Consider the following 72,089-nt stretch of genomic DNA (forward strand, 5'->3'; position numbering starts at 1 on the left):
CTTACAATCAATCATGATCCTCTTTCAGATCAATACCCGAGGATTGGGATACCCTGAAAAAGTTTGAAGAAGACCTTGTTGGCTGATAGTATTTGCCTTTTTCAAATCCTCTAATGAATTTTGTAATTTCAACTTGTACCTATCTAGTCTCATGAGAGGACTCCCTCTATTAACCAAAAACATTTTATACGCAATGCTAGTAATCTTTTGTTGTGATTATCAATTTTAATTTTATTCAATTATCCTCCTCTTTACAAGATTTGGAACTCAACAAGTCTCTGTTCTTTCTTTTTCCTCAGAAGTCTCCTCAAAAAGCATTTGTCAAACTAGCAATTGATGAAATAGTACCTACAACAATACTTGAGTCAGAATATTGGAGTTTACTCACACTAAAAAATATGAGTATCTCTTGTCCGTAGTTAATGATTCAATTGAAGAAATTAACATTGGAACCAGTGAGAATACTAAGATCCTTCAAATTGGCACTGGTTTTTCAATAAAAGAGAGGAAAAGTTGGTGGTCTTTCTTATAACTCACGAAGAAGTTTTCGCATAGACTTATGAAGATATGTCAGGCCTAGCTGGTGAACATTATTTACTCGTAAGTCCTAGTTGCTAGCCAGTTAAACAAAAATTGAGTAACCTTGATCATTGACTAAAAGGACCCACAAAAAAGGATTAGAGGACCTACTAAAGACAATATTTATTCACGCTATTGATTACCCCGAATGGTTGGCTATTATCATGGTTGTCCTCAAGAGAAATGACAAACTCAGGTTGGCATTGACTTTTGAGACCTGAATAAAGCCACACCAAAAGATGATTACCCTCTTTCAAATATTGATTTATTGGTAGACAGTACCGTAAGTAATGTCATATTCTCTTTTATGGATGGATGTTCGGGATATAAACAAATCAAATTGGCAGTCAAGAATCAACCCAAAACTATCTTTACCACACCTAGGGCCAATTTCTGTTACACAATAATACTATTTGGATTAAAGAATACTTGAGCAACTTATCAAAGAGCCATGGCTGCTATCTTCAATGACCAAATGCACAAAATCATGGATGCATATATCAATAGCATCTTAATTAAATATGAGGTAAGAAAGGATCACATTGAAACTCTTGCCAAGTGTTCGAGAGACTCTTGCAGTACAAGCTTCATTTGAATCCCTAAAAATGTTTGTTTCAAGTTGAATTAGGTAAACTTTTGGGTTTCATGGTCAGTAAGTGAGGGATCGAGGTGGATCTCACCAAAGATAAAGCAATCATCCATATGCCACAACCTATCAATATCAAAGAACTATGAAGTTTACAAGGGCAAATCCAATCTATCAGATGATTCATCTCCAATCTAGCCATCAAAAGTGAACCAATCAACCAGCTACTAAAACATTGTGTCAAATTTGAATGGGGTCTTGAGTACCAACAATCATTAAAGAGGATGAAGAAATACATTTCAAATCCACCAATCCTAAAGCTCCTGATGTTGGGTAGACCATTGCTACTTTACATCAGAGTAAATGAGTCAGCATGTGAGGGCTTTTTGGCACAGTACGAGGAAGGAAACCACATCGAGCATGCAATTTATTGCATCAGCAAAACTTTTCTTCAATATGAAAAGAAGTACTTTCCCATGGAAAAAACTTGTCTAGCATTGGTTTGCATGTATTAGAAACTAAGATATTATTTATTAGCTTGTGAGGTCAATATACTCTCCAAGCTAAATCCTCTTAAGTATATCTTATAGTAGTTATTCCTTAATAAGCGCATCACCAAGTCGCAAGTTTTGCTAATGCAATATGATCTTGAATATGTGTCCCAGAAGTCAATCAAAGGACAAGTGATTGCATATCAGTTAGCAGGCTTTCTCTAGTATGAAGAAATCATAACAGATAATGAGTTTACCTATGAATATGTGCTAAGATCAAAAGTAATCCCGACATGAAATATGTTCTTTGACAGATCCAAAAAATGTGATGGAAACAGGTATAGGCCTTTTACTTATCACTCAGGAAGATGAAATGATGTCATATTCTTTGAAACTTGACTTTTCATGTATCCATAACATGGCTGAATATGAAGCCCTCATACAAGGACTTCGTTCTTTACTAAGTTTTCAAGTAAAAGGGGTGAATGCTTTCAGCAATTTTCAGCTTATCATTAATCAAGTGAATGGAGAATGACAGTTCAAAGACGAAAAGTTGGTATCATATCAAGAGATCGCTACCTCTTTGATTTATCAGTTTGAAAAAGTATAGTTGGTTCACATAGAAAGAGAGGGCAACCCTATTGTGTATGCCTCGCGAGCTGAGAATCCGCTATCTCATTTCAAACCAACGAAGCAATCTGTTCTTTTGAAATTGAAAAATTATAACATCTCACTTTTGGAACAATGAAATATATTCATCATATCCAAAAGGAGAATACGCATTGGTATCATGATATCAAAAGTTACATTGAGAGTGAAGACTTCCCGGCTGGAATGCCTAAAAAGAAACAAAAAACAATTCAACGCATGCCAACAAGGTATTTTATTCTTGTAGGAGTGATATACAGGTGTGAATGTAGTACCAAATACTTTCAGTGCCTTGATGAGGATGAGACAAAAGAAGTCATCGAAGAGTCACATCGAGGAGACTGTGAGGACCATGTTGGTTACCATGTTGGTCACCAATCAAATAGTTTGAGCAGAGTATTATTGGCCTACTTTGCAAAAGATTGTTATCAATTTTTCAAAAGATGTAAAAAATGTCGGTTGCATACCCCAATAATCCATGCACCTTCCTCTCACTTACATTCTATAACATCCCCTTGGCTATTTTCAATATGGACATTTGACGTAGCCGGACCAATATCCCTTACAACTTTTAACAGCCATAAGTATTTCCTTGTTGCAATAGACTATTTTATCAAATGAATAGAAGTCGTGATGCTCAGAATAATAGAAGGGCATCATGTAGTATTCTTTATTCACAAGAATCCGTTCTGTAGATTCAGAGTCTCATATGATATAGTATCAGATAATGCGACTCATTTCAAAAATGAAAAATGAAGCAATTATGCAGCAAATACCACATCACATATCATTTTTCAGCTCCTTATTACCCCCAAGATAATGGGCATGCAGAGACCACCAATAGATCTTGATCCGCATCTTGGAGCGGACAGTGGAAACTAGAAGAAAATTGCACGAAAAGATGCACAACGCCATGTGGGCATATCTCATCATTATGAGAACCCTTACAAATGCTTACCCAACAGAACTAGTCTACGGAACGGAAGTGGTTCTACCATTGCATGTATTAAAACATGCTTTGAAGTTCGCTTCTTATTGAACTTCCTCTAAATCAATATTAGCAGAAGAAACTAATGCAGCTCGATTTGTTTGATGAAAATAGGCTAAAAGCGGTTTAGCATGCTGAAGCCTATCACCAGAGGGTGGCTAGACAATTTGTCAAGTCAGTTATTGAGAGACATTTCAAAGTGAATGATTTGGTCGTACAATCTGTGGTATATCTCATAGGATGACCACATGGTAAGTGGACACTAAACTGGGAAGGCCCATACGTTGTTTAGGAAACTTTGCCCATAACTCATACCGATCAATTGATGCTGATAGGGTTGAACTTACTGATCCTGTTAACACTCTTCACCTCAACAAATTCTACACTTAGTCCTCTTGTATTCACCTTTCAATCAATGACAAATATTTGTGTTCTCTACATTTGATCTATTATCCATTTGAATTTTTCTCAGTTGTAAAAAGTAAACGATTACACTGGACATTTTTTTATTATTATCGTTCAAAACTTGAGGACAAACCCATGTAGGTAAGGGGTTAAGCCTACAACACAACTCAAGAGCAACCCATGCAGGTAGGGGGTTAAACCTATGATGCAAGACAAAGTAACCTGCTCAGGTAAGAGGTCAAACCTGAATTCAATCTTGCCAAGCCCGTGTAGGTAAGGCTGGGCACCGGGCCGGGCTGGGCCGGCCCAGCCCGTAAAAATTGACAAAAGTTAAGCCCATTAACGTTATCGGGCCGGCCCGAGACCCGACCCGTTTATAAGCGGGCCAAGCCGGGCCGATGAAGTAGATGAAGTATCGGCCTTGGGCTTGAGATTGTGCTAGAGGCCCAGTGCGGCCAGGCCCGATTATCCGCCTGGGTTTGGCCTCCTGCAGGCTGTAGGTCTCCACTTTTCAAGTTTTCCCCTTTTTTTCAGTTGTCGTAGAGCCGTGGGTGATGGGCAATGGGTAGGACTGGAGGAGGTGTTCAACGGTAGTGAGCGAGGTCATGGCGGCATCGGCTACGGGGTAGAAGAATGAAAGGAAAGTATGAAAAACACATTCAAAAGAAGTGGAAATCGAAAACCCAAACATAAGTAAAGGGGCAAAAAAAAAAGTTTTTTTTTTTAAATTACGGGCTTGTCAGGCCGTCGTCGAACGTTGGATCAAGCCCGGGCCCGACCCGTTAAGTATCGGGCCGGGCCGGGCCCGATAAAATCTGGCCCGCTAAGGATTTTTCAAGGCCCGGGCCCGGGCCCAAGTCGGGCCGGGTACCGGGTACCCGGCGGTGGCCCGGCCCGGTGCCCAGGCTTACGTGTAGGTAAAGGGTTAAAACTATAAAAAGCTCAAATAACTCATTTAGGTAAGGGGTTAAACCTAAAATGTCACTTCAAACATGTTTTTGTTTGAAAAATTAGGGATACTTATCTTTACCACTAAGCGTGGCATGTGTCAACTTAGTAACAAAGAGGGGCATTTTTATAACCTCAAATTTTTTCAAAGAACTGTATTATATTTTACTCAAACAAAATTCTCTGTTATTGACCATTTTTACAATGATTTGGATCTAATTTTGGACCCCAAGCCCAAGCTCAGGTCAAAACTGACTTCTATATCTATACCCAAGTCTAATTCATAACCCCTCAATTGAAAATAGATCCCTAGACCCATATATGAGTCCAAATTGCAAAATTTAAATTCAAAGTCCAACTATAGACCAAGATTCAGATCCCAATCCAACTCCTAGATCTCCTGATCTGAAATATGAAGCCAAGGCCGGTGATTTAAACCCACGAGCAAAACTAAGTCCAAACTAGAAAAATGGACCCATAAAGACGCTCTTGGATCCAAATTAGATCCAAAACCAAATTTTGGATTCAAATTGAGAATTTCAATTCCCAAAGTCGATGCCAAAATAACAAATTTTGATACCATCAAGCACTATGCGCACATGCACAGACATTCCCTTTGTTTTGCATCTCAATTTTGCTTCAAAATATGCTTTGAGCCTAAACTACTCATCCAACACGCCAGGCACTGTTGCGTGTGGCACGACCACAACACCTCCTAGCGCCAGCATGCCAGGCATGTCAACGCCATCTGCCAGCATGCCAGGCGTTGTTGTCTGATAGCACAGGCCGCATGTGCCAAGGCACTGCCCCCCTTAGGGGCATTTTTGGTTTGATGGGTGGGCATTAGCCCTTCCCACACCCCCAAAGGGGTGTTTGCAGAGCTAAGTGTCAATCTCACTTGGTCAAAACCTATTTAAAAAAATTAAAATTATTCAAAAACACTTGAAATTCGCATGAAAATGTTGTTAAATTAAAAAAAAACAAATTATGAGTTTTGGCTCCAAAACTCCCAATAAATATCCCCGACTTTTCTCTCTTGAGCATAAGCTAACCCTTGAGGAATCTATAATGCTTTCTCATTTGAATACAAGTTTTTCTCCTACCTCTCTCCATTTCTCTCTTCATCTACATCTCCAACCTCCACTCTTCAATGAAGCACGATAAGGCTTCTCGGAGAGATATCTTCATCATTTTGGAGCCCCATTCGAGGAAGCTTTAGGATAATCTGAAATAGGAGATTTATTTCCTAAAATCATTTTCATTAGAGCTATGTAATCAATATCTCAATCTATTTTTTTCTTTCTCCCTTCTTCATCCCCTTATGGCCATACATGATAACTTTCAAATCTCCTCTTCGGAGTCAAGAGTCATTTTTGAGTGCACTGAGAGCATAAGAAGGTGAAATGAGGTTTTATTCTGGGATTGAAACATGTTTCTCTTCTATTGAATGTTGCTTTGTTTTTAGATGTTGTTCATGTATAATTGATTGATTTTTCTTATTTATATACAAATGAACGGTGAGAATGAGTGCTTGGATTGTGATTTCTTTATTACTATGTTGATTTTTTTTTTGAGGTTGGGATTTGTCCAACCTGAAAAAATCATTTACGCATGTGTACATGTTGAAATGAATCTTCATGACATTCTTATGTTTAGCATTTCTCTTAATCAACCGACTAGGGATCCCAATGAGAGCTTTATAACATTGTTCTCCATTTTATGTGTACTTGATTTTCTTATATACCAAATGGTAAGAGAAATAGATTTCATTGTAATAGACGAAATGATTACCATTTGAGGTTCACATATAAAAATATTAGAACCATGTTTTCAAAAGAATTTCGAAAATAAGAACTCTCAATGAGGCCTTGGAAACTTAGTTTAGGCTCTTCCATGAGCCCAAGTTCCTCTCCGACCTATAAAAAATCAAAGTCGGATATGCTCTAAGTTACCTCTTGATTTCAATTTTTCATAAAAGCATATGCATATATACATGTTATATACATATACATACACAAAATCAAGGTCGGATATGCTTCAAGTTACCTCTTGATTTCAATTTTTCATAAATGCATATGCATATATACATGTTATATACATATACATACACATTTATCCTTATCTCTTTATGATTTAATGTATTCCTTATAAATTTTCATATATATATATATATATATATATATATATATATATATATATATATATATATATATATATATATATATAAGTATGAATATGTGTACTCTGCTCTCTCTCTCTCTCTCTCTCTCTTTAAAATCTTCTTCTCTCTCCCCCTTCAAGTTAATACATTCCTTTCATGAGCTCTATACACACATACATACATATATATATATATAAATTTTCTTTTGTGATTTTCAAAATCTTCTCCCTACTACTCTTAGATTAAAATATTTTCTTTTCTTTCTGTCATTCTTTCGAATATTCCTTTCCCAAGATCTAAGATTTTAAGTTTTTATTTATTGACTTTACCAATACCGAAACTCAAGTAATGATTTAATATTGGAATCATGTTTGATTGCATACAACTTCATTTCACTTTCAACTTTTTTCCTCTTCATGAGAATATCTAAGAGAAGTGTGCAAATAATCTAGATGTATGTGATGTCTTTTGATGAATGATATGGTTGAAATGAATAATTTGCTTTAATCATATAGAGTCAATACATTCATGCATTTACATTCACTTGTAAAATTCACAAATTATTACAATCACATATCTAAAAGAACTTAAGCAAGATGAGATGAGGCTCTAGCTAGGTAGTAACCAAATTATAGTATAATTTTAAACATACTTAAATTCTTTAGAGAATACTAAATCTACCTCGAAAAGTGATCTTTAAAATACCCATATTATCTTTCAAATGTTTCTAAATGATATTTGTAAAGATTTCTCAATTTAAAATCTTTCAAATCAAAATGGTTTATACTCTCATGATTCTTCAAAAGTTTCTCAAGAATTTGAAACATCAAATCTTCAACATTTTTCCCAAACACCACACTGTATTTCAAATAAAAAAGATGTTTAAACAAAAACGAAATGCATCAAGAATAAGTATAGCCCTTGGATTGGTTACCCCCGGTAAAGGCACCAGAAATGGTCAATCCTTGTACCAATGGGTGAATTCCTTTCTTTCTCATTTCAAAAATGAAAATTTTATATTTCTGAAACACTCCAAAAATCAAAGTCAATTTTTTGGGATGCAAACAGTTATCTTTCTTTGTCACTCATTCTTACTCTTTCTCTCTCTTCTATTTTAATCTTCAATCGACCAACTCTAATTTGAAATATCTTTCATTTGTTTTCTCCGTTTCAAATCAAAACATGTCTGGAAAAGGCTCAAAGGGATCAAATTTGGACAAAACAGAATCTAGTAATCTTATATTAGCTTATGCTACGTTTTTCATTCAATTTAGTAAGTTTATTTTTGACACATTATATATTTCATTTATTATTATCAAGGTGCAATGAACCGAGGTGATTGTGTGGATAAAAGTCGAGCTCAATGGCACAACAAATTAGACAAGTAAATGCTTGGTATTATGTGTGAGAATATGATTATGAAAAAAATGGTGGTGGGTTTGATGGGACAAGTTGGAATATGATTGTGCGTGAGTTCAATCTTAAAACCAACGTAAACTATGCAAAGATCAACTAAAGAACCAATTTGGATTCCTGAAAAAGTTATGCAATACTATGAAAGACATGCTAACCCAAAGTGGATTTGGCTGGGATTCAAGTAGGTTGTTGATGAGGTGTGGAATGATTATTTACAGGTGATGATCAATACCTTGTATTTGTTTAATGAACCCTTAATCAGTCGCATCATTATGTAGGTACTTGTGTTGATGAGATTTTGAACTCTGACTGCGTTGTCAAAATCTGACTCCCTAAACCGAACGCTTCTACCATGTGGAGATTTATGATCAATAACCTGATTATTTGTTGAAGGAATCAACCATGCGGAGCCTTTTACAATATTTGCATTGAGTACAGTTGTGATTAAAGAGATGGTTCTTCTTAGTCAGTTATTCTCTTATCTTTCAGCACTATGATAGTGCAATTTCGCATAGCCAGCCTCTCCTCCTTTTGTGTGGTTAGTTGTAACTGTGTTGAAGATGGCAAGTTTTTTATTAGCAGGAACTTATTTGACACGTACCATTAAGCAGATGGGTTTTCTATCGAGTAGAAATTGCTTTCTTCTTTTAGCTTTTATAAATTGCAGAGTTGTACTTGGTCAAGACAAAATGTGCAATATGCTATATAATTGTTTGCTATTTATTTAAATACAACTAAATGTAAATAGTCAGTTGAAACTAGTTTCTAGAGATACAGTTAAAAAAAAAGGTTTTTGTCATCCAAACAAAAACCAGGTTTGAAAAGAAAAAACCTGGTTTATGTGTTGACATCCAAACAAAAAAACATGGTTTTAAAAATTGATTTACAAAACTAGGTTTTCTCACAACCTGGTTTCTCAAAACATCACATTGTCATCCAAAAAAAACCTTAAGGGTGCGTTTGGATGGCACCATCAACAAACTTGGTTTAGAGAAAACCAAGTTTTTGAACACATGGTTCAAAACTCAGTTTTGTAAACTTGGTTTGGATATTTGGATGACAAGTGAAAAATTTTGGTTAGAGGCAAAAAACTAATCCTACCTGAAAAACCTGGGGGAAAGCAGGTTTTTCAGGCCGGAAAACCAAGATTTGTCAAACTGATTTTAATGTAATCCAAACTAGGGGTGGACGTTGGGCTCGAAGGCCGATTATTGACGGGCCGGGCTGGGCCGGGTACCGCGCTTGGTCCACCATGTCCGAGGCCTAGCTCGGCTAGTTTTGCTTGATCCCTTTGTTCTCTCTTCTCAACCTTGGAACTCCATTCCCACCTTCCCATCACAAGCAGAAGCATTCAATCACAGCAAAAATGATGACAAAACATGTTCAAGTGCATCTGTACGCACATATATACAACCTAGATATATGGAATACCTCAATAGGAAGAAAGGCTTGCTTTGCAGGCTCGCACGATTGGGAAGGAGACAATATGCGTGGTGGGGACAAATTGGGGAAGAGTGCCTGCCAGCTTTGGGAGGAGACTATGTGTGTTGGGGAGGAGAACATGCTATGGTGGAGACAAATTTGGGAAGAATGTCTGCCGGCTTGAGAAGGAAATAATATTCACTCGGAGCAAAGAGTAAGGAGACGAGACAGAGAAAGATGGCCAAGGCAAATGCACGGAGGACCAATGGCGGAGCGGCGAAAGGGCGACAGTGGCCCAATGGTGGAGTGGAGACGGTGGCGGTAGTCGGTGGCACACGGTCTCTTCCTGTCTCTGCCTCCCTCAATGAGTCGATGGAAAACGCGATTAGGGCTAGGGGCAGGTGGGAGACCTGCGTTCTCTTGACCTAACATGCTGTCGAGCCGGGCCGGACGGACTATAGAAGTGATAACCGGGCCCAACCCGTTAAGATCTTGGGCTGAGCTGAGAGCACTCAAGTTGAACCCGATAACAAATTTCCTCAACCCAAACCCGGCCCGTACCGGGCCCGGCACCCGACGGCGGCCCGGCCCGTCCCGTCGCCCAGCCCTGATTCCAAACACCTTTGAAATGGTATTTTGACGTCAGACCATGTTTTGTCTACCAAAACGTTTGACACAAAACCGGGGTTAGCCTTTTATGAAACTAGTGTCACCTTTCTACAAAACTGGCCACCCCCCCCCCCGTTCGAGTTTATTTTGTCCTTTTTTATAAAAATGAGATCGGCCTCAAGCGATCTTTCCTTACTGTTGAAATGTGGTAAGAGTTGGGAAGGAAGAAGAGGATGGCAGGGGAACCCACCGAAATCCTCCGCGCCTTCGAGATCTCTCCCTTCCTCTCCTCCTTTTTCCGCAATAACTTCAGTTGCCGAGATGACCTCGCCAAGTCCCGGTCAATCGCGGATGAATTGCAGGAGCGGTGCTTAGAGTTGGATCACGATATCGCCGGTCTCGACGAGAGGATATCCGCAGTCATCCTGAGCTATGCCTCTCTTTCTGAGAGGATTGATACGGTGATTGGAGGAATTAGGGCTGAATTGGCCGACCTTTGCTCATCTCCATCCTTGTCGAGCGGGATCTCAGGTTCTTCCCTCTGTTTTTTCTCCCTTCTTGACATTGTTGGTGCACATGGTTTAGGATCTCCTACACGGCGTTCGATCGTGGGGGGTTGAGTCCGCTGTCAGGTGTCACTGTTGTTGGTTAGAGCGGTTTTGAACGGTTTTAGACTCCTTTGTTTGAGTTGTTACGGGTTGAAAGGGTTTGTGGCCAATTGCTTGATTGGTGTTTCATATGGATAGATTTGTTTCTCTCTTTGTTCATTTTTCTCTGTTGAAACAGTTAAAATTTAACTGGTCCATCTGACTTTGATTTGTTAATCTTTTTCGAAAACTTTTTCACGTTTAGTTTCACCAATGAGAGATATTGGGATTGGGTTCGCTGGGAATAGGTTTCCCACGTGTGCATGTAATTTAATTTTTCTGTTTTTCTCGACATTGATTTACATATCGTTCACATTAAGATTTAGTGAACCGCTTAAGGCGTTTTCTAGCATCTTTTCTAGTGTTTGCTGACCGGCCAAATTTTTGGTTTTCGACAAATTTTGTAGTTCGAGCAGACAATGCTCAGGTCTTGGGCTTGGAGATTTTCAGAAATTGAGAAATTCCGTTCAAGTCTCTTCAGTTTGATTGAGAAGAACCTTTTCCTTTTCTAACTAGTTTCGGTTTCTTCCTTCTCTTTTCTGTGGTTGAGGTGGAAGAGGCAGCGATTTGAAGAGCAGCCAGCAGCTTTTGGCAGAAGAATTGCCCTCACTTGCAAAGGAAGTAACGCGTGTAGAAACTGTACGCGCTTATGCAGGTTCTTGTTAATTCCTTGTTTCTTCAAACATGTGATTCTGCTTGAATTGTGTTTTTGCTTTTAGCTCCTTGCTTCTGACTGTATGTTCTTCATTCAGGAGGCTTTATGTTTGCTCGTTCCCTTCCCCTGCCGTTGTTGCTAATCGAGTCTAGACAACATAGTTGTCACTCCCTGATCTAGGAAGAAGTAAGGAGAAAACTGTAATTATCTCATAAAACTCAACATCCAATGGTCACTAAGATAGGAATTCCAATTTCAAACTGTAATATAGGCTGAAAATTCAAAATGTAAAAGATACTTTCTCATTCTTCAACCAAAAGTATGGGTATTTTGGTTTCTTCGTGAGAACTGAGAAGACATTCATGCTATTTCTACATGCCATGCAAATGCATGAACAAATAAAAGCAAATCTACTCTCCACTAATTACACTAGGAACTCAGAGAGCTGCCTTCCCTGGAAGCTCTATCTTGCTCAGCCCAAAAAAAAAAAACCATTTATGACTCAGTGAGCATATTACGGTAATGATCATACCAATCAAAGACAAACACACGATATCAACAAACACCATATTCACATGCAGTCAAATTTGATTCTCTTGAATTCATTCTAGGCTTAATTCTTAATTATCTGTCTTTGAACTTCTAGCATTCTTAAACTTCACTCTATCGCCTCAAGGGAAGACTCGCCCTTCACGATGAGGTTCCACTCTTGAAGGATTCTCTTCTTTGTGGAAACTTGCGATTAGTGACCATCATATATCTGATCAACTCCTCATAAACAACAAATGTGAGAGTGCTAAGAGCTCCTCGCCTATGTCTCATAGGTTCGGGGTGTAGGTGCGGGTGCTGGAGCAGCACATTTCAAAAAGTTTAGGTGCAGTAGTATGGCAAAGATAATTTATTATTTATTATTATTAATTTATGATTATTATTATTGAAAAAACATATGGATTTGATCCATATCTGGATCCAATAATGCTTTTGATACTAGAGTCATGCAATCCAGCTTTAGGGCTGGGTCTGGTGGCATCCCTTGTAAATTTTTGTCTAAGTGTTGTTGTATTTTAGTCCAGGGGATTTTTATTAAAAGGCAATGAGGTTTGGGGCATGATTGTTTGACTGTTTTTGAGAGAAAAGGAGGCTGCGGTTCTACTGGTGACTGGCACAGTTTTTCCTTCTCATTTCAACCCTCACGTTGAGCAAGTTTGGAACTTCTTCCATTCTAACATGGTATCAGAACACTGTTAAGTTTTGGGTCAACACGTTTCCGAAGGTGTGACCTTGAAGATTTTGTCAGCAAGTCAAGGAAATTATCTGGTTCAGTTTTCTCTTCTCTTTCTTCTTTAGTCTTAAATTCCCTTTATATTGTTTCCCTCTAGTTCTATCTCCAACGTCATCTTTTCTCTATCTGAATCCATTTCTGTCATAATCTGAAATCCTGCTGCTCCAATATCTCGTCTTGGACCTAAGAAAATATATATATACAAAATATCTCTTTCCTTCCCTTCCGCATTTCTATATCTGTTCTTATATTCTTGACATCCCTTGGTGTTTCACATACTTTTTATTTACTTTACCCTGCTGTTGTACATCATCTGTCGTCTCTCTCTCTTTGCATCGTTGGTTCTTCTCTTACTCAATCAAAATCAACAGCTTAACCTTTTAAACTGCTTCTTGGTGTACAAAAACCTGTCACACGGATACGTGGGTTTAGCCCACATTCCGGATATGGGACATGGGTGGGGCACGCCAAAAAATAAACTATTAATTTAATGTTTTTTTTATTTTATCATTTTTTTGTGATGCATCCAATTATTTCCATGAACAATCCTTTCAAATACTCAACACTTTTGTGATAAAACAAACTTTCTTACGAGATTGTAAGAGTGAACTATTAATTTAATGTTTTTTTTTTCATTTTATCATTTTTGAGAATATAAAATTTGCCGTATCCGCGTACCCAAAAGTTTCAAAATTACCATGTCCGTATCCATATCGCCGTACCCATACCCATATAGTACCTGCACCCATGTGACATAGACAGAAACAGAGCATCAGCCAGTTCTGCTTCTTATTTGAGACTTGTCCCATCCTTCCTTCCCTCCCTCCCTCCCCCCCCACACCCCCCCCCCACCCCCCAAAAAAAAAAAAAAAAAAAAAACGAAAGGGCAGGGAGGAAGAAGGAGATGAGTCCCCTCTTTGTGCAGAGTTTCAGATCTGCCCACACTTTTCTTGTATTACTTTTGCTGATGATTGGGTTCCTTTTCGTCCTTCTTTCTTCATTATTCTTGCATGTAAAAATTAATAAAAAATACGAAAAAACGCCAAAGAAAACGCTTATAATACGCATTTTTTTCACATTTTTTATTTTCTGGTGTTTTTTTAAAAAGACACGTCTAATTGCCATTTTATATGGCTGACTTATTTCTTGCGTATTATACGTGTTTTTTTCAAATAATACACGTTTTTTGTGACAATGCTTGACAATGCTTGGAAGAAACAGATTGTACCCTTTATTTAGAGTCAAGGTGTTCTTGATCACTTGGATGAAAGCAAGCCAACCTCATCAAAGTTTATTTCATGTGAGGACAAAGATGAGAGAGGGAGGGCTCCCACAGTTTTTCATAGGAATCATGAATACGACAATTGGGAAAAAATAGATCAGTTGGTTGTTGCTTATTTTACTGCTACTTTGTCTCAAGAGGTATTCTAGCTAACAAGATTTGATACAAAAAGATACAACACACTGGTAAACTCCCAAACTCACCCACTCAAACCCTAATCCCCGATTAGGATTCCTTCCTGTTAGAGGAATGACCTTCCAATGGACGTCTTGCCCCTTAATTACTACAGCCGACTCCTTTTGTAGTTGTTACCAATGTTGTAAAAGGTGTAGCATAACGTGTATCGGTCGGGGCGACCTATACGCCGTATCGTAATGTATCGCAAACATAGCGTAGCGTATCATAAAATTAAATTTTTAATTTAAAAAACATATTAAAAATCAGAAAAAATAGAGAAAAAATCATAAAGAACGCGAAAAAATCCGAAAAATAAACAAAATCAGAAAAAATCAAGAAAAATGTATTCAATATAAAAAAATCATCATACATAAGGAACATTCATGTATATCAACAACACACTCAAAGATAAGAAATCAGAAATTCAAAATAACGTAAAAGCATCCATCACAATTTTAAACTTGAAATTTTTATAGAATCATAGGAACCAAAAAACCCTCTTTCTCCAAGCTTCCCACCGTTCTCACTATGAAAAAGCTTCTTCACCGGCTAGTAGGCTCTCCCAAATCGATGAATCCTCAGTGATTTTTGATGAAAATGGGAAAAATCTCTCACTCTCACGTCTCTTGGAGTCTTTTGAAACAAAAAAATAGAGAGAGAGGAGTGTTTAAACTTAAAAACATAATACAAAAAGGGGACGCCGGGCCCTTTTTTGTGTTTTTTCCCGTATTGTACGATACGGAGGCCTGTATCGTATGAATACAAGCAATACACTTATGATGCACGAGCGTATCGTGTATTGTAAGCGTGATACATATCATACGATACACGTGTGTATCATACGATACAAATAACATTGGTTGTTATAGGGTCCGTAGCATGGACCCAACCTGAACCTAGGACCTGGTAGCTAACAACAGTCCCCCCTTTGAACAACACCTTGTCCTCAAGGTGTAGTGTTTGAGAAGGATCTATCGGCGAATGAGGGTAGTTCTCCCTACTAGTGTTGTGCTGCATTTCTGTGCTTTCAATGTGACCAGTGTGCCCACTGTACTGTTTACTTGGCCTGGCAAGCTCTCCCTTGGTGTTTCTTGCTCCGCATGACTGTACACAGTTCCATAGACAATAGTTCTTGGGTCTTCAAGAAGTGTGTATAATTCGAGTGGAGAAGGGTAGAGCCAAACAGTGCACTCAACATATGGCACAAGTCCTGACAAGACAAGTCGAACTTGATCCTGGCAGCTCTCAGTCCCACCTTCCACCTTATCTTTCATAGTTTTTTCACATGGCTTGCTCTTAGTATCGTACTTAGTAAAATTATAGGCCTCAGCCTTGATGTAGTTTCACATCTACACAAAATCCAAGTCGAGTTAAGTAATGTTGAAATTATTACAAGGCTCGATGTCTTTCTTTTCCATCTGGTGAAAAGGGGAAACTATGTTCACTCTACCTAGGTGTTTTGCAATATGAGTTGCTGCCATCTCGGCCTTAGCTTTCCTAACCTCAACTAGTGTGAAAAAGGAATTGCCAATTCAACTGCAAAACTTAAATCCCATCTATATCTACACCCTTATGGCTTTGGTTGCAATCCTTCAATCTGGTTTCTTGCAATACTCTTTTGTATGTCGGTCTGCCCCAAGGTAAAACATGTGATCAGCATTGAGCAGTCCATCACTCGATCCTTTGTAGATAAGGAACATGGCCTCTTCGCCAACACAATATAGCTTATATGCAAATGGTTTTCCATTGACCGGGAAGGAAATATATCCCACAACTATGGAGGCGGTGTAGCATGCCCCTAACATGGTGGTTGTGACAAGCTGCTTTGTACATAAGGTGCAGGTTTGGTTCCATCATAGTATTCCATGATTGGTCTGCCATATGCACGTGAGTATAGCCATCAGTCATTATTGATGTTTGAGGATTCACTTGTGGAGTCAAAGGCCTTGATGCTCCTTCCATCAATTTCTATCATGCCATCAGAACTTCTCGAAGATTTCACTAAGGGGCCGTTTGATGGATTGGAAACCTGGAATCGGAAAAACATTTCTGGAAATATATTTCATGGAATAAAGGAATGAGAAAAATCTTTCGGGTTCCCATTTTGATGTGTGTGTGATGACTGAGAAATATATTTTCAAAAATATATTTCTTAGTTTGATGAAAAAGAAATATATTTCCAGATTTCCAGAAAATATATTTCTAGCTTTCTCAACTTCGTAGACAGGAGACCCTCCCACCCGAACTTGAGCAGAGCCAGAAACTTAAGATGAACAAATGATAACCTTATGAAAGTATGTTTTCCTCATCTAGCCCTAGAAAAAATAAATAAAAATATTGCCAATTATTCTGTAAGAAGTATAATAATAATAATAGGTCCTGGTCACATACCCTTTCTGCAAGCCTGTTCTTGCAGCTTCTTCATTGCAGCACACGTTGCCCGTGTCCTTTGCTGGTTATTTACAGGGGGAGCACGACTTTTGCGTACTCCACTCCACAACTCAGGCATTCTTCACCCATACAATCTACAAACCCCCTTCCAGAACTGACCATATCCTTTCCCTCAGAACTCCAAATTTGGCACCATTAGTTCACCACAACAACGCAGTGAAACACTCAAACACCAAATTACGAAGATAATGCAAATCAACAACCTGAAGGCAAGATAGTCGAGATTGATCAGAATGGTAGAAGAACGGAAAATTCAACAAAACAGAAATACTAAGAGACCAAAAAAAAAAAACTTTTGAGAACAGCAATACAACAAAAACTAGATATAGCACTACCCAAATTCTGAAACAGAAAATCGCCCTCCCAAACAAAAAAAAAATTACCAAGATTGGTCATGCATATCCAAATAAAAAACCAACCATCGACAACAGTCAATAACAGGAAATGGTTCATCATTTTTTCAACATAACACATTGAAGGAATCGGCTTCCAGCAGAAAAATAAGCTAGCCGAGGATCCTAAAACCACAGAGGCTAAAGAGATACACAAACACGGAGTTCACCTACCTGTTGAGAGGAAGGGGTACCTGGCGTGAAGGCGGGAGCAGGAGCTGCAGCAAGAGCTAGAGGGATGATGGATGCATTGAGGCAGCAACAACGAGAGAAGGGGAAAGGCGACGGATGCGTTTGAAGCATCAGCAAGAGAAGGGGATAGGCGAGAGAAGGGGAAAGGCGTGACGAAGGCGGGTTGGGTGAAAAAGCTGAGGACGAGAAGGCGTGCCCTAACGGGCAAAAAAAACCCGGAAAAATATTTCCAACTCTCGTGATGGAAATATTTTTCCGAAAATATATTTCTGATTCCAGCCTCAACGGTCAGAATATATTTCCGCGTTTGATAAACCGGAAATATTTTAAAATTTTGGAAATTTTTTTTCTTGGGCTACAGTTCTTTTCCAGCCCATCAAACGGGCCCTAAAGTAAGGATGGTACCTAGCCTGGTAAAGCATGTGTCCCTCCTTGAGGAGTGAAGCTGATGTTCTGTAGAAATTTTTCCATGAACCCCCTCTGCTACTTCTAGCACATAACTGTCTTTTCCCATGGCAACATAAGCATCTGAACCATCTCTAGGTAATTTGTTATGTTCCTCCAAGTATCCCATTAAATGAATCTCAATTTCAGCATCGGCCAACACATTCTTGAAACACATCAAAAGATTTAAAACAGGTTCAGTGTCTAGGCGTTTTGAGGTAGTTGGGGGCCAGCCATCGAGGATGACACTAAGGCCACGTTTGATGGCCTGGATTTTTTTGAAAGGGAATTTTTTCAGGAAAAAAATCCACGGTAAACTGACATCAAGGTAAATTTTTCTTTTTCCCGTTTCAGGCCATGTTTGATGGCGTGGAATTTTTTTTCAGGGTAAAAAATCCTTAGTTTGATAAAGCGGAAAATTTTTTTATGCAAAAAATTATTGACCATTACATCGCATGACAATTTCAATCCATTTTGAAAGAAATCGATCTTTTCTTCGATCATGGTAACGCTTTGGTTAAGGATTTTAGGCGACAAAAGCATCATTTTCACTAATTCAGAGTGCTCGATTCCCATACCAAAGCGTTGTCATGATCGTAAAAGATCCCAACCTTCCTGCAATTAACGTAGCACGAATCCAAGCAACGCGAAGGCGCGAGATGACTCTTGAGCAAGACCCACTTGAGATCATCAAACAATCTGTCGTCTTCGCCCATTGATTCCTCCTCCCGGCGGCCCAAAACGAAGGGAAACGCCAGACAGATGCCGACCAACTGCGTCCTGCTGAACCCCAACTCGATAATGGCGTCCAGTCGGCGGCAGAGGAGCGATCCGTCAATGTCGAAGATCAAAGCGTCGTGACTGTAGAGCAAGCCGAGCTTGGTCCACGAGAAGCCGTAGTTGGAGAGCGCAGAGATGGAGCTCAGCAACTGGGGGTTATCGCAGAGGAAGAGGCGATCGGTGGGAAAAGGGGGGAGAACGATAAATAGAAAATCATGGTGAGAAGAGAAGAAAAGCTCGGGGAGAGAGGAAGAGGAAGCGAGGATGAGGAAGAGGAAGCGAGGATGAGGAAGAGAGGATAACAGGGAATGACAGGGAGGTGGGTAGCAGGGGAGGAAAAGCTCGCGAAGTGGTCGGGGCGAGCGAGAAGAAGCCCTAACGGGCTTCCTCTTTCTGCGAGGGTAAATTTCCCCCGAAAAAAAGTCGGACCCTCCCGGGTCCGACTTTTTTTCGGGGGAAATTTACCCTCAAATTCGTTATTTACCGCGGTAAAATTACCGGTGTTTGATAACACCAGGAAAAGTCGTACATTTTTTTCTCTTTTCACCCAGTGCACAGTATTTTCCCTTGCAATCAAACGTGGCCTAAGTATAGCACATGATTGAACTATCATTTGGCTGCTGCATAGAGTCATACTAAAGCCATTGACTTGTCTTTTGGAGACATCCTCCTCAAGGATAACCCTATTATAAGTATTTCTTCCACTAGCCTCGTTGTGGCAAGGAGACAAATAACCCAACACTCCACCACTGAGGAGCTTCCAATATTCTCAAAAATCTCAAAATTTTTCTGAGTGTAGGCAACAAATGTCATGTATGGCTCCCTAGGTCTCTCTAAGAACCTTGCACGTGAGAGATACACAAATCCTATGCATCGAGGCAACGATGTTTTCCACAATGCTTGTCCTCATTGGAAAAGACAACCATTGAAAGCAAGAAGAGAATTTCTGCAATTTTCCTCTACACCTTTCCATTCAGTCCAGATCTCTAAACATAAATCTATGTGCTTGCCAACTACATCAGGATTATTGGAGATGTTGGTCTTACTTGGACCCGAGGATCTAGAAAATGTGTCTTGCTCGTAAGCCCTTCTGACCACAAAATTAATTCAGTAGGCAACCCAAACTTCTATATCTGAGATCAAATCATTGACCACAGGACTTCCTATATCATCCAACAGCACCTTTTCAGTTTCACAGCTAGGCACCTTAGAAGGTTTAGTCCATTCTATAGGCCTCAACCCCGGGGACATCGAACACAAGATGGGATGTTCTTCGCCACTATCAAACTTCTCAGGCGTGAGCTTGATGATGGGGGCACTAGTTTGACTAACACTTCATTTTACTATATTATCTTTACCCTCGGTATCCTGATTCTGTTTGGGCTTGACCCATACCACGAATGCCTTTTCTTTGTAACAGGGCTCTACTGTCACATGAAAGTTGTTACGTTCCGCAGCTAAGCATTGGGCCTTCGAGCATATCCAGATTTTGAGTGCCCCATAGAGTGGGTGCTTGTTGATGACATCTAGGATATCCTTCTTTTAGAGTGAGGTGAAACCTATTGGTTCCCCACTGTTAGAATCTATTGTAATAGGGAACCGGGTCCAGATATGGACCCGGTCCCATGGGAGCGGGTACCGAGGCTGGCTCGGTACCCTAGGCAGGTCTTTCTATCTCTCCCTCTTATATTCTCCACTTAAGTGTAATTGTTGATTAAGTTGGAATAACATTTTCTCTCTCCTAGGGTTGCGGTTGTGCCCGTAGGTTAGAGCTTCTCTGTGGTTTTTCACCTCTCTTTGAGGTTTTCCACGTATATTGTGTGTTTCCTCTCTTTCTCTCTTTCTTGTTACGTGTTTCTACATGGTATCAGAGCTACCGCGTGTGTGGTTTTTTGCTCTGTGATCGTGCGTTTCCGTTGTTTCCGCTGATGCTCGTCTCCCACTGCCGCCGCCAGTTCTAGCCTCGTCGTCGCTATCGCCGTTTGTTCCAGCGCCGTCGCCGGCGTCAGTTCTACTGCAGCCGCTCGTCCCAGCGCCCGCCGTCGCCATCGCCGCCAGTGTTTTCTCCGCCTCCGCTGCCTCTTGTTTGTCGTCTCTGGTGCTGGGTACTGCTTTTCTTGGGTGATTGTTATGGCCGAAGCGATGACTCCCAAGATCGATGATGCCCTAGACACGGGCAGCAATACCAAGAGCGAGAACTTGCCTGTTCAAGTCACCTCTATCCGGCTGAACAAGGACAACTATCTCTCTTGGTCTGCTGCCCTAGAAATCGGGATAACCAGTCGTGGTCGCCTGTCATATATTACTGGGGAGAAGCCTGCACCTTCTAAAACCGATCCGCGATGGGCGACTTGGGCGTTGGAAGATAGTCAGGTTAAAGTATGGATTATTATCTCTGTTTCTGCAGATATTCAGCCTTTGATCTTGCGTAAATCGACTGCATACGACATGTGGACTATGCTTGCTCGGATGTATGGCCGTAAGAAGAGAGTATTGCGTCCATACCAAATCAAACGCAACATCTACGCTCTTAAACATGGTGACCTGTCTATTGCCTCTTACTTTGCAGCCCTGAAGACTAAATGGGAGGAACTAGACTACCATGTGAATGATGACTGGCATTGTGGTTCGGATCATGCCTTGTACTGGGATAAGGAATGGATGGACAGGACTTTTATTTTCCTTGGAGGCTTACGTGATGAATTTGAACCTATTAGGAGCCAAATTCTTAACTGTGACGAGATCCCCGGGATTGAAGAGGTGTATGCTCGTGTGGAATCTGAGGAACAATGACGCCAAGTGATGCACATTGACTCCAGTCAGGGAAGTTCTCCGTCAGCCTTTGTTAGTCGTGCTTCAAGGATTGGACAGCGCCCTGCTCGACGGTGTAGCCATTGCAACAAATTGGGACATTCTGTTGATTTTTGTTGGGATCTTCATCCAGAGAAGCGTCTTGTCCGGGGTCGTCCCCCTCCTAGTCGGCGGAGTCCTTCTGTGCCTGAGCAGAGTGGTTCGTCAAATGTTGCCAAATCGAAGCTCTCTTCCGATCAACTCAAAGAACTGCAAGCTTATATCAGCCGACTGTCTACTACTCAGGAGGATGCCTCTACGTCTAAGGGGGCTAAGTTAGCCCAAGCTCTTGTTGCCACTAGTGATCAAGGTAATTCCTCACATGGTGATTGGATTGTTGACAGTGGCGCTACGCATCATATGACAAGGGACCCTACGATGTTCCAAGAATACAAATTGTCTTCTGGGCAGCAACGTGTGTCTATGGCTGATGGCTCTTCTATCTCTGTTGCTGGGAAAGGGAGTTTGTCCTTGTTCAATAAATATTGTCTTCATAATGCTCTTCATGTTCCCAATATCCCTGTGAATTTGTTGTCTGTCAGCAGTATTACCAAGGAACTAAATTGTAATCTGATTTTTTCTGCTGATCGATGTTTCCTGCAGGACTTGGTGACGGGGCAGAAGATTGGGATTGGTTCGGCTACTGATGGACTCTACAGACTGCCTGTGCAGGTTGCGTCTGCGCTTATTTCAGCCACTAGTGGACAGTTGTCAGGCGCGGAAGACAGATCTACTATTATGCGATGGCACGAGCGGCTTGGTCATCTTCCCTTTCAGTTGATTAAGAAGTTGTTTCCTAGTTTGTTTCATTCTATGTCCATGGACTCATTCACCTGTGAAGTGTGTCAGTTGGCTAAACATGTTAGGGCCTCGTACCCTATTTCATTCAATAAAACCACTCGTCCATTTGCTTTGGTTCATTATGATGTTTGGGGTCCTTCGGGAGTACCCACTTGTCGTGGTTTCCACTACTTTATGACTCTTATTGATGATTACTCCCGTTGTACGTTCGTGTACCTGTTGAAAGAACGTAGTGAAGTTCTCGTTATTGTCAAAAACTTTGTGGCTTTTGTTGAGACTCAGTTTCAGACCTCTGTCCAAGCTTTTCGCACTGATAATGCTAGAGAGTATGTCTCTCAATCCCTAGATGATTTCTTGAAGAGCAAGGGTATTGTTCATGAAACGTCCTGCAGTTACACACCTCCCCAAAACGGCGTGGCTGAACGAAAGAATCGCCATTTACTAGATGTTACCCGGGCTATTATGTTCCATCGACGGGTTCCTAAGCGCTATTGGGGTGATGCACTTCTCACTAGTGCCCACCTTATTAACCGTATGCCTACCCGTGTGTTGCAGGGTCATTCCCCGTATTCCATGCTTTGGCCGACTCAGAATCCCTGGCCTCTTACTCCTCGGGTGTTCGGGTGTGTATGTTTTGTTCATGACCATAGTCCCACTCTTAAGAAACTTGACCCTCGGTCTATCAAGGCTGTCTTCCTGGGGTATTCCTCCACTCAGAAGGGATACAAATGTGTTGATCCTACCACTTCTGAAGTCTATGTCTCCCGGGATGTTACTTTTCATGAACATGAGGCATACTTTCATGGGAATCCTCTTCAGGGGGAGTGTCTAGGGAACAGTAGTGAAGAGTATTCCTCAAATCAGTTGATTCAGTTTATGGATTTCTTGGACTACAAGGCTAGTGACAGTGTGGCAGCCACAGTCAGAGATGATAAAGACAGTCACATGGATGGGGGCCGTGCTGATAATCAGCCTACAGCCCGTGATCACTTGTTTGGCAAGGTGTACGAAAGGAAGAAGACTGATGTGGTTGAAAATGTTGGTGTAACCAATTCCAATCCTGCGAGTTCCCTGGATGACCCAAGTCTGATCAATGAAGAGCTTCCTATAGCCGTACGCAAGGGCACCAGGTCTTGTACCTCTCATCCTATTCAGAGATTTGTCTCTTATGCGAAACTAAGTAAGAATTACAAATGCTTTATTACATCATTGTCTAAGTCTGTTATCCCCAGGTGTGTGGAAGATGCTAGAGAGGATCCTAAATGGCTACAGGCCATGACAGAGGAGATGGATGCCTTGGCGAAGAATGACACTTGGGAAGTTGTTGATATTCCCAAGGGGACTCATTTAGTTGGTTCCAAGTGGGTGTTCAATGTGAAGTACAAACCAGATGGTACTGTGGAAAGGTATAAAGCTCGCCTTGTTGCAAAGGGGTTTAGCCAGAAATATGGTATTGATTATTTTGAAACTTTTGCTCCTGTTGCCAAACTAAAAATTGTGAGGGTTATCTTAGCTCGTGTCGTGCAAAAGAAGTGGAGTATGGATCAGCTTGATGTCAAGAATGCATTCTTGAACGGCCATCTAGAAGAAGAGGTATACATGAGCATGCCTCCTGGATATGTTGAAAGCGGGAAATGCTGTCATCTCAAGAAAGCCTTGTATGGATTAAAGCAGTCCCCTAGAGCATGGTTTGAAAGACTGAGGATAGTGATGAAGACTAATGGATACAAACAGGGGAATGGTGATCATACCCTTTTCATTAAGCAGAGAGATGGCCTGGTGAGTCTCCTTCTTGTGTATGTTGATGGTATGATAGTCACAGGTGACGATGAAGAAGAGAAAAAGAAGATGAAGGAGAGGTTAGCTACCGAATTTGATCTTAAAGATTTGGGTAAACTAAGGTACTTTCTGGGGATAGAGATTGCTCGGTCAGAGACGGGGCTGGTTATGAGCCAAAGGAAATACACTTTGGATCTGTTAAAGGAGACAGGTAAACTTGGATGTAGGCCCTTTCTAACTCCAATGGAGTCTGGCACAAGGATAAGCATCAAAACTGGCACAATCTTAGATGAGGAAGGAAAAGGGAGGTATCAGCGGCTAGTCGGTAAGCTTATCTATCTTACTCTTACTCGCCCTGATATTACATATGCTGTGAGTGTATTAAGTCAATTTATGCATGCTCCTACTGATTGTCATTGGAAGAGTGCAGAAAGAGTGTTGGGGTACCTAAAGAATGACCCAGGGAAAGGATTACTGTATACTCAGCAAGATCAACTCAACATTGAAGGATACTCTGATGCAGACTGGGCAGGATGCACAGATACTAGAAGGTCTACCACAGGGTACTGCATATTTCTTGGGGGTAACCTGGTGGTATGGAGGAGTAAAAGACAGGAAGTCTGTTCCAGGTCCAGTGCTGAGGCTGAATACAGGGCTGTTGCTATGGGGGTTACAGATGGCTCAAAATTCTTCTAGCAGATATTGGGGTTAAAATGGAAGAGAAGATGAGGATGTATTGTGACAACAAGTCTGCGATTAACCTGGCAAATAATCCAGTCCTGCATGACAGAACCAAACATGTGGAGATAGATCGTCACTTCATACGGGAACGCATAGACGCAAAAGAGTTGATCCTGCCTTATATGAAGTCTGAAGATCAAGTTGCAGATGTCTTAACTAAATACTTATGTACATCTCAATTTGAAAAGAATGTTAGCAAGCTTGGCATGTTCAACATGTATGCCAAGCTTGAGGGGGAGTGTTAGAATCTATTGTAATAGGGAACCGGGTCCATGTATGGACCCGGTCCCATGGGAGCGGGTACCGAGGCTGGCTCGGTACCCTAGGCGGGTCTTTCTATCTCTCCCTCTTATATTCTCCACTTAAGTGTAATTGTTGATTAAGTTGGAATAACATTTTCTCTCTCCTAGGGTTGCGGTTGTGCCCCTAGGTTAGAGCTTTTCCGTGGTTTTTCACCTCTCTTTGAGGTTTTCCACGTATATCGTGTGCTTCTTCTCTTTTTCTCTTTCTTGTTACGTGTTTCTACACCCACCATGAACTGTTGTTTTACTGAAGTGTGTGGGAGGATGTAACATACCTGTTTGACATTGTGAATGCTGCCATGCTTGACCGTGATTGTGAAAGAAAGGAAGAAATTCTTTGAAGAAACACCCCTGCTCGGAAGAATGAGCATCGTTGTTGTGTTCCTAATTGGTCCCCATGCATTAAAGGAATAGCTTCCATACTCACAATAGCGATGCCACGAAAGCTCAAAATGATGACTGATGGCTTCAAGAATTGGGGTGTTGAAACCGTGAGTTCCATTTTTCTAAGGCAAAAGCTTCTCTGATTTGGGGTCATTTCCATAGCCTTGAGTGGTGTAGGAGCTTCTATCTTACGCCACGCTACCCAACCTCCTATTTAAGGAACTGAGATGCAACGCCAACATATTGATTTGTGTCCTTAAATGCAGGACTACTAGGGTTTCCACAATTAATGGCTGCATCACTTGGCAAATCTAATGGTTTTGTGATCCTACAGAGATATGGCAGACTCTTCTTGTGCGAGGCCATACCTATCACAGAAATGGGGTTTTTCACATTCGAGTCATCCACAGTCATCAACATGAATCTTTGAACCTTCTATCATAGGCTGTCAACAATGGGTGCTGGTTTGGTGGTGGCGAACAGTACCGATAAGTGTGATTCACAAATTCTTCCATTGCTAACAACCGATCCAGTTCTAAGGACTTCAGCATAAAATCCAGCTTTGTAAAGGTTGCCGTGGTTCGATCCCAAGGGGGTTTTTTCTTCTGCCTCAATGTTCTCTTGTCCCAATCCATAGGTCATCTTCTTGACATCTCTTTTTTCCCAAAATAGAAGCCGTCTTTGGGTGTCCAATGACATGAACAACAGTATGGAAGGCTTCAGTCCATAAATTTATGGGCACATCTGTATTATGCATCATACTTAATGCACTTTCAACTATGTGTCTATGCTTTCTTGCAGCAATACCATTCTGTTGTGGTGTGTGAGGGCAAGAAATCTGTCTAGTGATCTCATGATTTAGTAAATACTTAGTAAATTCATCGGAAATGAACTTGCCCCCACCATCACATTGGAAATGCACAATATTACAAGAGTATTTGTTTTGGACCAAGGCATGAAATTGGGTGAACAAGCGGAAAACCTCTGTTTTGCTTTTCGTAAAGTGGATCATGTGTAATGTGAATAAGAATCAATAAAAACAATATAATATTTGTTCCCGAAAGAAGAAGAAATGGGAGCAGGCCCCCAGTCACGTGAGCTACGGCACCATAATCTACAATTCTACATACCATAATCCTTCCTCATTTTTCTTAAGATCGACTTTGGACAAAGTTGTCATTAAGATCTGCTGCACATCAGGAGGAACGTTTTGTGCTGCCATTGTGTTCGACATAGGTCGCCCTGCTGCCTTATTTTCATGCCTAACCTGTTTTCCTTATTTTGAGGGTTATGCCAACATTCTGACTTTACATGACCTCTCTTATTGCAATAAAAACAAGTAGGTATTCTTCGTGGTACATTCGCCTGTGCATTTGTGTTTGGTGTAGGAAGAATTCCTCTCCTCGTCCTTGCCTATGAGTTCCAAACTCTAGGACGACTCCCTCGCAAAGCGTGTGGGTGCTAGTGACCAATACATTGTGACTGCCAGAAGGAGACAAGTCTTGTCGCTGTATACGATTTGCTTCATGTTGAATCAATTTTGCTTCCAAGTCTTCAAAAGAAGGATGAACACGTAACACCTCTAAAGCAGTGCAGAAAACATCAAAATCTGACCCCAATCCACTCAGAGCCTACTGTACCTTGTCCTTGTCAGTGATTGGATGTCCTATAATGACAAGTTGATCGTTGATATTCATGTATGTACTCCAAAACTGACCGTGTTCGTCGCTTGATATCTTAGAACTACCTCTTGAGTTGCAGGAATCTCGCTTCTAATACTTGAAAATATGTAGTAGCAAGTATATCCCATAACTCAAGTATTGAAAGGTCGTCATCAACGCCTGCCAGAACTTCCTTTGATAGTGTGGCGGTAATGTATGCAACAAGAGACTGATCATGAGCCATCCATGTCTCATATTCAGGATTGGTTTCTACGATGGTTTCTTGAACTTGCCCTGCAACATTCTTCACTTCCCACATGATCCATTCTGGTGGCATAGGTGTGGTGCCATTAAGATGTCCATAGAGGCGATGGCTCTTGATAAAGGGAACTATTTGACGTTTTCATGTCAGTGGTATGGTTCAGTTTTTGTGAGATGAGTTGAGAGAGAAGGCTAGACGACAAGATGGTGGAGTTGAGGTTTTGATCCATATTTGGATTTTGAGGCTATACATATAAGGATAGGAATTTAGGGCAGACGACTTTGGAAATTAAGGCACGATAGGTCTAGGAATTAGGCAGACGGATTGGGAACTTGGGGCTGAAATCTTATGAACTAGGATAGACTGCCTTGGAAGTTAGGGCAGACGGCTTGGGAAATTAGGGCTGAAGTTTTAGGAACTAGGATAGATTGCCTTGGAAATTAGGGGAAAAAGACAATAGTTTTGGGATTAGGGCAGAAATCAGAGATATTAGGGCAGAAACAACAGTTTTTGAGATTAGGGTAGAGATAAGAGATTAGGGCAGAAAAACAGCAGTTTTGGGATTAGGGCAGAGATAAAAAAGATTAGGGCAGAAATCGAAAACTCTTACCGGACATTCTCAATGGAAAAACCTGCTTTGATATCATGTAAGATTTTGGTATATTACCACCAGATGGAGTCTCAAGAAGATACGAGAGGAAGAGAGGAGAATGAGGAGAGAAGAAAAATTATGGCCTTAGGGTGAGCACCCACCCCTTTTCATTACTTAAACTAATTGTACTTAATTGTTACAAATAAAATACACAAAAGAACAATATTACAAGTTTGCCACCACCCATTATGTGCTGCGTGTGGTGTAAATGGGTCGGGTCGGACTTGACCTGAACCATATCTTAACGACAACAACTATATATGGATACTATCATTATAACATATTTACACTTCCAAATGTAATTACCCCAGTGAGAGTACAAATTTACAATTATAGACATATATTATATATATAAGAAATTAAGAGTATACTTTATTGGAAAAAATTAAGAGTATACACTATACAGTTACGCCATACAGTAAATAATGTATACATGACTGATGAGTGAGGAGTCATACAAATTTGAAATTTAGAAGAGTTTATATGTGTAAGTTATATGCATATATTATATATTACATACGTATAACTAGAAGTTATAATGTATTATGCATATGAATATAACATGCTTACAAAGAACAAACATTAGCATATCTGCAATTCTACATATGATATCAGAATTCAGCCGTTCGGTGCTAAGTTGCTAACTGCTAGGAGTTAACCTTTAGGAAATGAAATATAAGTTAATAACAGGAATCTAAAAAATAACATGCTAAACGAGTAAGAAAAAAAAAGATGCTAAACTTTCAGTCTTTCACAAGTCAAATTAATAAGAAACAGCAAAAATACGACAGAACATAGAAATGAGAAAAAAAAACATGCTAAACAAGTAAGCAACTCTGTAACAGTCGCTGCAGCAAAACAAACAATTGAAAAAGTGGAAAACATTGACAGTCAAATATTAACATTTACTGATTTAACATTTAAGTATAAAACAAAAAAATAGAAGCAGCCATAGTTGTGAGTTCACTCGTGACACTGCAAAATGAAAATAAAAGCTCAAGAGTGCAAAATCTGCAGATGGCAGAAATCAAACTAGAGAGAGCAACCACCCAACTGTGGAGAAATCTGCTGGTTGCTAGAGAAAATTAAAGGGGGTTGAGAACAGTGATATGTCGAGTGCCACTAGAGGAAACAATGGCTACCGGTTGTCGGAGACCCGTCGAGCATTGCTGCCAGCTGTTGTTCGACCCACATGCCGATTTCAGTTGTCAGAAAATTTCTTCCACCGTATGCTTGAAAGCAAGCAGTAGCACACACAAAGGAGGAGAAGGGCATCAATGGTAAACGATCATGCCCTAAACCTCTGCTTTTAACTTAAAAAATGATCTAAGAATAAAAAATATGAAAAAGGACAATAATAGCAATGATGCAGTATGCGAGTCGGGTGCGCGTCCAATATGGACAAAAAAGGTCGGGTGCGGTCAGCCGCATCCAACACTTGTTGACTTTTTGTGGGTGTGATGAGGGCCACAATCACGTTTGCACTCGGCACTCAGCTTGCAGCTTTCGTGTCACTTTTCTCCTCGCCCCTATTGTGTCATGATGCCCCTTCCAGGTTACAACTTTCATCACCGCCTTTGCGCAGCCATTGTGGCTACACGATAGAGAGTTAATGAGGATTTTAATTATTTTCTTATATAAACCTTGATTCTTATATGATACATTCTGTTTGGACATATATCTCATACTCATTCAACAACTTCGAATCTTAATCTTTTTCTCTTGATAGTCATTTCTAGCTTGATGTAATGTGTTAAGACACATGTAGTACAAGAGATGATCTTTCTTGTTCGAGCAACAATAAATTTCTAGCTTGATGTAATGTTTTAGACACATGTAGTACAAGGGATGATCTTTCTTGTTTGAGCAACAATCAACACTTCCAGTAGAAGAGTAAACATAATTCATACTTTACTCACATTTCAGATTCAGCTATCTTTGTACCATTGTTATAAAAGACTTTCTCGAGTTTTAAATGGCGAGGTTTTTCTTGGATGTAATACGGTGAGCTTGAAAAAAAGGAAAAACATGGTGACTATTAAGTAACTAAATTTCATCTTTCAATCAAAACGAACTCTAATCAAGGCCCAAGAGTGGACCACATGTAGGTTCAGCCCCATTGAAAGAATGAGAATTTAATTTTCTAAAAAAATTACTTTCCTGTGTTGGATCTATTCAACTCCTCCCATCAAAACAGTCTTTATTTGAATTTAAGAAAAAACCCCCAAACATATGTGTCTTCTAGTCCCCTTCATTCTAAACAAAGGAATGCCACTACCTTAAAAATCTCATGCAAAATCAGCTACAATTGAGTTCCCTTCCACGAATTAACAAAATTGCCATGTAAGTTACTAATCCAAGAAAAAAAACTAATACTTGAATGTGAAAATCAAAAACCTCACTGTACTTTACCTCACTGCTGCCTGTTTCTCCCTTCTTAACCTCTCCTGTCAACTCACCTCTTCCCTCTCCTTCTTCTTGCCCCCCTTGTTCTCTCTAGGTCTCCCCCCTGTCTCTTGCAAACAGAGAAGAGAGAAAGGGGCAGTAGGGCTCGATAAGCCCTCCCCTCTTGCAAATTTACCAAATCGACCCTTGAAAAATGCAAAATTTTCAATAACACTCCCTTGACTTTCAAATTTTCCCAAAGCAGCCCTTTTTAAGAAAACGGGCATACCATAATTCTCAGGTTTAACAAAAACTGTACAAAGATAACTCCGCCTGATTTATTTTTTGCACTTGCTTCCATTAACATGAATTTTGGTTGTCCCATTTCTTCTTGATTTCATGTGAACCTTGGCAGAAAAGTAAAATGCTTTCTATTGTTAGGAAAATCTTGAAAATGTGACTTTTGTATTTCAGATTTGCAAGGAAAGGTGAAAAGTAAAAATCTGGCCATTTCCTATATCTATTAGTTGTGAAGTGCACTGCCTGGGGTACCATGTTGGGCAATGGCACCTGGTGCATTGTGTGCCCACTGAAAAATGGCTAATTACAACAATATTCAGGAAATGAAAAGAAAACTCTGGCTTTTTTTCTGGAAGGATGGGTTACTGATTTAAGAAAAAATGAAAATAAAAACTTAAAAAGCTGGTGATTCTCATTGTGTTGCACATTGAGGGTGTCATATGTGTGGAGAAATGGTTGTCTTGACCAATTGTTATATTTGCGAATGCTCAGATTGCTCTGATCATTCTGGAAATGCATACACATGCACATACATTTCTTCTAATATTTATGGGTGAATCAACAAGGTATTTGTTCATGTTCCTACTGCAAATGACCTGCTTAATGTTAAGCAGGAAATTCTTTTGTCAATCTTTTATGGGTTGGACCATTGGACCAATTTTTCTGACGTTTCTTTTTCTATTAGGCTGGTTAGTGTTACTTCTGTTCTGGCAAGCCTCCTACAGCTTTATCTCCTGACCTATATGAAGTATGCCTTTCTTTAATCACAAAATGTTCCTTTTTCATTTTTCTTTCTGCAACTTTTCCATGGTATTGCAAGCTAACATTAGTTGAATATCAGATGGTTTCCATTGTAGGCCTGTTTACCCATTTAAGCATATATGGTAAACGTGTAACTTTCTTGTTAGGTAAAAGTTTGGATCTATCAGATGGTTGACTCCTTTGGTCATTTGGTTATTTATCTCATTCATTGTCGTTCTCTTTTATGGTTAACTACTTCCTTCTTTCCGAGGACTGCTGCTTCTTTTACTTATTTCATTATTTTAGTACAGATTGAGTCAAGGTCTTGTTTGTGTTGCAGAAACTGCATTAAAACTTGATTCTTTGGTTGGTGATATTGAAGACACAGTTTCTTCCTCCATGACAGTTAACCTTCAGAAGCCTTTTCATGGCAATAAATCTGAAGTAAGATAATCCACAAGACTTGAATTTTGGCTGTTTATAGCTTTATTTATTTGGACATAATTCTTCTTGATTGCAGGATGTACAGCTGCTTGCTATCAAATCTGTTGCAAATGCAGAGGATATATTAACTTCCACAATCAAACTACGTCCACAGTGGACCAACCTAGTTTCAGCCGTTGATCGCAGGATTGATCGAGCTTTGGCTGTTCTGATACCACAGGTTATTGCAGACCATCGAGCACTCCTTACTTCCCTTGGATGGCCACCTTCTCTGACATCTACAGATTTTGTAAATCAAGAACTTGAAAGAAAACCCAAGCTTTCCAATCCTCTTTTCCTTATGCAGGGTGAGATTAAAGGTCACTACTGTGGAAACTTTCTTTCTATGTGTTGTTTGCAAGAACTGCAGATGCAAAGAAAAGCTAGGCAATTAGTGGGGTGTAAAAGGGAAATTGCTTTGCATCAGCCACTCTGGGCAATTGAGGAACTTGTTAACTCACTTGTGTTGACCTTAGAACGCTATTTCTCGAATTGGGTCAATAAACCAGAGTTTATATTTGCACTAACTTACAGGATTGCTAGAGATTTTGTTGAATCCATGGATGATGTGCTGCAGCCACTTGTAGATATGGCAAAGCTTAAAGGGTACAGTTGCAGGGAAGAGTGGATATCAGCAATGATTTTGTCACTGGTAACTTTTCTAGAGAAGGAAGTATTTCCTGTTTATCTAAAATGTTTCAAGGATATTGAAGTTTCAGGAGCTGCAGTACATGCTAGAGTGTCTTGGCTTCATCTTGTTGACTTGATGGTTGATTTTGACAAGCGAATGCAATCTCTGGTCACAAGTACTGGATTGTTATTGACTGTCAGGGAAGATGAGGTGTTGCGAAGGATCTCAAGTATGTCTGTTTTTTGTGATAGGCCAGACTGGCTTGAAATTTGGGCAGAGATTGAGGCAAAGGATGTGCTTGACAAACTCACGCTTGAGTTTGAAAACGAGGAGTCCTGGAAAATGCTCATCCAGGGAGACAAAACAGCCGTTGCCTCTGAAAATTGTAGGGGACCTATAATTGCTGGTTCTGTCCTTAGATGTTTATCAGCTTTAATTGAGCGCTGCAGGCCTCTGCCAAGTACCTACCTACGAGAGAGGTTCATACTGCTTACTTGTTCTAGGGTCTTGATGCAATTTATGAATTGCTTGCTCCGAAGGTGCCAAGAAGCAGAAGGACTGACTGCATTGACTGATGAAGATGCAATGATCAGGGTTGTAAACTCTGTGAATGCAGCTAGATACTGTGAAATGGTATTGCAAGGCTGGTCTGAAGATGCCCTTTTGCTTGAGATGAGTTGTGATGAATACGATATTTTGACATCCTCAAAGAATGGGTTTTTTGGTGAGGAAGTGGAGCAGCTGAAAGGGTTTCGAATCAAGTGGGCAGGAAAATTATCAACTGTTGTCCTGCGAGGGTTTGATGCTCACTTTGGAGACTATGTTAAGAACAAAAGACAATGGCAGGAGGCCAAAGGAGATGTGTTCAGTGTTTCACCAGCTTTTATTGACGCTCTTGATTATTTGCAAGGTAAGATTGCAAAGTTGGGAGGCAGTCTGAATGACATGGATTTTGCTGATGTTTGGAGAAGTTTGGCTGGTGGATTGGATCACTTTATATTTAATGGGATACTGATGGTGAATTCAAAGTTTAGTGATGGTGGGGTTGAGAGGTTTGGGGTTGATTTTGAGGCTTTGCTAAGGATATTTAGGCCTTGGTGTTTGAGGCCTCAGGGATTCTTTCCAAGATTGACTGAGGGGTTATGTGTGTTGAACTTGGGAGAAGGTGTTGGGAGAGAGTTCATGGGATCAGTGGATAAAGGGAAGTGGCTCAAAAGGCACGGAATTAGGCATTTGAGTGTTACACAGGTAGACAAGTTAATAAAAATGAGAATATATAGAGTATAAAAATTCTTTTTTCTTTTGTTTTCCCCAAATCTCCGATTCTGTTTCTTGCTTGTTTTCCTAGTGGCTTAATTTCCTTAATGGGCTGCGTGGAAATGAGAAGCGATAAGTTTCCAATAATCTTCGGAAATTCAACAGGCTGTCTGTTTGGGGATGTTGATGTTATTTGACTCATAAGTTTATGTGGTTCTGAAACTAAAATGACAAAACGGGAATGTTTACAAAGAGAAGGGGATGGCTCCTCGTAAGAAAAATCTTCATTTTTTATTCTGCTGGTTTCAATTGCAATTGACATCCGAAGATGTCAAAAATTTCTCTGGAAGAATTTGCAGAAAGCGCGTCCTTCTGATGTATATTAATGTTGGTGCCCGTTTCTTGTTTCTATTATGTCTTGGACCTTTTCTTTTTCGGTTTGGAAGCAGGTAGAGGCGGTCCTGCAGCTTACCCCATCAAAGGTACACGGCCGGGAACGAAACGTTGCGCTCTAACAACTTAAAGTGTGAAATACAGCCTTTTGGCCAAAATCAAAGACTTCCTTGGCTTCTGCATTGGAATCCTGGGTTTAGCCAGAATTTTGCCAGTTGATTCTGCATCTCTTAAATGGCTTGGGAATGTCAACTGCCACACACACACGCACACACTTTCGCTCTCTCTCTCTCTCTCTCTCTCTCTCTTGCGCGTCCAACCGATAGATTATTCTAAACTTCTAATGAGATTGCCATCTATATATGTGAAATATTACTAGGTGCTTTTATTGTTTTCAATTTCTAGGACGAACGCTTGTTGTCAAGACCGTTTTTCTACGATCACATCAGCACATCTTCAACAAAATAGCAAGAAAACGAGCCTCAGTAAACGAAAAGTCGCTTATAACCAATCGCTGTAAAGTGGAATTAGCTGGTACCTTTCATGAGTGGGCATTCAAACTTCATCAAATCGGTCTTGCCTATATCTTACAATCCGAATTCTATTTGTAAATGCGGCTCGTTAAAGCTTGGCTCGTGATCGAGTTTGAGCCGGTCATTTTCATAAGCGAGCCAGCCTCGAGCTGATTTTACAAAGTTTGGGTCCACTGAATTCGAATTTTTAAGCTTCAGTCAACTCGGTTCAATAAAAAATGAATAGTAACTTCAGTGGCTATTTATTTCGTTTCTTCGGGTTTACTTCTCATTTCATCACGCTCGTTCTCTCTCTTCACTTTCTTCGTCTTCAACATTATTCAAATGGGAGGCGTCGTCCTTTGCTACTTTTTCTATTGTTGCAGAGCCAAGGTACCTCTCTCTCTCTCTCTCTCTCCCTGAAACTCTAAAAAGAACTCGCTCAAGCAAGAGTCCTGAAACCCGAGTCAGGATTTCATCCATCGCTCACTGGAGCAAAGGGAACCCTCGCTCGTTCCCTCGCTCCAGAGAGCGAAAACCCTCGCTACCGCTGGAGTGAGGGTTTCAAAGCCCTCGCTCTCTAGCGAGCGAGAGCAACGTTTCAGGTTCTGAAACCCTCGCTTACTAGAGAGTGAGGGTTTTAGCATATGAATAAAAGAGAGAAGGTTTTGAAACTTGCAGGTCTCAGCAGATGAATGAAACTCACGCTCAGCCAGTGAGGTTTTCAGATTTTTCAAATGAAACCCCTTGCTCGGTGTGAGGGTTTCAAAACCTTCATTCATTGAGCGAGGGTTTCAAATGAAATTCAAATTTCTCAAATAAAATTTCAGATTTCCCATTTGGGGTTTCATGATTTCAAATTTCTCATTTCTCATAAAGTGATTCATCTTCCTTCGCAGATCAATCGTCCTTCCCCCACCACTGCCATCTCCCTCCATAGCAGCACTGCAGCACCAAGCACACTGCACACTGCAGGCTGCAGCATGCCTAAACGAGTTTAATGAGCTCGAGTTCGAGCTCTGACATGCTTCATCGAGCCGAGCTGGAGTTAACATTATATAATTGGATTCGAGCTCGAACTGTGCAAAATAGAAGTCGAGCCCAGTTCGAGCTGACCAAGCTCAGGCTGTTCACCTTTAATTTGTTGTAGCATACTGTTGCTTACATTAGGAATAATATATATGATTTTCCATGCTTGTATAGTTTGGAATTAACATTTTCACTTATTTAGACTACTGAATAATAAATGTGGTGATTTTGGCACATGAACAGGCACGTGCTTCACAGATATATTCAAATATCACCACACCATCTACCCGACCTTCGCTACCAAAAAAAAAAAAAAAAAGGTTTATAGCGGAACCACGTCCCTTGTATGGCTGCCAATGTAAGCCTACACTTGCTCCAATTGATGCTGCAGTGGACCCGGTGTTCCATTTGTTGGTGGTGAACAATGCAGGGGGAACATCAATGTTGCAGATTAATAACAAGGAACCGATAATGGGGACAATACGTTTACAATGATAGCCAAAGCCAAGGAAACAACTGGTGCCCAATAACAAGTGGTCTTGTGGATAATTCGTGACCGAGCGGAGGTTTTCATTGGAACCGTCGGCAAACTTAGGCTCAACTTCAAATCTCAATGCTGTTCAACTTCTCCCTCACCGTACACGAGAGAGAAAAAAACGCAGATTTCCTACGGGAACATTGTAAAAACCATTATAAGCTACTACATTACTACAATCTAAAAGCCCAAGAAGGGATGTCAATGGATCAGAATTGGATCTGATATTCATCCAAAATGCTTAAAAAAACTTGGATATGAAAAGAAATTTAGCATCTGATTAAGAAATTGGACCAGATTCAGATTTAAGAAATAACATATGCTAAATGCATATCTGCTTGGATATTAAGCTTATTAACAAACTTGTCCATATCCAAATCCATAAGCCAAAACTCAGTATGAACTTAGGCATCTGAGTCGGAAACCATGTCCTAATGTCAGATCCAATTCGGTACATCCGAATCTGAACAACGAGCTTGTCAGATCCAATTCGGTACATCCGAATTTGAACAGCGAGCTGATATCTGCATACATCTAAATCCGAACCATGAGCTGAAATTCGTATAAATCCAAACCTGAACCACGAGCGTATAATCTGAATCCAAACTGTACTATAAGCTGATATCTCAAGAGGTGGATTGTAGGTTTTGACGCTGTAACCTGCCACAATGGTAGGATGTTTTGGTAAAAGGTCTAACCACAAGTGCCAAGCTTACTAAAATGATGTCAAATGAACATAAATTATATAAAGGTATATCTAACGTGGAGCTAATGTCTTCCATGGGTCTCGAAACTGCAAACCATGAGAAAGTTGGGCTCTTTTGACCGAAAGAACAAACATAAATCTTCTACATTAGTCATGAACTATATAAAAATCAACATCAAAAGATCAATACCAGCATGGGTGGACCTACCTTAGAAGGCAACATGTTCGTTAATTTGTATAATTTTCTTTTCTTGTTGGGTATTCTCATTGTGGATTTTAATTAGATTCCTTGTTTTTCTATTAACCAATAGCTAGCACTAGTCAGTTGATCTTGACCCTATTCTGTATCTCATACATCCAACCTGTATTAAGACTGAATCGAATTTGAACCTCATGTTAATCACAATATTTGTCAAAAAAAAAAAAGCTTATTTAAAATGAAGAACTAATATTATATAAACAAGCTTATGAAAATAAAAACTACTATTTTTTGAAACAATATTAAAATAAAATAATATAAGGAAAACAAATTTAATTTTATAAGAATAATGACCTATGATTACTATTTGAGACTACAATTTTTTTAAAATATATTATCTATAATTGAGACTCCAAATTCATATTTTAGATAAAATTTTTGTTGTCTAAAGTTTCATATAAACTTTTTAATTAAATCAAACATGCATATTCTAATCATTAATTAGATTATCTGACTAGGTAAACTGTAATAGTGTAAATTAATATAATCAATTAATAAAAATGGATGGTCTACAAAACAAATTGAAAGTAATATGAACACCTTAAACAAAGTTTGTTAAGAATATTGAAGTTATTTATAACAAAATAATACTAGTATAAAAATAAAAATATAATATAAAAATAATATTCTGAAAACAGAAAATTAGACAATTAATTAGGAATTAAGGGTACTAACTTAATAGTAGTTAATATTATAGGAATAGTTTTAATCAATAGTAATGGTTCCTTATAGTTGCCGCATACACTATTTGAGACTTACAATCTCTGTAACTATATTTTGCATAGGCAAAATTTAAAACATGAAAAATGTAAAATATGGTACTGTGTTTAATTGACTAATAAAAATATCAACGCCACCTCTATAGAGACTTAACAATATTGTAACATACAATTTTCCAATCAAAAAATAAGAACTTTTAAATAATAAAAAAGGTTGTTTTTTTATTTAATCAATTATTAGATATTTTACTTGACTAACAAATAGTTTGATAAAACAAAACAAATTATTTCGACAAAAATTGATCAAATGAGTTGGTTCCCTTAAGTAATGCGTTTGTTTGATATCAAATAATATAACTCACCTATTTAAGAACTCTCAATATCGTTACGTAAGAATTCTTAGTAAGAAATACCATCGTTGATCAGTGATCACCACAAAAAAAATTGTTTATGAAACCAAAATTTTGGATAACTTTAAAAATATGCTACCTAACTATGGATATATATGCTTGACTCAGTTAAAAAACTGTTTAATGAATAAATAAGAAAATAATAAAAAAAGCCTATTACATGCAGACATGGAAATTGATATAGTAAAAATAAAATAAAATAACTAATAATTTTTGTATAGTATGTAAACAAATTTAAAATTGAATTGGCAGTTAAATGTAACTAATTCACATACATGTATATGCTTATGTAAAGTGGTAGTGATATCTATATTTATTTTTTATTTTAGAAAGTAATTAAAACCATTTAGAAATTAAAAGCACACTCAAATTAACTTACAGGTAACTAAATGTATACCAGCTAGAGAGAAAAATAAAGTGGAAATGTAAATGTTTTTAAACAATATTATACTAATACAGCAGTCTGCATATTTACTTTTTTCTTTTCAAATTCCCGCCTAGTCCCATCTTTCTTTTAAGTATGTTTATGGAAACTACTGGTTTTTCCATTCCACATGTCTGGAAACTATTGGCTCTTTCTCTTTCTCTCTCGCCTTTCTTCCTGAACACACCACCTGACAAAAAAGTCATTTTTTCACCTAAAGACACCATCCAACAAAAAGAGTCACCGTAGATGAGAGAAAAGAAGATGGGGGACTACTGACTTTGGAGGGTGAATGAGAAGAAGACATAGCAGTGATAAGAGGGAAGAGGGATTAGCTTATTCCATTGGTATTCTCGTCATTCTGTTGGCAAGGGATGTCCTTCCTTATTATTTTATGCCATTTATTTTATTTGATCATTCTACTTTCCTTTCTTTAGTTGTAGATGTGTGTTCAATAGAATGTGGCAACCCTTCCTCATTTGCAGGTCTTGGGTCAGGATCTTGCTCTCTAATAGCTGCTTATTGTTTAGTTTCTATCATCTCGCAACTCTTTTTTGTTATCTTTAGAGAAAATTTTCCATTTGTAGATAGACTATGTAAGAAACCTGAAGCTTGTAATTGGCCTTTGACATGATGGCAACATGAATCTTGAGTTTGCTAAGCTACACACTGTGTACTGATTTGCTCCAATCTTTTTCACTAACCATAAGAGAAGCATGATTGGGAGTCACAAACCTGGTTCTGTAGAACTTTTGACAATACATTAGTTGTCTCATCCTTATATTTGCATTAGGATTTAGGACCACTTTCCATATCTTAAAATAGAAGCTCTCATCTCTATGTTGTAGTTTAAAAAGAAAGTCTGTCCTGACATTATGAAATCAATTTTGCTAACATCTTAGTATCCCACTTAATTCAAGGTAAATCTGACACTTTCTATCTCTTAAGCGAAATGCTAATTCATAGCCTATTGCCAACCTGGTTTACTTTATCACTTATATTATTGAATTTTTACAATGTTAGGGAGTGCAAGTAAAAGCTAATGCTTGATAATATTTATGCTATTCACTTAAAATATAGAATCGCAGAGTTTTTTCTTCATTTTTTTTCTTTTTTGGTTTTGGGAAAAAAGGGGAGGTTGGGTTCCATGTTGGGTCGCTAATGGGAATATGTATTCTACCATTTCAAGAAACGGTTGTTGACGTGTTGTTATGGTTAATTTCATAGCTTTCTTCTGTCATGCATGATGTTATAAATTTTGATTGATGTTCAACAGGTTTCCACGTATGTGTATGTTATTGTGTACTTGATGTGTATATTAATTTCAAACCCTCCTATTTTTCACATTTATATGCAAAGATTAGGTAGACCACTATAGTGTACTAGTCATGTAAGGGGATAAACTATGAGAAGTCTTTTATTTGAATAAGGGCTTCATTATAGCTTGATTTGAGATTTAATTTGATCAATGATAAGTTTGAGATATTCAAATACCCCCTAGGTAATCATATACTCGCATATATACTTGAACAAATGATGAAAAAATTAACATCGCCCACTAGTAGGCTTGAACATGAGCCAAGTCAAGCTCGAGCTCGGCTCCACTCATGAAACCTTGAGCTTGAGCTCGATTCAAATTCAAGACGAGCTCCACTGAACGGATTGATCTATACTCAATGGTACAAGATCGAGCTTGAGCTCCATTTGCCAAGATCGTTAAGCTCTTTTGAATGAGGTCATCCTCAGTAGGAAACTGCTACCAGTGCTGATCATCAAACATTTTGGTGTTTGTCATCCTCACCCATCCATTTCTCTTCCCAACGACTCAAAACCAAGGAAAAAACAGGCAGATGCCAACCAAGTTCCCTTTGCTCAACCCAAGTCAATAATGGCATCGAGGCACCAATGAAGGCAAGATGGGTTGACTAAGTTTATGAAACCCTCGCTCGACCGAGAGTGAGGATTTCTGAAGGTGAAATCCTGGAACCCTTCTGAAACCTTAGCTCACGCTAGGGTTTCTGAAGGTGAAACCCTTGTGTTTTTAGAGAGAGAGAGAGTCAGTGGCCGATTCTGTTCGTTGATAGCTAGCCGTTCGTAGAAGCGTCGATGCTGTTGTTTACATGTAAAATTTTCATTCTACATGCATACTGCAGTGAATGGGATATATGTTTTGTTCTAACCTCCATTTCAAAATGCTAGAATTATGAGAGACAACTTTTTGTTACAAGGTTTGACCGTTCCTTTACTAGGGGTAATCAAACTAAGGACTAGAGACCTAATGCTCGAACATCTAAGTTTGAATGTAATCCAAAGCCTAAGAAAGCATACATGCCCAGATTTTGAAACAATACAGTTTTCAAATCTAAGTGCATCTTCAGAATAGGTTGTGTGAACAAAGGTAGAATCAAATTGATATTTGTTCATGTCTATATCATCACAGATCTATGCAAAACAATAACCTAAATCTAAAATTATGCATGCAAACTAGATTGTGAAGACTGGAAAACCTGTTTCTATTTGGAGTTGAATTGAAGGATATGGACCTAGATGGATGAATTAGATTTGAATTCAAGTATTTGATCTCAATCAAGAGATTAAAATATTCATGTTTTTAGGAGATCATGAACCTAAGTTTGAAATGGGATGTACTGTAATGATGCAAAATATTATAACTTGATATTGATACCTAGATCCGTTCTCCAAAAACTTTGAAATCTTAAATCCAATAAATTTGACCTATTGTCCATGATATCATCTATAAGATCCGGATTTAAATACATTAAGTTTAAATTTGATATATGATTCCCTTGATCTGATCTCTTCAACTTGAGTATTCAAATCCACTTGAATTGAAATCAACCTAGGATTTGAATTTGAAATCCAATATCTTGGATCCAAAGATCCAAATAAACTAAGAACTAAGCTAGTCAAAGGGAATGTGACTTGAAGGCTCAGGCCTAGCTAGGTTAACTCTGGTTTGGGACGAACCTAACTAAGAAGGATGAAATTGATTGACCCCAACTAATACTGAAGATGATACTATATTGGAGATATATGAACATTGGTTCTATTTGGTAGAAACCTAACTCTATGTTTAATGAGTTGAGTTGAGGCCTCCATGATCAATCTGGGTGAGGTCTTGGAGGACAGATCTAAGGTTGGACTTCATGTCTAAATGGTCCTATGGTTTCGAAAACCTTTTAAACAACTTGATCTTTGAAATTATTTTAAAGAAAACTATGTTTTTGAAAGTGACCCTATGTGAGACCTGAACTTAGTCTACCTATTCACGTGCTAGGGCTATTTCCTCAAGGCATGATACTAGAATAAATTATCTCAGTTTCAATAGGGGTTGACGTGAGTGACAAGTGAAGAAGGTGCATTGAAACAACTTGTGCAATGCATCTTGAATTAAATATTACAAGCGAAGCCAAATGCTTATTTTAAACAAAAGTAGATTGAATAAGAGAATGTGAAATTAAGAGAGAGGGACGAGGAGACATACATAACCTCACACCTATTCTAAAACTTGAAATTAGATCACCAAAAACCTAGACTACGACATTTCATATTAAGGAAAGTGAAGCAAACCTAGGAGCTAGAATATAAAAGAAACTAACCTAAATAAGTGGAAAGCAAAAGGAGAAACCTAAGCATGCTCCTCAGAAAAGAAAAAAAAAAGAAAGCACTAATATGCAAACCAGAAAGAAAATAGAAGGAAAAACAAATTTCCTGAACTTGCTCAAGACCTAGCTAAGCCCACATCCATAACCTTTAAACTGAGTCTAGCTAGGTCTTGGTTGAGTGCTACTGCAACTCGAACTCAAGACTTGACTAAGGCTCTAAAAAAAATTAATTTGAATTGAACCATGCTTTTGGAGTGCCAGATTGAAATTTTATTGAATCTTTTGTACACTAAAGCTGCTTTAGATTTTTGTGCCTTCAAAGAGAGGGCACAAACCCCTTACTGTAATGGCCTTGGGGAAGGATATTTCTCTCCCAAGATCAATAGGGGACTAAACATTTGTGCTCTCTCTTTGGCCAGAGAAACACAAGGATATATGTTAAAATGGTGATTTCAAGAGAAAAATGTTTGGTGTGTGCTCAATCTTGTTCCAAATTTAATTTCGTTATAAGCAGCGCATGCTGGGACAAGTGCTGATCAATTCAAGATAAACAATTCAGGTTGATATATAGTGTGCAGCATGAACGACACATGACTACAAAGTGGAGAAAACCCATATTAAAAACATATGTTATCATTGATATTCAATAGGAAAATGATTCATATTCCATATACACTTGCTTTTTCAACAAAGAATTTTGCACATTCATGTCCTTCCATACGAATTGACATTAGGGATAGAGTGAAAAATTAATATAAATTAAATGAATATAATGTGCCTAATGCTCACATGTGGATATTGGATCTAGATCAAATCTAGATCCAAAAAAGATTCTAGAATACAGATTTGGATATGATATGATGATTTAGATTGTGATCCGATACTAAAATCTGAAATTTGAAATAGTAGATTTGGATCTATAAAAGCATATCATAGATATGAAATTTGGATAAAAGATCTGGATTGGGAATCTTAACTAGTGTGGAGCTCGACCTAGACCTCGACCTGGCTCAATCTAGGGAGGCAGGTTAGACTCAGTGAACATGTACTAGATCAGAGTTAAGTTCAGTTTGAAATGGGTTCAGACCTAGGCTGGGCACAGGGTTCTAGCTGCGCTCAGCTTGGGTTCTATTTGAGGAAATCATGTTCAGTTGAATTCTGAGGTGAGCTCAAGCTAGGTGTGGGCCTATCAAGTTCATACGGACTTGTATAAAACACTAACTTAGGTTCATGTAGCTCCTAAGTTATGTTCATGAAGAAAATATGCATATATTGGCAAAAGACCAAAATGCCTCTAACATGGAATATGAGCTTGGTGGGTTGCGTGGGTGCACTGACTGCATAGGAAAGTGTACATGGTGACAAAGAGGCATCCTATAAAATTTGGTTAAAAAATGATTTCATATGCCCCTCCAAAATTCAAATTTTCAAAATTTACGAAACATAAAATGACCCTTTTTTGAGTGATGTGCAACGATGGAATGAGAACTTTTTATCTGGGATACATCAGTTCGATCTGGAGCTGAAAATATTTAGCCAAGGAATAGCCAATCACAATAATGCAAAGAAATTGAGAAAATGATTCCCAGACTGATCGGAATTTAGCTTGGAAGTCTGTGTTGCACTGAAATGAGATGTCCAGAATTAAGCAACCATTAGTAAATTTGTAAAATGGAAAATGAACTTGAATCCAGATGACTGAACTGAACTTGAAGTCAGAAATATTTAGATTGAGTGTCGAAGAATGTGATCTTAGCTCAGAGCAAGCTAACATGTTCTGGATTGAGAAAATTTTATCTTAGACATGCCAAAGTGAGATAGTGTCACTCTGATTTTAGGACAATCGGCCTATAACTCAAATCTGGATCCCGAACTGAAAGTAACTTGGGAAATAGTTTGTGGACATTAAGAAGAATATGTTGAGCTGGTCAAGTTTGACATGGTTCTGGTGATCCAAAAAAGGCAGGTGAATGGTCTCAATGAGCCGTTCATGTTAGAGCGAGCAAGTTCTAGGTCGAGGAACCCTAGTAAGCAGACTTTGAGAACTCCTAAGGTTCTATACATGTGAGAATTGTCTTGACTGTTCAAGTATTAGACATTTCTTGGAGTTTTGATGAAAATCCCTATTCCTAAGGTCACTGATAGGTTGCAAGGGCAAAATGATCATTTTTAGGCAGTGGCAATTTAGGTGATCCTGATCTAGATGCTCGATGCTAGAGTGGGATGCTTTAACCTGGTTCAATAAATGGCCCATTCTTTTGGAATCTTATTTTGTAAACCGATTTGAAATACCTTCATAAAGGGTAAAATGGTCAATTGAACTTGTGAAAAATTAGAGAATTCATAAATGCCCCTCTTTGCTACTAAACTAGTGAAACCGTGCCTACTGGCAAAAACAAAGCACCCCACAAAATTTTGAAAATTTTAAATAAATTCCCCAACATAAGCGAAAGTTCTTGGTCTACAAAATTTGAAAAAGTGTTTTGTGCTTGTGTAAGATATCATAAAAAATGCCTCAGTTTGAGAAAATAGGAGACATCATGAAAATGCTTGTTTGGAACATACATTGTGAAGATACTTGTTCAAAACATGAAATAAATGTTAATGATGCCTGTACGCTACTCATTCATTATGGTTGTTCCACATGATGCTTGTGCACAACCTAGTTCAAGAGATGCCATTGAATTTCTTAAGCATTCTCTTTGGTAAAAATTGTCATTTGACATCAAAGTTTTAAAAACCTTGTATCCAGTAAAAACATACCATTGCCATCATGTATCCTTTATAAGGTTGAAATTTTCCCTACTATATGATATTAGTTCTCTGGGTGAATTTCCTTGCATTCATGTGCCATGAGCTTGGGGAAATTATTTTCAATTTTGTAGAGAACCTTGGAAAAAATTTGCCACTATCTCGGTGCCTCGTGGTCATTAGAGAATTTGTAGTTCTTATGATAAATTTTGACCTAAGCAGACATTTGCTTTCTAGGCAAACACTTTTTTTTTCTTTGCCTTTTTTCCTTTGATTTTGATTTTTCTTGTACTGGACCCATTTTTGCTCTTTTAACTTTAACTTCTGACCTTTTCTTGTATCTCTATTAGAATGAGGTTTACCTATGGAGGAAATACCACACCATCCCATAGGCTACTATGGAGCCTCATTGTTTTGATGGTTATGCATAGCTTTGTGTAATGTCATGTCTATCAGGCTTTCTACTGAACCCTTATAACAAGTTTTGGGTCGGCAGCTCCATTACCCATTGGCCTTAGGGTACCACATGTAGAACACCCTTCAGACTTACTTGCTCAAGTTCAGATTGCTTTAGTAAGCATTACTTGACAAAAGTTCATAGATCATATAGCTTCACATTATAGACACAAATTAAATTTTAAACTTACCTGGTACTTTCGAGTGCTGATCAAAGGAACGACTATGTTTTCCTGAAGCCCACCTCTCAATACTCATTTTTTAGTGTCGTGCGTGTTTGGCTCTTGTTAGTTTAGGTAATTGTTTCTACACAGGTTCCATTTGATCCATACATCCACTTGGTCATCAAAGTTAGTGATATTTCCAACACTTTAACTTCCTTAATTTCATCAAATTCATTCACGTAGCTTATGTAATGGTTCTATCAAGATCTCCTCCTTTGATAACTTGTTTATCATAACTCAAAATCCTTTTCCCTTGAAAAGATATAGCAATGACCTTGACATGCTTTTCTTGGACAAAATTTGAAATTACATTTCCATCAAATGAAAGCTTGTGAAATTTTTGTCCCTTTGGAACTTGTATACTTGCATGTTTGAAAATGCATGTGAAATTCTTGTATCAGGTGCATGCACTTGTAGACTTGTAAAAGTTCATGAATGCTTGTTTGCTTGTAACTTTGCATGCTTTTGTGCTTGTAAATTTTGGATGGTTGTATACTTGTGAAAGGTCTTATACTTATAAATACTTGTGAGATTCGTGCATTGGTGTGCATGTGCTTGTATGCTTGTATGTTTTTGTGCACCAAAACATGAAAATCTCACAACAAAATATGAGTACCTGTATGCTTGTGAATCTCGTACATGAGTACTCATATGCATGTAGACTTTGTATGAAAATACAAGCGCCTGCATGCTTTTGGATCTCATACGAATGTATGAGTGCTTGTATGCTTGTGAGTCTCATACCATAGTATGAGTGCTTGTAGATCTCAGAAAAAATTATGGGTGCTTGTATGCTTATGGATCTCATATGAATGTTAGAGTGATTGTATGCTTATGGGCCTTGTACAGTAGTATGACTGCTTGTGTACTTGTGTGCTTATACATGATTGTATGCACCCAGACACAAAATCATGTGTTGTGGTATGAAAATGATGGCCGAAGCATGAAATCATGTGCCAAGTGTGAATTCATGTATCAAAACACGAAATGTGAAAACTTGTATACATCAAAGCATGAAATATGAAAACTTCTATGTGCCGAAGCTCGAAATCATGTGACAAGTAGTATGACTGCTTGTGTACTTGTGTGCTTATACATGATTGTATGCACCCAGACACAAAATCATGTGTTGTGGTATGAAAATGATGGCCGAAGCATGAAATCATGTGCCAAGTGTGAATTCATGTATCAAAACACGAAATGTGAAAACTTGTATACATCAAAGCATGAAATATGAAAACTTCTATGTGCCGAAGCTCGAAATCATGTGACAAAGAGCATGATTTGAAACTTGTGTGTGTCGAAGCATGAAATCATGTGCACAGGTACAAAAATAAGCACCATAACATGAAATGATGTCCTGAAGCATGAAAAGATGCAATGAAGCATGAAATAATGTATCAAAGCACCAAATTTGAAATTTTTATACACCATATTGTGCAATTCATAAACCTTGAGCATGTCTCGGAATGCTTTGCTTGAAGATTTCTCTTCATTGAAAGATTTCGAAATCAAAAATTTCAAAAATCCTTCCCAAATCTTATGGTTGTGTTATCACCCCAAAATTTTCCAAATGACTGCATTTTATTTTCACCCAAAGGAAATTCTTAGTTATTTGGATTTAAAATTTTTAGACCATAAGCCAAATCCTAGACTCAAAACAAGTTTGAGACTATTCGATCCAAAGTGAATCCCTAAATCCAAGTCTGAACCCAAACACAAAATTCAAATTCAAAACCCAACTTTAAACGTGAAATTCAAATCTAAAATCCAAATCTTATATCCAAATTAGATCTAAAACACAAATCTAGATCCAAATCAAGAATTTCAAACTCAAAATCCAAATCCATGATCAAAACAACGAAATTTGACACTATTGAGTGCCACACTTGCACGCACAAACCTTCACTTTGTTTTATATCTCACCCTTGCGCTGAAAATATGTTTTTGATCTTAAATCATTCATTAGAATGCATCAGTAACAAATTGAACCCAATCCAGATTCAAAAGAAGCTCGAAGTGACTCAAAACGGAGTCGGCCTCCCATTTATAACAAAACAATTTTTTACACATTTTAAATAAAAAAAGTTTTATAGCAGTCTTATTTATTTATCTATTTTATTTTATTTTGTTTTAAAAAAAAATTTGCACGCAGCGGCGTGCAAACGCATGCTACACACAGCCGCGGGCGATCGCACGTGAACGCTCGCTCAAACTCATGTGCACGCAGTAGCACGTTGCGCGCTGCCATGCGTCGAAACAGTGCCTGCACATGGCAATCCATATTTTTGTTCAAAGGGGCGGTTTTGGCCCCATTGGGTGGGCAATAGCCCTACCACACCCCAAAGGGGTATTTGTAGGCTTAATAGCCAATCCCACTTGGTCAAAGCCTATTTTTGAAAAAAAATTAATTTTTTTAAAAAATATTTGAAATTTATATGAAAATTTTGTTAAATTAAAAAAAATCAAATTTTGAGTTTTGTATCCAAAACTCCCCATAAATATCCCCACAATCTTCTCTCTTGGGCATGAGAGAATCCTTGGAGAACCTCTAGTGTTTTTTCACTTGAAGACTTAGAGTCTTTCCCTAGTTCCATTTCAGGGGAGAACAAGATCTCTTGAAGGAACATCTTCATCATCTTGGAGTTTCACCCAAGGCAACCTTAGGATCATCATCTTTAAACTTCATTTCTAAAGTCATCCATATTAGGGGTTTGTAGTCATTCTCTTGCATTCATTTTTATTTTCATTTTCTCTTGCCACCTCCCCATGGCCATCCAAGAAGGCTCTAAAAGATTTTCTATCGGAATCGAGAGCTACTCTTGAGTGCACGGGAGTATGAGCAAAGCGAAATAAATTTTATTTATTCATTTATTCTCAAAAATATACTTGTTGCTTTATTCATTGTTTATGCATGAGATGATGTCTAGGCTTGATAGAATAATTTTTCCTTAATTAATGATGAATGAACTGTGAGATAGTGTTTGGGTTGGGATCTTTTCATTTTTATGTTGATTATTGAGGCTGGAATTTGTTGAACTAGGGAAAACCCTCACAAATATGTACATGTTAAAAAATGCATTTTTATGTCATTTTTACGTTTAGTTTCTTTATTAATCACCATATTAGGGACCTCAATGAGTGTCATATCACATTGCTTGATTTTCTTCCATACCTAATGGTGGGAGAAATATATTCTATTGTAATAAACAAAATGTTTATGTTTTATTTTCATATATGAAAATATTTGAAGTCATGAATTTCAAAAGATTTTTGAAAGTAAGAACCCTCTTCAATGATGCCTTGGAGACTTAGCCTAGGCTCTTGCATGAGCCCATGTTGTTCACTGGCCTATACAAAAATCGAAGTTTGATATTTTCAGTTTTATTGGAAAACTGGGGTAAGCTGAACCTGTCCTCAAGTCTACTAAATTCATAAAACTTACATGAAAAGTAGCTTAGGTTTATGTGGCTCTTACGTTAGGTTTTATAAAAAATAAGTGCATGTTGTCAAATGATTAAAATCCACTTGTATGTGATTTTAGGCTAAAATGGGCTTAAATAAAAGGGTCTGACTTAAACTAAGGTTATAGAATAAAAAAAACAAAGATATATGTGACCTACATGTTTATGAAGAAGAATATTACTAAAAAAGGAAATGACTATTTTTTCCTGTGTATATTTCTTAAAGTTTTGAATTATTTTTCTGGATCTGACTGAACTATCCTATGGCCAGGTTCCTAAATAGGTTCTAGTTAAAATTTTGCTTAAAAATTCCTCTCAGAGCTCTAAAAATGAAAAACAAATTTTTTCCATGTCGTATGCAGTACATTTATAAAGAGAAATCGAGGAAGGTCGCAAAAATATTATTTTTAGTGAATTTTTCACAACTAGAGCTAAGAGTGCTAGGAAAAGCCACTTACCTATAAAGACGTGCAAAGATTGGAAAAATTTACTTTAATTTTACAAAATTGAGCTCAACAACAATTTATAGTGTATAGCAAGTACTAGGAATAAGCTCCACAACCTTCAAAACTAAATTAAACTCAACCAGAAGGAACAAAATCAAACCAAATTAAGAGAGTATTGATTTACTCATAATAAACATAATCCCAATTTAGTTTCAGCTTACTCTATCAGGTTAAGCTCAAATAAGCTCAAACCCCTAAAAATTAGAAGAGAGAGAACATTTAGACCTGAATTAAACTCAAATTGGGATGAATGAACTCAAACTAAACTAAAGGAAACTTGATTTATACATGATAAACGTGATCCTAGCTTAGTTTTAGCTCACTCTTCTTGGTCGAGCTTAAATTCAACTTAAACCCCTGAAAATAAGGGAGAGAAAGCACTCAAACTGAATTGAATCAAACCGAAATGAACTAAAGGAAGCTTATTTTATACATAATAAACATGGCCTTAGTTTGGTTTTATGCCCTTGCTCAGAGAAGCGATAAGCGACACCTAGTGCAACCAAAGGACTCTATCTTCTTCTTTTTTGTTTGAGTTAGAAAGACATACTTATCAAAAACCTATCTCTGATTGTATCAAACTTATCCGACCAAGCTGGTTATTCTTCATGCTTGAGCCAAATTCAGCTCAAACTCCTAAAAACACAAGAGAAAGTCCCAATGGCAACCTGCCAGTTAATATAAGACTAAAACTTGGGTTGAGTTATTCAAAGTAAGTGAAATACAACTTTCTCTCTTATAAGACAAACTTGTTTTGACTTGGTTGAGTTAAAGATCGTAGTTTTGAGTTCCAAGAGTTTTTTGAACTATAGGGGAGCTGGCTTCATACTAGGATAACCCTGATGAGCTGACTCTAGCGACTCTTGGGATCATGTAAAGTTGAGAAATGACTTAATTGCTCAAATGTCAAGCAAAATTTTGGTAAAAAATCCATACTTTCTAGGTCAAGATGCTAGGATGTAGTGGCAAAATAGTAATTTTTAGCTTGGACAACTTTAAATGTTCTGGTGTAAAAAGTGCTTGTTTGGCTCAGAATTGGCACTTTGTTCTTGAAATTGGTTTTTAAAGTCAAATTGAAAATCTCATGATGAAGGGCAAAATGGTCATTTGGACCTATAAAAAATTTGGGTGTTCATAGATGCCCCACTTTGCTGCTGAGTCGGGAACCACGCTTAGTGGCAACGACTAAACAACCATCCTAAAAATGATGATATTTTTTATATCGGACTTTTGAAATGGAAAATCTATTTTATATATATGCTTGCTCCAGTGTGAATATATGTGATGCTTGTGAAAATGCATGAAAATTCTTGTAAAATCCATGTATTAAAGTATTTGTTTGCATGTGTGTGCCAAAGTGTGAAAATCTCACATAAAATGTGAGTACTTGTGAAAATACTTATAAGATTTGATAAAATTCCTTTGCATGTATCTCTTGTATTTCGAAGTTGAGTAGTTAACAAAAATGTATAACAGTAATGGCCACCCCAAGATTGGCAGCTTTAAAATTAGAGCATTTAGGAGGTACTACTCCAGCCCGGCCCGTTTAAGGCCCGGATCCGGATACGATCGGCCCGCTACCCGGCCCGATTAGTAACGGGCCGGGCCGGGCCCGGGTATCGGGCTGAATCAACCATGTCCAAGGCCCGACCCGGCCCGTTTGTTACCTGCCGGGCCGGGTCGGGCCCGTTCGGTTTTTAATCTTTTTGTCGTGCTTACAAGAAACATATACATTCAGCCTGTTAAATGAACTCACGTCTACCAAAAAAACAGGCATTGTTCAAAGCAATTTTCGTCCATTCCACTTTCAAAAAGATGGAACCATACCAAACTATAACTTTTTCAGGCAAAGAAAGGGAGCAGCAACAAGCAACAATGAAAAAACGACCAACAATTGATGAAGAAACATAAACAAAATAGTGTAATTTCCAACAATTGAAACTATTACTTCAAGAGCAGGTCTCACTATCACACAAGATAGCCTTCTGTCATTAACAAGACAACCAACAATTGAATGTGGCATGTTCACAGTAATACAACTATCACCACCATCATTTGAATTAACAAAACCTATCATTTAGAAATACAATTAACTTGAATGTGGCATGGTCACGTTAATACCACCACCATCACCACCATTATTTGAATTACCAAAAGCATCATTTAGAAATAAAATAAACTTGAACGTGGCATGTTCACACTAATACAACCACCACCACCATCATTTGAATTAACAAAAGCATTATTTAGAAATAAAATTGAAACTTGAATGTGGCATATTCAAACTAAATGTCTTCAAAGTTTGTCACCAACCTTGAAATGTCCATCTACAATTTAACACAAAAAAGAAATGTTAATAAAAATTAATAGGTGCTTGTCTGCATGGAATAATAAATATTAATTAAAAAAATTACCATGATAATCATGCATTGGATTAACTTTCCTCGTCCGAATGGTGCTCTGCATCATGAGAACTGTAACACGTGTTAATTTAAACACACTATTATGTTAATATGTAAAATAAATTAGAAAATAGTCTATGAACATCTTACCTTTCACCCAAGTTGTGTGCATCACGAATCCAACTCTGTGTGCAGATTAATGATTTCATATTTTTAGGAGTAGTTGAGCATCGATAATCATTAAGAATTCTTCCTGCTATACTGAATGCAGATTCTGAAGCAACTGTAGATACAAGAATGGCTAATACATCTCGAGCCATCTTGGCTACAATTTTATATTTACTTTCATTTGTCTTCAACCAAAATAATATGTTGAAGTCTGCATTATGTGCAATTTCTTCCATTGGATCAATCAAATATTTGTCCAGATCTGTGTGAGCCACTACAGGAGAGATAGAACTGAAGTATGTTTTGAACCCAAATCTAGCCACACTTCTATACTCTTCTGTTGCAATCATGGTACTAGTATATGCATTGTCCCTTCGCATATTACTTTTGTCACTTTCATTATACATGTTTCTGTATACAACATACAATTCATGAAGGATGTTCTCTACAACTTCATATTTTACCATTGCATCTGGTTTATCCAAATCATCAAGCAAATACTTCAAGTATGACAACTTGAACCTAGGATCCAAAACAACTGCAATTACAAAGAGAATATTGTAGATCTTGAAGCATTTGTCAAAATTTTCTTGCATTTTGCAAATCAATGCCTTCATATGTTCATTTGATGTTCCACGGTGCCTACGCAAATGATGATAAATTGATAAAAACTTCTTCAAAAACAAGATTAGATGTTACCTGCTTAGAGGTAGAGAATAAATTTGTTGCATCATAAAATACCTTTAACAACTGACATAAATCAGATGCATGAGACCACTCATCCTCAGAAGGCAAACATGCATAACTAGGATTGCATGATGCCAAATGTTGAAAGACATTTTGAATAACAATGCATTTCTCAACATTATAAATGTAGAATTCCATCGAGTAGGAACATCATAGTTTAAACTTTTCTTCTCATCCAAACCCATTGCCTTTACACATTGCTTGAACTCATGTAGTCGGTTTGGTGATCCCCTTACATATTTAACACTGTCACGAATTTTTGAAATTGTATCAACCATATCATTCATGTCATCTTGAACCATGAGATTTATAATATGTGCACCATCTTGAACCATGAGATTTATAATATGTGCACCACAACGAATATGAAAGTATTCCCCTCTCAGTGGAAATGAAATATTGTTTTTTCTTTCCATGGTAATTCTTAGTAAACTTATTCCACTATCATTTGTTGAACAGTTATCAACAGTAATAGAAAACAACTTCAATTGAATTTCTCACTTAGTAATGCACTCTGATAAAATGTCATTTATACAAATTGCATTATGTGGTGGAGGCACATGCATAAAATTAAGCATAGGAGAGTGCAATTGTCAATCTGTATCAATATATTGAGCTGTCAAGCATAAATATCCTAATGTCTATTGTGAGGACCACATGTCAAATGTCAACGAAACCCGCTGCACATGGTTATTTAAAACTCATTGATATCGCATTTTTTCAGTCTTGAACATTGACTGAACCTCTTTTGTAAGTGTCTTTCTAGAAAATGGAACAAATCTTGAATTGCAAGCCTTTAGAAGATCGTTGTGATATTCATATTCTGCAAAACTAAAAGGAAGTCCATGCATGATTGTACACTTCGCCATACATTTTCTTATAGCCTCCATATCAAATTTGTGTAGACCTAAAGAAGCTGCACCAGAATCACTAACTCCAATTGACAAAGTTCATTGTTTTCCATGAGCAATTTGTCTTTTGGCACATGTATCTCTATGTCGTTTTAAGTGGCTCGTACCATTAGAACTATGTCCACCTAATCGTTCTCCACAATGGTTGCATTTTGCAAACTTGTTTCCCTTATACTGTACTAATTTGAAGTCATTCCATACCACTGAAGTTCTTTTCCTCTTAGATTCAACTTCCTTTTTAATAGATGAAAAAGATTCATTTTCCTCTATATCTGTCAATATCGTCGGACAATATTCTTCATTCCCAATGCTAGAAGATAGAATTCAAACAACACCCCCTACATGACTATCATGCAAATGATTGAAATCATGTTGGTTACCTAGAATTCGATATCTTAGAATTTCAAATCCTCACTTCTTCCATATACCACATATATTTATATGCATAGACAAGAAATCCATAGTACATAGCATAGACTCCTACAAAGTGGGTTCTAAAGTGGAAGTGTATTCGTTCTCCTTTATCACTCACCAATATACAGGGCTAATGCCTCAATATGAGTGAGGTGATGACCAATACCCCTTCCAATAGGTTGTTTTCAGTCGTAACCGTGAGCTAATGCATATGGAGAGTATTCTGCGATATAATGATCAAAACATACACAAACAATTGGTTCTAATGCAATGTAGCCTAAGATGAGGGGTTAAAGTCAAGAAAAGAAGAAAACATTGTATCAAAGAACTCCCAAATGGAGATAAGTAATATGTAATCTGGTGTCTATGTGAGCATGAAAACATCTCTTGATTCTAAGTCCTAATGCACAGCCACACACACACACACACACACATATATATATATATCATATGTAGAAGATAAAAAGGATTTTATGGAGTACCTTATTATTACAGGAGGCAACCAAATGAAGTCTGTTGCTCACTTTCCTGGCAAACAAAGGCATGTATTACAGGAATATGGGGATGTACCAAAAAAATAGTGAAATTTGACGCAAAACAATGGACAACACAAAGGAAAATGGAGAGAAAGAAAAGCTAAGAAGCCAGAAAGACAAGAAGAGGAGGAGGTCACCCATTGTATTTGCGCCTTCTACTTCCCACTTCTTATGATTTCAAAAACAGTATTACAAATAAGATATTTTTGAAAATAATGCAGAACTTTCTTTTGCTTCCATGCTTCCCTTTAAAATTGTTAAGTGAAGGTCGGTTAGAGCTTTGGTTCGTGATTCCTACTCCAATGAAGATGAACATCCAATCATTAATAAGCCAGAGGTTGGTTCGGAAGTATGAAAAGCACCATATTTTCTTCAATTTAACCACAAACTTCTAACTTTTTTAGAAGCCAGCTTCGTTTGAAAACGTTTATTAGGACGCACACACGATGCCAGTGGTGAATGCTGATGGCGTTTGAAACTTTGATGGATGCCGACGGTGGCTGCAGTTTCCAATGAAAGGGGTAATGAGAAGAGGTGAAGCGGCAGAAACAAAACAAGCTTCCATTTGACGGATGGAAAATGTGCCAATTTGATAGAACCATCTACGTCAATTGAGGATGATTCTTTTGACCACACTGATGGTAGTCCAGATGACTCCCCTTTCAAAGCAGATGACCAGAAAATCACTCTTTGCAGAACCATCAAAAGCACAACGCTGGACATCCGAACGCCCTTCTTTCGACTGACAGAGAGGTCTACCCTGGCTTCCGTAGAATCGATGGCAACGGATGTCGACCATCATTTTCAGGCCAGTTTTCTTGTTCGTCTTCCATCTTCCCTTTAGTGTGTTCTTTGTTGTTTTTCTCCTTCCCTTCTTTGTCATTGATGGCCCGCCTCAATCCCTTTTTTCTGCTATGGTCATTTTGCTAAAAGCATCAGCGGCATAATCGATCAGTTTCAGGTGAGTATTGTTCTTCTTGTTCTTTCTCCACACCCATTTCCCCCCTTTTTGACGACTCTTCTTCTTCTTCCTCTTTGCTGGTTGTTGACAGTGTTCTTCTGATTTTTTCTCATACATGGGTGAACCTTCAAGTACATTGGGCACTAATGGATTGAACCCAGGATATGTTGATGAACCTTTTCATTGTAACCTTTTCATTGTAACCTTCTCATTTCCTGCACGGAGAATTTAATTTGAGTTAAGAACATGATGTTCATGGTGACTTTTTTTGATTTTTTTTTTCTCACACATGGGTGAACCTAATGCAAAGGCTAACAAAAGTAAGGATTGCAGATGTGCTTCACGTTAATATTTTCTTGCCCCTATATGATAACTTTAGTTGTTTTCTAGCTTTTCCTTTTTTTTTTCTTGTGTAAAATAAGTTTGTATCTTCTTTCGCCGTCTTTTCTTCCTTGAGAGGGTCAAAAACTTATCTGCTTTTTATGTTTTTTTCTTTTTTAAAATGCCAATCTTTATTTCTTCAACATGATATAAGATGGTTATGGTTAAGCACAAAAAAGCTCTTTCCCAATCAGGAAATAACTTGAGCATCATCGCCTAATTGATTATTGCATTAGAAAATTAGGTAGTTCCCCGGCAAAATGATTTGTTTTTATAATTTTATTATTATATAGTGCTTTTTGATGGAGTACATTAAGCAACCGAAAAGGGCCAAAGTCCATTTGTCAAGGGTCACTCACATGATTATATAATGATAATATGGAAACAAATGCTTGCAACTTATATATCAATTTTTTTTTTCATTACAAGCAAGTACAAATTTTTTAAGAAGTCATTCCATCAATTTTGTAATCTTGTTGTCTTTTGTAGAACAATGATCCAAAGTAACAAAAATAATGTGTGATTAATATTCCATTTTAGTAAACAATTTCTACTGACTCATGCATGCAAGATTTTATCTTATGAGGTATCTTAACAACAACAAAGATAAGAATTTTCTTTTGTATTTTTCAACTATTTTCAATATAATATGTAGTCAAACATAAATAACTACGTTAATGACAAGAAGAAGTCCACGTGTCAATGTGAACTAATCATTAGTCTTCTCTAAAATATTACATAATTTTTGTCATTTTATTGTTGTAAATGTGTATGCAATCTGATCTGATAGTGTTACATGATAATAGTTTAAACTATACCTGTAATCATTTAATAAACTTTTGAAATCCTAAATGACACTATATAAAAATAAAATTAATAAAGAATAACCATATTAGCCAAATCAAGTCAGTTTTTAATTAAACTTGACAGTATCAATATTACTTATTCTATCTTTAGTCTTTTAACCTACTACAAGATTTTGGCCTAATTCTTAAGCATCTTAGGATGTGCCTTTAAATGATTCCTTAGACGCGTGGTGCTCATTTTATGATTGCAATCCATAGAAATTTTATAGTGTTGGTAAATAGCATGTCAAATATCTGCTTCATTTATGGTCATGCTAAACACTTTCCATACAAGTGATCTTAGAGACCTAGTTTTTGGACGAAGCATAATAGTTTCCAAGTTGTTAGTAAGCATAGAACTAGAGGCATTGGCTCCAGATGCCGTAGAATCCATGTGCTGCATAGATAAAAATAGAAATTAATTAATGAATAATCAATGACAAACCATAAAAAAAGAAAAGTTAAAAGTTATAAATAGTGTCTTACCAATTGATGAGTTTATTAAGTATCCTCTCTTGACTTTTGGTTAACAAGATTAATGTGTTTTTGTCATGAGTTAACAATATTAGAATTGTTGGGTATCTAACCATTCCAAAGAAATACCGTGCACCTGCAAGTAATCCTTTTTATTTTGTTTCATTGCTAAAACAGTCTTTAAATTGCCATTTCTTGTAGCTCTGCCATTACCTATAATTTCAGAAAGCAGTGCTGAAAAAACAACTATACCAGTGTTGCTGTTCTTATTAGATTGGGACAAAAAAGTTCATCTCAAAATCATGTTAGGCAAAAAAATGGCAAAATCCTTAAACATGATGTATCATTTGCAATTTTTGTTTGCCGCCTAGCTGGCCTAAATGGACATAAATTAGTCTACTTTGATCAGGGCATTACCATCTTTCACGTAGTCAAACCCAGCTACTAGTCATGCAAGTAATTTGATATTTATGAACATGAAGTGATATTTTGAATTTGACTTGAACATAGGAATATGATTTGGATGTACTCCAAAAGGCTGAACAAAGGGTCAAGCAACTTGAGCTCGGGTCAAAGCTCAGCTCAAGCTTGAGTTCAAGTGGGCTGTTTTGCTAAATGAGTTGAGCTTGAGGTTCTGTCTCGGCTTGCTTCCTTAGTTGAGCTGAGTTCGAATTCGTTGAACTCAACTCTTTAGTTCACACTCAGCATGAAGAAAAAATGAGATGGATAAAAGCTAAAGCAACTATTTAGCGCACTACAACCATTTCAATTTTCATTTCATCGTATGTTTTCTCTCTCCTCACTCTCTTCATGCCCATGCAAGCTCAATTTGGTGGTTCTATTGGGTAGCTATGAACACTTCAAATTTTCGCAAATCCAATTGAACATTTTACCATTTACAAGGAGATTTCAAATCGGTTTTAAGAAACCATATTTTGAAAGTAGATGTCGTTTATCAATCTAGGTTAGAGCATCCCACTTTGGCATCAAACATCTAAACAAGGATCACCTAAATTTCCATTTCCTAAAAATGACCATTTTACCCCTATGACCTATCATTTTGACCTTAAAAATGGGAATTTTACCAAAACTCTGACAATTGCCTTCGGTTTACTAGGGTTTCCTTAGCCTAGAACCAGCTTGCTCTAGTGATCAACTTGTTGAGACCATTCACCTACCATTTCAGGATCACCAAAACCATGTCAAACCTAATCAACTCAACATGTGCTCTCCTTAGTATCCACAGAGTATATCTAAAGTTACTTTTTGTTCCAGGAACTAGATTTGAGTTCTAGAGTGATTGTTCTAAAATTAGAATCACTCTCTCACCTACTTTGTCTAGTCTGAAATAAAATTATCTCAATCCAGAACATGTTAGCTTGCTCTGAGTTAGGATCACATTCTTCAGTGCTTAGGTTAAGTATTTCTTACTTTAGTTTTGGTTCAACCATCAAGATTTGAGTTCATTTTCCATTTTACAGATTTAGTAACAGTTGTCCAATTCAGGACATCTCATTTCAGTGCAGCTCAATCTTCTGAGTTAAATTTTCATTGATATGGCAATCATTTCCTCAATTTCTTTTTGAGCTAAGTTAGCATTTTATACAAGTCCACATGAACCCAGTAGGTTCACGCCTAGCTTGAACCCACCTCAAGATTCACCTAAACTTAGTTTCCTAAAATAGAACCCAAACTGAGCCCAGCTAGACCCTGTGCCTGATGTAGGTCAAAACCCATTTCAAACTAAACCTAGCCTAGGTCCAATACAAATTGATTGAGTCTAAACCCACCTACCCAGTTTGAGGTAGGTCCAGGTCTATGCCTCTCCAAATTCCTTATCCATATCTTTTAGCTACAATTCGTATTTGTGATCTGCTTTTACAGATCCACATCTGTTAATTCAAATTTTAGATATTAGTATCAAATCACAATCTAAACTTTCATATCATACCCAGATCTGTATTCTAGAATCCTTAAATCCATATTTGTATCTCGGTCCTAGTATTAAATCTAGATCCAAGATCCACATGTGAGCATTATGCACATGATATTCATTTAATGCATCGTTAATTTCTCACTTTATCCTTAATCTCAATTCATAAAAAATGGACATGAATTGTGCACAATTCTTCGCTGAACAAAATGGTGCAGACAAAATCTTAATCCGTATTCATACGGGGCAGTAACAAGCAATTTTTTGTTGAAGTTATAACATACTATTTTAATGTGTGTCTAGATCCCAATCTCAAATCTAGATCCAAGATCCACATGTGATCATTATGTACATGATATACATTTAGTGCATCGTTAATTTTTCACTCTACGCTTAATGTCAATTCGTATAGATGGACATGAACTATGCAAAATTCTTTGCTGAACAAAATGTTTCAGATGAAATCTGAATCAGTACTGAGAGCAAGAATGAGCATTTTTTTGTTGAAGTTATAACATATGCTTTTAATGTGTGTTTTATCCACTCTATCGTCATGCAGCATTTGTGTTCCACATGATATGTCAGTCTGAATCATTTGTCATGAATCAATCAGAATATCTTCGAGCACAAGCTACTTTTCACAGAATTGAATTTAGATCAAGCTTGAGCATGCAATGAATATTTTTCTATTGATATCACCATTTTAATATATGGTTTTGTATTTCTCTGGCTGAAGAGAGAAAACAAAAGTTTAGTTCTGTATTGATCTTGGGAGAGAAATCCCTTTCCTGAGCCATTATAAAAAGTTTGAAGGCACAAATTTAGAGCTGCTTTAGAGTACAAAAGATTTGGTAAAAATCCAATCTAAGACTCCAAAAGCTTGGCTCAATTTAAATTAAAGTTTTTTAGGGCCTTAGTCAAGTCTTGAGTTCGAGCTGCATTAGCACTCAACCAAGACCTAGCAAGACTCAGTTTAGAGGTTGTGGGAGTGGCCTCGGTTAGGTCTTTAGCAAGTCTAGGTAATTTTTTCCCCTTCTCTTTGCTTACTCATTTGCAATTTGGTGCTTTCTTTTCTTTTCATTTCTTAGGAGCATGCTTAGTGCTTAGTTTTTTTTTTTTTTTTTTTTTTTTTTTCTGTTCTAGCTCCTATGTTTGCTTTATTTTCCTTAATAATGTCATAGTCTAGTTTATTTGCTTTCAAAGAATAGGATTTAGTAGCATGTTTTAGAATAGGAGTGATGTCAAGTATGCCCCCTCGTCCCTTTCTCTTTTAACTTTATGTTCTTCTATCCAGTATGCTTTTATTTGAAACATGCATTTACCTTTGCTTTTGACATTTAATTCAGCATGCATTGCACAAGTTATTTGAATGCACCTTAGCCACTTCTCACATGCACCCGTCTTTGAAAGTGACCTCAGCTAGCGTGTCTTGAAGCAGTATCCCTAGCATGTGAATAAATAGACGTAGTTCAGGTCTCATATTGGATCACTTTCAAAAGCATAGTTTTCTTTAAAATCATTTCAAAATTAAATTATTTAAAAGGTTTTTAAAAACCCTAGTCCATGTTAGACATGAAATTCAATCCTAGGTTTGTCCTCTAAGATCTCACCCAGACTTGTCTTAGAGCCATCTACTCAACTCATTAAACATACAACTAGGTCTCTGCCGGCCCCCATATTGAACCAATGATCATATGTCTCCAATATAGGTTGATTCCCAGTATTAGTTAGGATCAATAAATTTCGTTCTTCTAGTTAGGTTCATCCCAAACCATGTTCAACCTAACTACGTCTGAGCCTACAAGTCTCATCCCCTTTGACGGTTTAATTCTTAGTTTATTTGGATTTTGGTTCATGAATGTTGGATTTCAACTACAAATCCTAGGTTGATTTCAATTCAAATGGATTTGAGTACTCAGGTTGAGAAGATCAGATCAAGCCAATCATGTATCAAATTTAAATTTAATGTATTTTAATATGGAACTTAGAGATGATATTGTGGATAAAAGGTCAAATTTTATGATTTAAGATTTCAAAGTTCGGGATCATGGATCTAGATATCAATACCACGTCAAAATATTTTGGATCATTACAATACATCCTATTTCAAACTTAGACTTAGGATTTCACAAAAACATCAATATTTGAATCTCTTGATGAAGATTGCATGTATGAATTTGAATCTAATTAATCTAAATCTAGGTCAACATCCTTCAAATGAACCCCAAATTGAAATAGGACTTCAAGTCTACACAGTCTAGTCTTGCATGTATAATTTTAGATTTAGTTTATCATTTTGCATGGTCTTTGATGATCTGGACATTAACATATATTAATTTGATTTTCTTTTCATTCACCATCCTACTCTAAAGATTCACTTAGATTTTAAAATTGTATTATTTTAAAATAGGGCATTTTTTGCTTTCTTAGGTTTCAGACAATATTCAAATTTAGATGTTGGAACAAGTATAGTCCTTGGTCTGATCACCCCTGAAAAAGACACAATGAATGCTCACACGTCATACCGACTGGTCATCTCGGAATTCTAGCATTTGGAAACGAAGGCAAGTATAAAATACATGTCCTATTTACTATGGTTTGCATGTAGAATGAAAATTTTACATGTAAACAAAAGTGCAACTGTGATGGGACATGTCTTTGTTGTACTAGACTAAGTGTCCCAATTTTTTAAAGTTTTGAATTTCATCCCACCCTTACAGAAACCCAGGGGACCTCAACATTTAATATATATGTGTTTCTTGCATGCATTAGGATTTTGAGGGATTTCTCCATATTAGATAGATATATGATCACATACTACCCATCTCAATTTATGAATTGCTTGAAAACAATGTGTGTTTCTTGTTCAGTTTGAACCCCTACATTAGGCCACATTCCATCAATCCAACTGATTGTGCATGTGCTTACATATTTTAAAATTTCGCTTCATCTATATATCTTAGTCATCAAGTTGCAAAATGTTCCCTAAATGCATTAGCTCGGAGTGGTTCAATGGCTAGACGAACCTACAGGTGGTGGGTATTGACTCTCTCCTCATTGACACTAAGACAATAGTTTGATATATGGGTGACTGGACAAGGAGAACGAAGAGCACATAACTTTAGAACATATATGGAATCATCTAGCCATCTACAATGAACTTCTTGTGCAAGTATATAGACATGTCTCATATATGGAACTATTGATCTTAGATCCCAAGGGACCTAATCTTGGCAACCAATTCAGTTTTCAAAATATATGCACAATAAATCCATGTAATGAGGGTGTGTTATTTGGGAAATTTTGTATGCTATGATGTGCCTTTCCTGAAGGGAACGATCTTAAGTACAATTTTTCCAAAAGTCAGATGTGAGTTTCAAACTATATTATGTTTTCTTTTGTCAAAACCATCCAGAATTTTCATGTAGACAAGTCTTTAGATTATCACTTAGAATGTCTTTTCATCTTGATCTGGATCAAGTTGTCCACAATATTGTTTGAACCTCGTATTGGATCAACCCAATCAATAGAAGTCACTTCACCAAGTCTGGCCACCTTTCATTTCTGTTTTCTTATATGTTTGTCCTTCCACATTTTGTCCAATCATGCCATTATTTTTTATGCATGTTTTAACTTCATCATGATTCCCCCTATTAGACTAAACTCAAGGTCAACACAACAATAATGTTAGACATTCAGAACATGATACAGCAAATAATGAAAGAAGGAGGTGAACCCACCAGAGAACCTAGCAAAAGAACTTTGAGGGTTCAACCAAGGGAAAGAACCCTGAGACATCCATAGGCAAAGACAAGACCCCATGTAGTCTAAGAAGGAGAAAATGGTGAACACCATAAAAAAGATTCAGAATATGGGAAAAAAGGTTTACTCTTGAAAAGATTTCTATGACGGGCTAGATGATGGGGACCTTGATAGATTGGGACATGAGTTCAGTAAATTCAGGGGTACAGAAACCTCTCATGTGCACCTGATCATTTTCTTCACCGAGTTCAAAAAATTCAGAAATAATAACAAAACACTTTTCATTTGTTTTCTGTAAAGTCTTAAGAAGGAAGTAGCTCTGTGGTACCTATAGACCATTAACCCACTCAGATGAGAGATTTTGATGAGACTTTTAGCAGCTTCATTGAGAAATCCAAGCCTAACCACATGAAAAATGTTTTGTTATTATTCAGTAATACCTCAGGTATTATCTCATACAGTATGAGTACAAAACGTTTTATGATTTAACAAAAAAAGTAGACAGGATCAAGACAGCCATTAGAAACAGCTATGTCAAATCAAAAGTTGGACAAAGCAGTAGGAAGCCACATAAATTGCAAGTATACATTGTCTTTGAGGCTAAGAACCCATAAGTTAGAACTGTACAAAAGAATTAGAAGGATCAGCTCATAACAAACAAGAAGGGCAACAATGGGGGAAACAAGAAAATTAAGGCATCTTTGTCCAAAAAGGTGACAGTAAGAAATATCCCGATTGGATGAGCAATGGGAAGTTCACCCCACTTAAGCAAACAAAGGAGGAAAATTTGGAATTTCTTCACATAAAGCGGACTCTACATGCTCCCTAAAGCGGTTGACCCTTCGGATATAAAGGGGAAAATGAGATACCAAAAACTTTCATCATGCACTGGGACACAACACTGAGGACTATATTCCACTCAAGCATATCATCCAAGATTTCATTGACAATGAAATATTAGTGGAAGGTGACATCCTTGCAGTCCTCGAGAATCTATTCCATAATCATAGGTAGAATGTCAAAACTTCAAGTCAGGCTTGCTATTGCTTTATTTTTTGTTTTTTGTTTTTTTTTCATGCACTATAGAGACAATGGGGTCCGCTCTACAATGTTATGCAACATAAGTTGATTTTCAATTAAACAAGGATGTCTCTCTTTTATTTCTAAGCATCTATGTGTTCTTTCATGCAATTTATTCCTTGATCAGTAGACTTCTCTTATGATCTTAGCATTCTGATTGCCGAACTCACATTGGGGCATCTTTTTCTTTAGATTAAACAACCTGTTTGCATCTCCAAAAATATTTTGGTTTTTAAAGTGCTAAAAAAAAAACGAGCTTTTATTTTAAATGAGAGAAAGGAACTCGCCCATCGGTAAGAGGATTGGCCGTTCCTAGCACCTTTACCAGGGGTAACCAATCCAAGAGCTATGTTTATTCTTGATGCATTTTGTTTTGGCTTCAACATCATTTATTCTAAATGTGGTGCAGTGTTTGAAAAAAATATTGAAAATTTGATGTTTCAAACCTTTGACAAAGTTTTTTGAAGAGTCACTTGAGGGTGTAAAATATTTTGATTTAAGAAATTTTGAATTGAGAAATCTTTATAAATATCACTTGGAAACATTTAGAGATTACTTTTTGAAGTCACTTTAGTGTTATCTTAAGACTTTAAGTAAGTTTAAGATTTTACTCTAATTCAGCTATTAAACCTCCATCTCATCTTCCTTAAGTTCTTTTAGAGAGGTGCTTTTATGATCATTCGTGATGTCAAGTGAAAGTGGATGTATGAATGCTTTGATTTTACGTGATTAGAAGAAAATCATTCATTCTCATCATAACATTCATCTAAAAGCATTCCTACCACCACATACATCTAAGTTTCTCATTCTTATTTATGAAATTATAATAAGTATTTTTATTAAAGTTGAAAACTTTTTGAAAATGGAATGAGGCTGTAGACCATCAAGCATAATTCCAATATTGGGTAATTACTTGATTTTTGGTCTTGGTGAAGTCAACAAATGAAGAGTTAAAACCTTAGATCTTTAGAGAAAAATATCCAAAAGAATGGAAAAGAATGAATACTTTCATTGAGAGAAAAAGAGAGAGATAAAGAGATTTTGGAGACCACCAAATAAAAGACTTAAAAAGAGAGGGAGATACGTATCTTTATACATATCTTCTATGTATATACATACATGTATACATAAGTATATGAAAGCTTGTGAAAAGAAAGTATTAACCCAAATGGAGAGGAAGAAGAAGATCTTAAAAAAAAGAAAGAAAGAGAGAGAGACAAACAGAGAAAGAAAAAGAGAAATAGAGAAAGATTTTAGAGGAAAAGAGATAGAAAAATATATATGTGTATGTATATATATATATATATATATATGTATATATATATATATATATATATATATATATATATATATATATATATATATATATATATATATATATATATATATATATATATATTTGTAAAATAAAAAATTCAACTTGAAGAGAGAAACAAAAGCTTCAGAGAGAGAAAATAGAACACATGTATATACGCATTCATGTGTGTATAAAAATTCATAAAATAATATGTGAAACCATAGAGAGAGAAGGATAAAGAAGCATCTAATACCATATCTAGATCTATTATCTCAAATTATCATTGGATACTGGACGTGGATTTCGGTCTCAACATCAAACCTAGATCTAAGATCACCATGTGAGCCTAATGCACATTATATCTCAAAAATGTAATGAAATATTCCCACTCCATACTTAGTGTCAATTTTCACATGACCACTTAAAACATGTGGAATTCTTTGTTGAGTGCCTTGGTACAGACATAATCAAAATCGGTATCCATATGTGGCCAAAACAAACATTTTTCGGATTTATATCAGGTTTTGGAATAAGGTTTAAAAGTGTGTTTTCTCTTCTTCATATTTTTTGTGTCATTAGTTCTCCATGCTCGATGTCAATCTGAATACTTTATCAAAAATTGATCAACACTTGTCTGTACACACGTGACTTTTTAGGTAATAGAAGTCGGAGTCCACATGAGATTGGAGTTAGCAAAATTTAATTGAAAATATACTTTTAACCTATGGTTTTGAGTTGAGAGATGAGAGAGAATGTCCAAAGTTTGATCATGTATCAATGGGAGAAAAGTTTTACCCCTTCTCTCTCCTATAGATAAGGCTCTTTTTCCTTTGGCACTACACACTAAAGCGATTCCAAAGCTATTCCAACATAAGCCCATAAAGTTGGTAAAATTTCAACTGGGTACCCAAAAAAGGGTTTTGCTCAAAACAAGTTAAATTTTTAACAGTTTTTGTCTAAGTACTGGTTCGGGCTGCATTAACATTCAACTAAACCCTACCAGACTTGTTTAGGGGTCATGGGAGTGGGCTTAGCTAGGGTGCCACGTTCAAGTAATTTCTTTTTCTCTTTTCTTTCTTTTCTTATTTGCAATTTAGTGTTTTTTTATGCGTGTTTAGTTTAATTTTCCTTTTGTTTTTAGCATGTTTAGTTTAGTTTTCTTTTTTCTTTTAGCATCTCTAGCTTGGTTTATTTTTATTAATTGATTTAATAATGATAGATTAGATTTATGTTTATGGAAGGCATAGGGATCAAATATGCCCCCTCTATTCCTTGTCTCTTTCTTTTAAATTTTTGGTTTTGTTTACTTAAAGCATGCATGTAGAATATAGTTTTCTTTCATGTTTTATTTAATTATGCATTGCACCTCTATTTTAACATGCATTGAATCAATTTGCACCTACATGCACCCTTTGTTTGAAACCAGACTAGGTCAGGCTAGTAGCATACCACATGTGCATCAACCCAAGTATGTGAATACCTGAATCTAATTTGGTCCTCGTACAAGAATCATTTCAAAACTTAGTTTTCTTTAAAATGTTTCAAAATCACTATTTTTAAAATGATTTCAAAAACCCTAAGCCATATAAACATTGAGTCCAATCGTAGTTCAACTCTAAGAAATATCCCAGACTGGTCTATAGCCTACTACATAGATCTAGTCAAACTTCTTCAAACACTCATTCACATGGAATGAATGATGCATATATAACACATGGTTTGACTAAGACCAAACCCACATTATAGTCAAACCCGCCCCAAGTAGGTTCAAACCCAGTGTACGCAAGACTGGACCCAGTCATTTTGACCAACTACCCCTAACTCATTTGGATATTCTCAATTCAATGTATTTGATTCAAATCATAAGCCTCATGTTGATCTCAACCATGACATTAGCCCAAATCTACCTACTTAGATTTGAATGTCAAGTATTGGAGCTTGGACTCCAAGTATTAGACTTGGATCTTGGATTATGAATCTTGGATTTCAGATTTTGGATCCCAAGTCTCGTATTTTGGATCTTGTATTTTAGACTTTGGATTTTGAATCATATTTCACATACAAGTCTCGAATCATAAATATCGTGTTATGGATTTTTGGATTTCAGATTTCAAACCCTATTTTGAATATTAAATTTCAAATCTTGGATCTTAGATCTTAGATTTTAGATTTTGGATATTGAATCAAATTTCAAAGCAAATGAGTGTCTGATTATAAACCTGAGATATAATTCCCATAGAATCAGGCCCAAATACAAGATTTTAAACCCTATAATAACCAGATTTGAATCTATCCTTTCAGAATTTAGATCTTAAAAGATTCAAATCATGAATATAAGATCAAAACCTGTTGGATTCCTATCCTAGCATTTTGGATCAAAAGTCTCATTGACATGATATGATATTTTTGATTTCTATAGTATCTCATATTTCATTTTAAAACAAGAATTATATAAAATTTTCCAAATCATGATTATAATATCTCATATTTCATTTTAAAACAAGAATTATATAAAATTTTCCAAGTCATGATTACAAGTCTTGAATTCAAATCCTATTTTCTCCTAATAAGTCCACGTCCTACATCTTAGTTCTAGTAGAGACCGGACTCCAGGTCTACAATACTTAGTTTGTACATGCATCACATTAGATTTAGGACATTGATTTGGATTGGTATATGATGATCCAGACATGAACAGACATCATTATTTAATTTTTCTTGGTCATAAGTCTATTTCTGAGATTTGTTTAAATTTCAAACCATGCATGATTTTAAAACTAGGGCATGCTTACTTTTCATAGGTTTTTGGAATTGATATTTAGACTTAGGAATTATACCATTTAATCTAGTCCTTGGTCTGATTATCCTTGGTAAAGACACCAAGAACAGCCAGACCTCATACTGACAAGTCGGGTCCGTCTCTTGGAACCTCTCACAATGAACGCTATTGTTATCCCATTCATTAGGGTTTGCATGTAAGATTGAAAAATTTTACATGCAAACAAGCGGGTTGGTAATTCGATTATAAAATAACTAAAGGAAGTTGCCTAATTTTCTTATTAATAGTTAATCTAGAAGTGTATTCCTCAACTCTATTAATATTAGTTGAATGGAAACGACGACAAAAGAATCTATGTGAAATATTTGTAATAGCCACTATGTTCTTCTAATGCTCAGAATCAGAAAGAAGAACGGCAGGATTGGTATGTCGAAACATGAATGCAAGGAGAAGAGGTGTGGAAGTAGGCTCACATGTTTTGTCATTCTAAAGTGTCTTTCTTGGGGGAAGGCAGACTGATGGTGATTGGTAGGCGATGACCAAGCCCTTGATGTTGGTTTACAATGAGAATCTAATCAGATGCCAGCGTTGTAGAAGAAAAAAAATGAAATGTCAATCTACAATAACACAGCCCCGGCTAGCGGCAAGGATAAGTGAATAGTATAGTCACATATGCACTTCCTCTAATAAAAAAGAAAGCTCTTTCGTGTTGTCACTTCTGACATATTGGTCGAAATGAAAGAACCAATTACGTCAATGTCAATGACCTTTAGAAAAGTTCCTGCCCGTAGAAAACTTATTGTCATTGGGGTCTTTGCTCGTTTTGTTATCAGAGAATTCTCCATCACCTTCCAAGGAGGGTCCCTCCACTCCACTGAGTTATCCTTCCTCAGCCAAGCTACCTTGTAGTGAGCCAGCATCTTCTTCTTCCCAGAAACAACAGAGGGTGTGGTGCTTCTTTTTTTTTATGTTTGTGTGTGCAGTAAGGAGATGATAGATTTGTCCTTAGTGCCATGTGTCCTTTTCTTTCTAACTAAACAAAACCTCGCTTTACTTGTCTCGTTCTCCTGCCTGTCTCGCTCCTCTTTCAGATCCTCGCATCCTTCTCTTGCTTTCTTGCCACTCTCCTCGCCTTGATGACCTTGCCTGCCTGAACCTCGTGACTTCTATCCTCGCCTGTGTCTCCCCTTGGCTTGTTTGCCTGCTCGCTCCTCTCCTTGCCATGCTTCCTTGCTTACTCTCTCGACTTGCATTCACCGACAGAAGACAATTATCAGCTTTCTCTTGAGCCATGAAAAAGCAAGAAAGAAACGATCTCTTTGACTGATGTCAAGCAATACATGGAGTCACTCCCGATATTGCAATAAAAGCAAGCAAGACATGTAGGCGGATCGATCAGGAAGTCAATCTTTCAAATGCCATTCTTTTGCATCTATCCCCTCTGTCAAGCGACAGTCGGCAGAGAGAAAGTGTTTTATCGGGTTGCTGAAGTTTTTAGGCAACGAGCAAAGCCCTAATGCAATTCAAAGCGTAGCCCAACGTCATGTCACATCACGTTATTAGCAAAGCCCCCAGCATCATGTCACGTCACGAGCAAAGCCCTCTTCGCTAAAGGGCTTTGCTCTGATGTGACTTTCAGAAGATTCAGCAATTTGAAGTTGCGAGTGCTTTTTGAAAGAAGCGAACGGATGGTCATTGGAATTGTCTTTCTCTTTGATCTTCAATGAAACACTAATGGCATACAATTTGTTGTATGATCCGCTGTGTCTGCATTGGTTATATGCAGTTACAAACAATCTGGCTAAAGTAATAGGAATGAGACCTAACACGATTCCAAACTTCAATCATTTAGATTTTGTGGGGAGAAAAAGAAAGGATCTCTAATACCTATAATATAGCTAGGTGGGTAGGAAAAATGGGTGGGCCGGAGCAAACAACTGGGCCTAGTATAAACAACCAATCAACAATGTGCCATGTTGAGGGGACTTTCAGGATTAGTACCAAAGACTAGGGCTCTTAAAATGGTATCAGGCATCAGAGGCGGATCTGGCTATCGGACTTTCGGGGGAAGGGAGGGAAGGTTGGATGGATGGGTGAGATTGAAAGGTCTTTCTATGTTGTAGGGCATCGAAGCGCAGATCTATTCATACTGTCGTCTGTACCCCCGCACTCTTTCTTTCGTTGGACCAGAAGAGGATTCGAAGAAAGCAATTCATGCCAGCCATTCCACTCCAGCTCCCCCAGCACATAAGAAAGAGTCAAGGAATAGGAACAAAACTGGGGCCCTTGTCCACTTTCGAGCAAGGCAATCGAGGCGGCCCATCTCTCCACCTCTGAACTCCAAACATTCTCATGGTGGGTCACTGCATCCACTGCCTGCTGACAAACCAACTTTTTAAGTCGAGTCTTGGCGGATGGAGCTTCACTGCTGACCCTCTTCCCCCAACGTCATTTTGACGAGCAAAGCCCACAAAGCACTCGCAACTTTGAATGCTGAAAGAAGGGATCAAGGTTTGACGGATTGATGGTCAGGAGATTATGGAAAGGAGAGGCAAAATGGCAATTATATGTCATTAGTGCTGACTGTACAAAAAATTGCAATAACATACCATTATCCAACAACAAATTGTATGCCATTTTCCATACCAACATTGATTTTGGTATGGTAAGCACTAATGACATCTAATTGTCATTAGTCCTAACCTTTCAATAAGATCACTGGTTAGACAAATTGTTCAACTTTTTTATGGAAAATGGTAATGAATGGCAATTGTATGCCATTAGTGTTGACCCTGACCAAAAGTGGAATAGAATGGTCTTCACAAAATGATATTGACTCTTTTGTGAGGGTCAGCGGCATACAATTCCAATTTTTGTAAGGAAAATGGCATACAATTTGTGTGATGGATAATGGCATCTAATTACAATTGTCCATCAAATCCTTTCATTTCCAGAATTGGTAGGGTCAGCATGAATGGCATATCATTTTTTTGATGGAAAATGGCATACAATTTTTTGTATTAATGTGATAGTCAGCACTAATGGCATAGAATTGTCATTTTGCTTTTTCTTTTCTTCAAAAGTACTAATGACATCTAATTTTTTTTATGGTTAGCACTAATGGTATATAATTATCATTTTTTCTTTTCTTTCATTAACATCTTTTCCTTTCCATAAATTGCTTTTCCTTTCATCCTTTTCATTTTTGTAATAGTTAGAACTAATGGCATACAATTGCAATTGATCCTTTCCTTGGGTCAACACTAATGGTATACAATTTGTGTGATGGATACTGGCATCTCATTTTTTGTATGGATAATGACATACAATTTGTTGTATAAAAAATGATATACAATTTTTGGTATGGTCAGTACTAATAGCATACAATTGCATTATAGATATGGAAAATAGCATACAGTTGCCATTTCTCTTTTCCTTTCTAGAATTTCTTTTCAAGAATCTCCTTTTCTTTCCATTTTTGTGATAGTCAGTACTAATGGCGTACAATTTTTGGACAGTACTAATCGCATACAATTTTTGGTATAGCATACAGTTGCAATTCATCCTTTCTTTTCAATAATCTCCTTTCCTTTCTAGAATT

General features: G+C 37.5%; 1 protein-coding gene and 1 long non-coding RNA gene across 6 annotated transcripts; both read left to right on the top strand.

The window, feature by feature from the left end:
• The first annotated feature begins 10,404 nt into the window (after nucleotides 1-10,404).
• LOC116258636 (RINT1-like protein MAG2) lies at nucleotides 10,405-34,078 on the top strand. Of its 5 annotated transcripts, none has more exons than XM_031635896.2 (4): nucleotides 10,405-10,784; nucleotides 11,451-11,555; nucleotides 31,754-31,857; nucleotides 31,934-34,078. In XM_031635896.2, exons 1-4 carry the CDS (start codon nucleotides 10,487-10,489, stop codon nucleotides 33,812-33,814), a joined length of 2,388 nt encoding a protein of 795 aa, XP_031491756.1. In that variant the 5' UTR covers nucleotides 10,405-10,486; the 3' UTR covers nucleotides 33,815-34,078. The 5 variants fall into 5 exon arrangements, with proteins under 5 accessions (XP_031491756.1, XP_049935028.1, XP_049935027.1 ...); XM_050079071.1 differs by lacking the exons at nucleotides 31,754-31,857; nucleotides 31,934-34,078 and adding exons at nucleotides 22,009-24,310; nucleotides 24,416-31,347 and having other exon boundaries at nucleotides 10,750-10,784; XM_050079072.1 differs by having other exon boundaries at nucleotides 10,770-10,784; nucleotides 11,451-11,539.
• An 893-nt stretch (nucleotides 34,079-34,971) lies between these two features.
• LOC126410320 (uncharacterized) lies at nucleotides 34,972-35,903 on the top strand. The gene is made up of 2 exons (XR_007574121.1): nucleotides 34,972-35,082; nucleotides 35,589-35,903. It is a non-coding gene; the product is annotated as an uncharacterized LOC126410320 (long non-coding RNA).
• The last annotated feature ends 36,186 nt before the right edge of the window (nucleotides 35,904-72,089 follow it).

This window comes from Nymphaea colorata, chromosome 8 (assembly GCF_008831285.2).
Source record: "Nymphaea colorata isolate Beijing-Zhang1983 chromosome 8, ASM883128v2, whole genome shotgun sequence".
Classification (NCBI taxonomy): domain Eukaryota; kingdom Viridiplantae; phylum Streptophyta; class Magnoliopsida; order Nymphaeales; family Nymphaeaceae; genus Nymphaea; species Nymphaea colorata.